This window comes from Excalfactoria chinensis, chromosome 20 (assembly GCF_039878825.1).
Source record: "Excalfactoria chinensis isolate bCotChi1 chromosome 20, bCotChi1.hap2, whole genome shotgun sequence".
In the NCBI taxonomy this organism is placed as follows: Eukaryota; Metazoa; Chordata; class Aves; order Galliformes; family Phasianidae; genus Excalfactoria; species Excalfactoria chinensis.
This window is the reverse complement of record NC_092844.1, coordinates 1-68,830: the sequence shown is the minus strand read 5'-3', so window position 1 is coordinate 68,830 and position 68,830 is coordinate 1. Positions and strand designations below refer to the sequence as shown.

General features: G+C 49.5%; 4 protein-coding genes and 1 long non-coding RNA gene across 16 annotated transcripts in view; all 5 read right to left on the bottom strand.

Annotated features, from left to right (window-relative positions):
- Nucleotides 1-650, bottom strand: part of LOC140261177 (uncharacterized) — a 7,016-nt gene extending 6,366 nt beyond the window's left edge. Inside the window, exon 1 of the long non-coding RNA XR_011905674.1 lies at nt 488-650. This is a non-coding gene — a long non-coding RNA (uncharacterized lncRNA). The remainder of the gene's footprint in view (nt 1-487) is intronic.
- Nucleotides 651-16,985: 16,335 nt separating this feature from the next.
- On the bottom strand, nt 16,986-29,798 carry LOC140261233 (uncharacterized). 3 transcript variants are annotated; one of them, XM_072354442.1, is made up of 10 exons: nt 29,605-29,798; nt 27,232-28,067; nt 21,346-21,477; nt 18,555-21,266; nt 18,384-18,440; nt 17,962-18,213; nt 17,820-17,884; nt 17,515-17,590; nt 17,306-17,352; nt 16,986-17,214 (listed from the first exon to the last, which is right to left on the bottom strand). In XM_072354442.1, exons 4-10 carry the CDS (start codon nt 18,873-18,875, stop codon nt 17,013-17,015), a joined length of 1,020 nt encoding a protein of 339 aa, XP_072210543.1. In that variant the 5' UTR covers nt 18,876-21,266; nt 21,346-21,477; nt 27,232-28,067; nt 29,605-29,798; the 3' UTR covers nt 16,986-17,012. The 3 variants fall into 3 exon arrangements, with proteins under 3 accessions (XP_072210543.1, XP_072210542.1, XP_072210545.1); XM_072354441.1 differs by having other exon boundaries at nt 18,555-21,240; XM_072354444.1 differs by having other exon boundaries at nt 17,962-18,021; nt 18,157-18,213; nt 18,555-21,477; nt 29,605-29,781.
- Nucleotides 29,799-32,633: 2,835 nt separating this feature from the next.
- LOC140261294 (uncharacterized) lies at nt 32,634-36,654 on the bottom strand. Its single transcript, XM_072354586.1, has 9 exons — nt 36,511-36,654; nt 36,292-36,353; nt 35,836-35,989; nt 35,386-35,642; nt 35,100-35,185; nt 34,487-34,611; nt 33,912-34,023; nt 33,249-33,612; nt 32,634-32,798 (listed from the first exon to the last, which is right to left on the bottom strand). The coding sequence occupies exons 1-9, from the start codon at nt 36,611-36,613 to the stop codon at nt 32,634-32,636; spliced, it is 1,428 nt and encodes a 475-aa protein (XP_072210687.1). The 5' UTR covers nt 36,614-36,654.
- Nucleotides 36,655-37,466: 812 nt separating this feature from the next.
- On the bottom strand, nt 37,467-46,817 carry LOC140261278 (E3 ubiquitin-protein ligase Itchy-like). Of its 8 annotated transcripts, XR_011905689.1 has the most exons (11): nt 46,393-46,817; nt 45,846-45,894; nt 44,548-44,646; nt 44,139-44,266; nt 43,590-43,720; nt 43,450-43,480; nt 42,776-42,882; nt 42,493-42,589; nt 41,900-41,971; nt 41,010-41,221; nt 37,469-40,355 (listed from the first exon to the last, which is right to left on the bottom strand). XR_011905689.1 is itself a non-coding variant. In XM_072354535.1 (8 exons), exons 5-8 carry the CDS (start codon nt 42,863-42,865, stop codon nt 41,181-41,183), a joined length of 300 nt encoding a protein of 99 aa, XP_072210636.1. In that variant the 5' UTR covers nt 42,866-42,882; nt 43,450-43,720; nt 44,548-44,646; nt 45,846-45,894; nt 46,393-46,817; the 3' UTR covers nt 40,362-41,180. The 8 variants fall into 8 exon arrangements, 1 of the variants encoding a protein (XP_072210636.1); XR_011905692.1 differs by lacking the exon at nt 44,139-44,266 and having other exon boundaries at nt 37,527-39,269; nt 39,677-40,355; nt 43,450-43,720; XR_011905691.1 differs by lacking the exon at nt 44,139-44,266 and having other exon boundaries at nt 37,527-39,588; nt 39,725-40,355; nt 43,450-43,720.
- Nucleotides 46,818-47,587: 770 nt separating this feature from the next.
- Nucleotides 47,588-50,985, bottom strand: LOC140261170 (protein MANBAL-like). Of its 3 annotated transcripts, none has more exons than XM_072354337.1 (5): nt 50,935-50,985; nt 49,117-49,206; nt 48,961-49,042; nt 48,387-48,581; nt 47,588-47,948 (listed from the first exon to the last, which is right to left on the bottom strand). In XM_072354337.1, exons 4-5 carry the CDS (start codon nt 48,534-48,536, stop codon nt 47,841-47,843), a joined length of 258 nt encoding a protein of 85 aa, XP_072210438.1. In that variant the 5' UTR covers nt 48,537-48,581; nt 48,961-49,042; nt 49,117-49,206; nt 50,935-50,985; the 3' UTR covers nt 47,588-47,840. The 3 variants fall into 3 exon arrangements, with proteins under 3 accessions (XP_072210438.1, XP_072210437.1, XP_072210439.1); XM_072354336.1 differs by having other exon boundaries at nt 50,798-50,953; XM_072354338.1 differs by having other exon boundaries at nt 48,387-48,578; nt 50,798-50,953.
- Nucleotides 50,986-68,830: the final 17,845 nt, after the last annotated feature.

The following is a 68,830-nucleotide window of genomic DNA, read 5'->3' as shown; positions in this document are numbered from 1 at the left end:
CTGTAAGAGCAGAAATACTGGCACAATGGGAAAGGAAAAGAATGGCTCACCCACCTCTGAGGACGGAATCGCACAGAACAAACTCCACAGAGGAGAAATCATCAGAAAAAAATCCCACCCAGGGGCAGTCAGCCCTCAAACATGAGCTGTAGGAGAGGTGCAGCCAGGCTGCAGCCCTGCCAGTCACTCAGCTGCACTCAGCAGTGCTTAGCAGAAGGACTCGGGGAAGGATGGGTAGGAACTGTCAGGAGGACAGCTGGCATTGCGTGGCCACAAACAGGCTGTTGGAGCAAGGAATGTTCCTAGGAAATTAAAGCAGAGTAAAGCAGCCGTATCTGCTCCTGCCTTTCACTGCAGTTACCGTTTGAGGTTCTGGTTCAAGGCTGAACTTTGCAGTCTGAGTGCTGCCACAAGGCCCTGGCTGTGCCGGGCCCCCTTCCGGCCCGGGCCCCAAAGCAGCCCCGACTGTGCCGGGTTCCCCTCTCACCTGGGCCCTGCAGTGGCCTCAGCTGTGCCGGGTCCCTCTCCGGTCTGGGCCCTGAGGTGACCCCAGCCGTGCCTGGTCCTCCTCCATGCTGGGCCCCAAGGCCCTGCCTCTGCCTGCTCCCCCTCTGCTCTGGGCCCTGAGCTGGCTCTAACTGTGCAGGACCCCTCTGGCACAGGCCCTGCCTCAAGCCCCGCCCCCTGTGGACAGCAGTGCTATTGCCTGTTGTTTTTTCTCTCTTCCCTCTGCTTTCCCTCTTCACAAATGCATTCGGATCCCCCAGGATGAAGTGCGCTGGTACTGCTGCATTCTTCCTGAGCAAACTGTCTGGACAGCTCAGCTTTTTCTGCAGAGCAGCGTGCCTTTGGAAGTGCTTGGAGGATGGAAACTAACAGCAGGAGAACACTGAGCTCTTCTGGGTCTTTCTGGGAATGGCCAAGAGACGAGAGTGTGCTCAGCCTTGTCTGGTTGCTTGTATGCAGAAATCCCATAATGCCACAGTCAGAGAGGCGAGCACCAGCCTTGGGGCATACAGATGTGCATTCCTATTCATTCCTACTAGCTTCCCTTGGACTCCATTGACCACTATGAGGCCACATTGATCTTGACTGGTTTTTAATGGGCTGCACAAGAGTCACCTTCACTTCCCTGCTGTTTGACTTCAGATCACCCCATGGGGTGACCCTGGCGTTGGTTTCCTACAATTTGGATCTAGGAGGCGTCCATTCCCTTCCCTTATGATGAAAGCGCAGAAGCCATGCGAGCACTTGCTGAGGTCACAGTGGTTGCCATGGTGGGAGCATCTGTCCCACAGCTGGTGAGCAGAGCTGGTGCTCACGCGGAGACTGAGCTCTGTGCCTTCCTTGGAACAGATCACCCTGGCAGAGCCTGTCAGAAGCACTGCTGTGCTGTGCTGGTGAGCTGGGCGCAGCTTAGGCTGAGCGGGCCCAACAGGTGAGCTGGGTTTGGTGCTGGCTGGCTGCTGGGAGGTGTCCCAACCGAAATGCTGGGCTGGGGAGGAGTTCCCAGCTCCAGCAGTGCCCCTCCGCATGGCTGTTCCCAGGGGAAAGAGGTTCTTGTGGAGATTCCAACCCGTGTTTGGGTGAGGATGATGAAACGCCATTCAAAAGGAAGGAGAGGGCAAACAGAGCTCAACTTGTGCCTCAGTGCCGCACGGATGGCTGGGTGCAGAGCTACTGAGGAGATGGAGAAGAGCACTTGCTGACACGAGCCACGGCAGTCAGACACAAGCTGCAGCTGGCGTTGGGACGTTCTTGCAGCCAGCTGATTCCCAGACCTTTCCCTCCACAGCAGACTCAATTGCATGGCAGAAGAAAGCTGGGAATGTACTTCTCCCTCCTGACTTTTCACTTGTGGATGATTTCTGCAGGGTTCCTGTCCAAAGGGAGATCTGGGGGATCGAGGCAATCTTAGGAAGAGTGAAGCTCTTTCCAAGAGCAGGGAAAGCTCCTGTGGAGAGAGCCCTCAGAACTTGGGCTTCCTCTGAGACTTGGGCGGTCATGTCTCAGCAAGGAGACAAGCACGGATCCAACGCCTGCTCTGTGAGCGGAAAGGTACGGCCGGGTTCCTTTGGCTTGACTTTTCTTCCTTGTTCTCATTTGTAAGGGGAAGGAGTGGAGCAGGGGGAGCCCTGCTGGTCCTTTGTGACCTCAGGAAGCGCTTGGATTCTGCACTCACTGCCAGCAGCCCGGGCTAATGGCACGGGCAAGGCTCGGGCTGTATTTTCCCTTAGTGCTCAATGATGTCTCAGCACTCTGATATCCCATCTCTGGCACCATCTGGAAGCTCTCTGCCAAACTCAGCTGCCCGTTGCCACCAGCGTTTCTTCCTTTCTCTCTTCAGAGGCGGCGCAACACTGCTGTCCGTGTTTGGGAACTGCAGCCAGCAGGCTGCCAGAGATCCAGCTGCGCCTTGCAGCGCACAGAGGGACGCAATGGGGATGGACCGTCCTTACTGCCACGCAAAAGTGAGTTTCCCTTCTGGCCGTAAAACGGGGTCTTTCTTTATTGGGGGCTGGACATGGCTAACAGGACAGTGCTGCTACTGACATCTGTGAAATCAACACACTATCTCTTGTTTTAGGGATGGAGCCTGCGCGTCCATGGAGTGGTGCTGGGCAAGGGGGAAAACAGAAAGCCCGTGCAGGTAAGAAGCTCTTGTGAGCTGTGGTGTGGGTACCTGCCTCTAAATAGGGCTGCATGAAGGGGTGCGTGTGTGATGGAAGAGTGAAGAAAGTCCACTGCAGATCTGTGCTGCCTGCAGAAATGGCACCATGCTGTAGCAGCAGAAAGGCAAATGGTAGGAACTACACTTGGAGAGTAGAAGTCTGTGGCTGGCTGTGCTCAGATCTTCCTCCCAAGAGATGCTCTTCAACTATTTCTTGTTCCTTCCTGCCAGAAGCTGACACAAGCGGCCTTCCAGCAAAGCGCAGCCTTGCGGAAGGCCTGGGGAGGACTGCAGCCTGTGCCGTGGCACCCAAGAGAGGTACAGACACACAGCAGGCATCAGGCTTTGATGCACTGTCTTTCTATTAGGCTTTCTGTCTGTTCTTTCCTGGGACTGTTGTTGCTGCATGTTGCTTGAGGTCTTAATCCCTGGGATTTACAATTACCTTTCCTGTCTAGTTTTGAAATGTAAACCCACACTTCACCTGAGATCTGCAGCCATGAACACTGAAGATGTTATTTCCTGGTATTGTGGTTCATTCTGCAGACTGAAAGTAGCCTTGGGCTCTCTTTAAATCTTACTGCTTCCCCTTTCTTATTGTAACAGATGTACGACGTGAGCCAAATGGAAAGATCTATGTGAAAGTGGTGCAGGAGGAGATTTATGAGAGAGGCCGTCTCCAGTCTGGAGGGCTTCCTCCAACAGCAGGTCCCAGCTCAGGGAGAAGACCTTCCCCAGCTGTGTGCCCCCGCTCTGTCTCCAAGACCCTGGCTGGATGTAAACGCAAGGGCTTGGACGAAGAGAAGCAGACGGCAGCGCAGTTGTCTGCTAACAGAAGAGCCAGGGGTCAGAGCACAGACAGTGTGCCGGCCCCAGCAGCGCACCCTGGGCCTGCCCCAGCACGGAGCTCCAAGCAAAGAGGTAAGAAGGTGCTGTGGTACCGTCCTGGTCAAGTGGTGTCCTTATCAAACGCATTGAGTTTGCTTAGGGCTTGCTTTGCTTTTTCCTTCTCTGTAGAGAGGAAAAGAGTTGAAGGCTACAAAGTCCAAAGGCAGCGAGGTGCCAGAATAACTAACAGCATCTCTTTTCATTAACCCCACGATGCTCTTCTGTAGGTCCCCCTGGAAATGTCATTCACTGAGAGGCTTCCTAGTCCCATTTCCTTTGTCTTTGGACTGCCATTTGTTTTCACGGCACCCATGTTTCTGCAGTTTTGCTGTTGAGAAAATGAATTCATTGGTATTCTTGCTTTCTAGCGAGAAGACAACGACAAAGAGAAAGGAGAAGGGAATTGAAAAAGGCTTCTCTGAGAGCTGCGCGTGCAGAGGTGAGTCCTTGGTGAACACAGACAGGCATTCTCTTGTTGGTCTCAGTGCCTCCATCTGTCAGACATGGAAGAGCTGGTAAAATGCTGAGGGAAGCGATGGGATAGCAAAACAGCCAGCTGTGTGTTTGAGGAAATGACACTGTCAGTGAGAGCCGCCATGGGGAGCTTGGACGCCTTCCTCTGGCTTGGGAAGGATGTGGTTGGTAACAGCCAAAGGGTCTGGCTGTGATAAGGAAGCTTGCCATGTCAGGCACTGCAGCCTTTGAAACTGCCTTCCCACGACAGAGCATGAATCTTACCATAGGCAGCGTGTCATGGGAAGTAGTGTCAGTGACCTGCATGAAAGGAACGTGCTGTTCCGCATGGGGCCATTCTGGAAGTTTACTGGTCAGACTTTCTTCATGAGATCTCCCTAGATTATTTCTGTCCTACGCTTGCTTTGTCTCTTTCCAGTTCTCCGCAGTGATGAACAGCCTTGTGGAGATGATGCAGAAGCTGCAGCTGAAGGACTGAGAGGAGGAGCGACAGAAGGCAGCGGCTGCAGTGCGCAGCGTTTCAGTTGCTGCCCAACTCAGCACTCCAAGTTTGATTGCAGTCAATCAATAAACCATCACAATTACAGATTCACAAAGAGCGCACGGCCCGGTTTGTCCAGTGGCATTCCATGAGCTGCTGCACCACTTTGGGTCGAGCAGCATCTACGCATCTTCGGCCCAGCACAGCCCATCCCAGCACTGTTCTCCCAGGCCGTGCTCCAAGTGCTCCTGCTGTTGCCAGCACCCATAGAGGTTTCCCATGGAGCTCCATGGCACACAGGACCTGACCCCGCACACAGCTGTACAACCCCACACCTTTGCACAGCCCTGCACACAAACACGGGCAGCTCCATCCTTGCACACAGCCACATGCCTGCACATACTTGTATGACCCCATCCATTTGCTTAACACTGTGAACACACACTTGTGTGCAACCCTGTCCTTCTGTCTATCCATGTGCGTGGGCATCTATGTGTGCCACCATGCCTCCTTTGCACACCCATGTGCCCACACAACCTTGCATGCCCTTATTTGCATTTACCGATGTCTGCAACCCCATCCATTTGCAAACCACTGTGCACACAAACATGTGCATCACCTTCCTTGCACTCCCAACATGCATGCAGACACCTGTACCACCCTATCCTTGCACAAACACTGACACGCACACAGACGTGCAACCCCACCTGTTTGGTCACCCCTGCACACACACACGTGTGCAGCTCCATCGTTGCACTCCCCAAGTGCACGCGAACCCGTGCCATCACATCCTTCTGCCCAGCCATGTGCACACACACCCATGTGCACACACACCCATGTGCACACACACCCACGTGCACCACCCTGCCCCCTTTGAACATTCTCCTCCCCACCTTCCCCCATTCGCATGCATGTGCCCCCCCACCCCTCTTTACCCACACCCTCTGTCTCTCACACCCCCACTCCTTTCTTTCTCCTTGCATACATGTGTGCATCCCACCCCCCCTTGCCATGCAAATGCACCATCCCCTCCTGCACCCTTTGGCCACACCGCCTTCCTCCTCCTCCTTCTCCCCCCGTTCCCTTTCCTGTCCCCCTGCATACCCCTCCACTCCTCCACTCCTCTTTGCTGCTGCAGCCCCAAATGCACCTTCCCCCACGCCGCCCTCCTCGCAGTCCTCAGGTCTGCACGAGGCTTTGCCATCGCTTCCTTTGTGCACAGCCCTTCACTGCAGATCTCCTTATTGTACCCCGCTTCTGCAGCACCATTTAGCAATCCCCCCTACTAAAGTACAGGTAGCTCAGAAATCCAGGTTGTCTCTAATTGTTTTTAATTAAAACAAGCACGAACGATCCATACTGCACAATGTGATGATGTGGAATATTGACAGCAGCACCACTAAACGATGACATTCCACCCCTTGCTCTTTCCAGAGGCTGGAAGGACCCAAACAGCTTTTCCCAACATGTTCTTTACACGCACAACAGGGACTTTATCTCCTGTGTAGGGGCTGGATTGGCTGGGACCATCACGACTGACAGATCCTCTAGTACTGACCAACCAAGTGGCTTCTGCCAGATGCTTCTCCCAGCGCTTCCACGTTCCACCACCCATTGCTTTCAACATCGTTTTCAAGAGCTGTTTTGTTGTTCTTCAGGTCCATGAAGGGCAGCTCCTGTTGGACCAACCCGATCTCCTTTACCGGCAGCCGCCCCCCCCCAACAGGCCCCGGGCCGCCCCCAGCCCGGCCTGAGCCACGTGACAGGAAGTGCTCGGCGGCGGCGGCGAGCACTTCCGGGGCGATGCAACATGGCGGCCCGGCGGGGCCGGGAGGAGCGGGCTGTGCGCTGCGGACGGGGTCGGGCCTCGGTGCGGGGGCACGGAGGGGCTGCCGGGGGAGGAGCTCGCGGCGCTGCCGGCACCCAGAGGCGGCTCCCGGGCGGCTCCACGGTCTCGCTGCGGAGTCAGCCGGCCGGCCCCAAAAGCCTGGAGGCAGAGCCTGAGCCGGCCCGGATCGTGCGGTGCGGCTCCGGCCGTGCTGGGCCGCGCGGCAGGAAGACGTCCGTTTGTTTGCCGGTCGCTCGCTGGCTGTAAGATCCGGGTGGCGCCGGGTGCCGAGCCGCGACTGCCCGGCGTGCTTCGGTCCGCTTTGTGCTGACTTGCGGGATCAAACTCTATAATCCAGAGAGCGGTTATAAAGCAGGTATGTTTATTCCAGCTTCCTTTACTTATTTCTATAAACTACCTTTAACTATCCCCCTTTTAGCCTCCCTTTGTTCCAAATTCCTGCTTCACTCTTCATTCCCCCCTTTTCTTTAATCTAGCAGGATTTCTCTCCTGCTCCATCATTCCTTTCCCGTGTGTGGCATCGCGATTCCCTTATCATTTCTATGTTCTTGTTGATTGTCACCCACCAAAACAGTGACTCAAATCCTGCAGCATTTTGATTTCTTGCCTTAAATTTATCAGGGACACCTCTAGGTACCTGACTGAATCTATATACATTTCTTTTTTAAAAGCCAGGGTGAATGGTAGAACTCATTGAACAAGTGCACAGGTGCCTCCCCAGTGAGATGGTTAAGTTGGACCATAAAATCTGTCCCCCACGGTACCACCAGAGATCTGCCCTGGAGATTCCCAATCTTGTCTAATTTCCTGCTGAGTCCTCCATAACATTCAAGACCTCATTGCATAAGGAAAAGTTTCTCATAGGCCTGGTAGCCTTCACACCCTGCCGTGAGAGGCAAGCTGTGTGGTTACCTACTGCTGTAGAGATTGCAGGAGGGATCTTGACATCTGTATCAGGCATTGGAGGAACAAGAGAGAGAGATCTGCAGTCTCTGTTTCCCAGGCAGTTTTCTCTTGGTACAGAGCAATCATGCATCACATTCCCTTGGGGTCCTTGGTCCACCCCAGCAGAAAGGGCACCACCTGAGCTGTGGGCCGTTCTGATGCACAAGCATAGCAATTGCTATAGTTGAGACTCTGGACAGTACACTTAATCCATTCTACCCAGGCATTAATGTCCCCATATCTTGTTTCGATTTCCAGTGTTTGCCTAAGATCTTTTATCTCCTGAACTGTCCTAACTGCAGGGTTTTTAGGGAGATTTTCCACCCCTTTTTAAGCTCTTCCCTATCCTGGACGTTCTGGGTATTTTCAAGGAGTGTATGTGTCCAGCCTCAATAGGCAGTTGTCCTCCATACATCATTCCATACACTACAAGAGTCCCTTATTCACATCAAAACTATCAGTTGGTCCCTCCCCTGCATTACTGTCAAATTTTACATTTTCCAGATAATTATCAGGATAACGGATGGGTACAGCAGTAAAACTCCTTGTTACAACATGGAAAACTTTTTGTGAGCATTAGCTCTATATAGGTTATAATACTCTCCCACTGACATATACAATTTATTCACCTATTTGAGGAGAAGATAAAGGTTAGTTAAAATGATAATTTATATATATATATATATATATGCATATAGAAAAACTTTTCATTATTTCCTTCTAATTCTTCTCTTTTAAAGGTTTTTCTGTGGCAGCAGTTCCCACGCCTCAGGGCTAGTGGATGCCTTTACCAGTGTGTAGTGAGTCCATTCTTTCTCAGCTGTCCTCGCAGCTGTTTCAGTCATTAGAAGTACTTGGAATGGTCCTTCCCAGTCAGGCTGCAGCTTTGTCTCCTTCCCCATCTCCTTGTTTCACAAAACTGCAGCTGTCAGTAAACCAGGAACTTCTGCATCTTCCAGGGGTTTGTCCTTCAGGTCTGACTGACCGTCTGAAATGTGCAGCTTCTGTTGTTTCAAAGCAGTCAGGAGATACTGGTTCTCCAGGTGTTCCGCTAAGGAAAGATACTGGGTTGACAATATTAGTTACAGTTATTTCTACAACATTCTGCTCTATCAGGATGGGCCTGGTATTTCAGGGATCTTTGGGGTGAGAGCCAGTGTCCCCCTTTTGCCTCCAATACAGTAAACACTGGATGAGATATTAAACTTGGGATCTTTTGGCCCAGTGTAGATTTACAGGCTTCTTGAATATTGAGCACCAGTGCAGCCACTGCCCTCAGACACCCCGGCCATCCCTTACTCGCTTCCTTGGCAATTTGTGGCTCAGGGGTTTGGCAGATGGCTTCTTTCCTGGCATTCCTTAAGGTTCAAAGTCCAGCTGTAATCTCCCAAATATGTCACTTGCTGTTGAGTTAGTTGTGCTTTCTGTAAATCAAGAAACTCAGCAGACTCACAGACCATTGCACAGTTCTCTTTTGTTGCTGTGGCATCCACGTGCTGCAGTAAAGTTCCACCCTGGGATGGAGGACCCCAGGTCTCGGTCTCACGAGTTGACCAGTTCTCAAAAATCTTTAAGCTGTTCTCACAGCCCTGGGTAACACTGTGCTGGTTCACTGAGTCTCTTCTCCCCATATTGGCCAAACCAGGCAGAAGAGACATGCTTCAAGTCCAGAAGGTAAACTCCACCTATTCATTCCTTAACTGGGTTAATAAGGTGCATGGATTTGCCACCACTGAGTGTATCCATTCAACAATTCCATTACTTGCCCTCAAGTCTTGTACCAAACTATTGCACTTGCTATTAGAAATTTTTGCAAAATTGGAGTCCAAGCTCCAAAAAGTTATCTGTTATTTCTCCTATCCTTCTACAGTCACATATCCTTATAGGGCACCGCTTTACCCTGACTCTGCAATCTCTGGCTATTAACTTCTATTTAAGGCTTCATGTTTGGCCCTGATGCCCACCCCCCTAAGTGCATCATATTTGAGATTGTTGTGATTCCTGGGGGTACAACATTGTTTTTCCTGTTTGTGTTAGAGCCACATTTACAGTTTTATTCAGTCAATATTGTTGGACCCTTTGCTCCAGTTTTATTAAATTTCTTGCCAGCGTAACCTGGCAGGTACAAGAATTACTGTATTCCTACTTTTATTTAATTAATCCAAAAAACACGAACCTTTTCTTGTTGGGCAGTAGCTTCTACTACTGTTACAAAACCATCTACGTGTAGTAAGAAGCACCCATATCCACCAGAAAATAAACCTCTTTATCCTGCTTCCCTAGATGCAGTTTCCCTTTGCAGTTTGCACACTGCTCTCCTTCCAGGGGCGGAGCCCTCCCTGGGCTCTTCAAGCGCCCACTCCCCCCACCTCTCCCTGAGGGGATCTCTGGGTCCTATGGCCCTATTCTAGCACCACAACAGTAACAGCTGTTCTTATCACCAATTCCCTTACTATCTGTTTGTCAATCAGTTTGTTTTGTTTTGTTTTCATATCGTTTACCTCTCTTCAGCCCCGATATCCCTGTTATACCTTCCCAGTCCTTGCCTTCTTCAGCCTGTGTCTGTCCCAAACTTTCTCACTTTCCAAACTCTCATCGTCACATAAACTACTAACATCCTATTTCAGTTTCATCTCCTTCTCTCCAGAGGTGTCCAGCGCTAACACTGGAATTTCAGGTTTCCCAGACCTCTGCACATGAAGGCTGTTCTCACTTCCAGTGCCCTGTCCCCTTCACCTCCCCCTTTCCACCTCCCCCTTTGTGGATTACAGCAGCAGTCTCTGTCTGGCTCTCTCTCTCCAAGAGTTCTTGCGGGGGGGTGGAACGGTGCAGGGGGTTGCTCTCATACAGGCACAGATAAACTCACTTTAACTCTTTTTCCTGTGCACGCTATTCCACTATTTGTGCCCTCAGTTACATTTCCACATACCCTCAGTTATACTTCTGTATCATTAACAATTACAATTCTTATACCATCAAAGCAGTTTGTTCCATTCCCTTCAGAACCCACAGAACAAACAATACAGTTTTTCAGTTTCCACAAACACCCTTAGTACCATATAACGTTCCTTTAGCAATCCATAGCGTTCAGTTCCTTGGGCTGTTCCACCCTTATTTTTATGGCCTTATTTCATGTTTTTCTTGATTCCCAATTTCATCTTTATCCCCCAGTTTTAATTCAGTATTCTCAAAAATTGGTACTGTCATCCAGGTTCTCTCTACCCCTGTTGTCTTTAAGGCCTCATTTGTTAATTCGAGTCCTGATACCTTATGGGCCAGCAATGAATGAGCTGCCCCATATCAACTAAAACCACAACTTCTTCACCCTCAGGCCCCACTTTTATATTTACATGGGGCTCCTGGTGGGACCAAATTTTGAAAGCCCCAGGAATTATCTCATTGTTCTGCTACTCTTACTTTTATTTAACTCAATTTTATTTATTTTTTTTAATCTCAATTAAAGATTTCATTTCCTTCTTAAAATTTCTAATTTCTCCACTAGTGAGTGGGAGTTTACATAGCATATTTGTTCTTGTCCCAGTGGGACCTCCCATACGGGGTACACTGAGGTGTTGGTACAGCTAGCGTCCCTTTCACATTGTTTTAATTCTCTCCTGAGCCCAGCATGCCCCCCTTGTCTGTGAAATGACCCTATGTGCTTTACCATTGTCTCTTACTGGGGCAGTGCCTGTCTCCCTTTGTGCTACATTGGGGTTACATGGGGGGGAGATTCTCTAGAGGGTCCCATTGATGAGTTTTTTTGTTTGTTTGTTTGTTTTTCCTAATTCCTCTCCCTCCTGGTCCCGGCCTTTTTCTTTTTACTAATTACGGGCTGATTTCTTGTATCCAACAGGCAGCATATTCTGATTCCTCCATTGAAAAGGGGTTTTGTTCTTATATATATATACATATAAATTCAAGATCTGACAAACCCAAACTTCATCAGATCCATATTTTGGCCAAATATTGATTTTCCCTGTAGTGGCTCTCTAGGCCATATCTGTACACAATATTTAAACAACTTATCCCTGTCCTTTTTCCTGATTTTGGGATCATTTTTTCTTAGGTATCTCTTTCCCATGTGTTCCCCCCCATTACTCTGTTTTCTATTGATTCGGAACCGATGGTTCAAAGCAAATCTCGAAAAGCCAACACGTTAAAGCGGAGGTAACACAACCCTATTGGATCTCTAATCTGAACCTTTATCGCCCTTAAACTGCGGTATTCTCTACAACAAAAGCAACAGGGATGCATTTGATCACAGCATTAACATGTTAACATAAAATGAATGTTAAAGAAATTCCCTTCTCTGCCACTGAGTTAGCAAAATTAAAAAGAGATTTGTTATGGGATTTCATTAAGCTTAGGGAAGCTGGCCTCAGCGGAGCTGAGTCAGTTGACACAGGCTGGCCGGGGAGAGAAGTGTTTCGCTGGCTTATCAGCAACTGGATGGGGACTCACAGGGGCAACTGGCAAGAGTGAGGCCTTGGGACAGAAGGTGTTAAATCGAGGATCTTCTCCTTTTGTTGTGAGCTTTCTGATGCCTCCACCCCTCACTGCCATCCCCCCATCTCCTGCTCATTTGGGGGAGGGGGCGAAGGCATCAGTTTTCCTTTTTCTTGCCTCTGATTGTGATTACACAACCAACAACCCAGGCCCTTTACCAAAGGGGAGAGCATGACAGCTCACACCTCCCGCGTAGGACGTCTCCTCACGAATTACGGATTCCCCTGTACCCATTAAACATACCTTATCTGCCGATAGAGGGTCCTTGTCTGCTCCCACAGTGATCGGATGAGGGAAGGGAGTCCTTCCGAGAAATCTCGGGGCGCGCCAAAGGTGTCCCCTCTCTCAGCCAGTCCTGCAGCCGAACAGAGAGGGTTCCATCTGGGTCGCCAAAATGACTTGTGGAATCAAACTCTATAATCCAGAGATCGGTTATAAAGCAGGTATGTTTATTCCAGCGTTGCGCAGCGCCGGGTGCAAGGGGGATAGCTCCTCCAAACTTGCACCCCGACTGGTAAAATCGTGACACAGATATAGGTACATTTAATGCATAGTCAGTGATTTCTTGGACTTCTAATACATAGTCAATAGTTCTCGGAATTCTGATACATATTCAATAGCTCTTTAGCATACAGACCCCCTCTTGTCTTTAGCATGCAGACCCCTCTTGTCTTATCAGGGGGAATGCAACTCCTCTTCTGGTATTTACTCCTCCTTGCCTGATGTTGTCTGTGAGGTCTCACTCCTTATCTGCATCCTCCCTGCTCTCCTAGGCCCCTTGTTTCTTTTACTTGTTACCTTTAAGTTTCCTTTACTTATTTCTATAAACTACGTTTAAGTTTCCTTTACTTATTCCTATAAACTACCTTTAACTATCCCCCTTTTAGCCCCCCTTTATTTGGAATTCTAGCAGAGCATCTGTTTCCTGCTTCACTGTTCAGGATGACACAAAGTACAAATGTCTGAGTTAGAACAGCACACAACACCAACTTGTTGCAGACAGCAGCCCGTGGTTCTGCAGGAGTGCTGACACAAATACTACAGAGCAAATGTAGGGTAAGGAACGATCCAGCGAGAGTTGATTTTACATTCTGTTTTTGGGGTGTCCTTTGCCTTCCATGAATATTTGCTATGGGATTTCATTAAGCTTAGGGAAGCTGGCCTCAGCGGAGCTGAGTCAGTTGACACAGGCTGGCCAGGGAGAGAAGTGTTTCGCTGGCTTATCACTGGATGGGGACTCACAGGGGCAACTGGCAAGAGTGAGGCCTTGGGACAGAAGGTGTTAAATCGAGGATCTTCTCCTTTTGTTGTGAGCTTTCTGATGCCTCCACCCCTCACTGCCATCCCCCCATCTCCTGCTCATCTGGGGGAGGGGGCGAAGGCATCAGTTTTCCTTGAGCTTCCATTAAATCTCATGGAACACCCTTTTGCCAGCCCATTATCCAGAGACAATGACACTTATGATGAATATTTTGCCTACTTGTAGTTACTGGCAATGAGACCCTTCCAGTCCCATTGAGCTTTGGGCTGGGTGGCCCAGGGGCAAGGCTGACTGCTGCAGGCCTCACTCCCCTTGGCTCAGATTTACTGGTGGAAGAAATCACCGGCCCATATTTTCTCCCACAGTTAGTTAACTCTTGGGTAACCTCCCCCCATGTCCATACTTTGTATCCTGACTGCAGATGGTTGGATGTTACAGTTCCTTTTAACACTGCCCGGGTTCTTTCTCCCTGGGGCACAGCCTGTATCTTCCCTTGCAGTTGTACGCCCATGGGTTTCAGTGATTCTGGAAGCACCCTGATTAAAGGAGTCATCCTCTCAGGATCAACAGGCAACAGGTGATTCATGATGTGGCTGCAGCTTTCTGTCCTGCATCATTTGGAGACAGGCAGCCTTTTGAACACTTTCCACTAATTGATCAGCTGTCCCAGTAATGACAAGAGAGTCTCCCCTTTCTAAAGTGTTACGACCACCTGTCCAATAGGCAGCCCTCTGTGTTAAGGACCAAGGAGCATCTTTAACTACTGTTGCCAGTTGTTATAAATACTCCTGGTCCCCAATAACCTTCAGCCTCCTTTTCAGTTAACGCTATTTGGTCTCCACCCGTAAGACTGACCCTCCATACATACTGTGCCTTTGGAGAGAGACCAAAATCTCTTTTTAATTTTGCTAACTCAGTGGCAGAGAAGGGAATTTCTTTAACATTCATTTGATGTTAACATGTTAATGCTGTGATCAAATGCATCTTCAGTTTTTATCTAAGGATGCAATTGGGTTGGCAAGTCCTCTAATTTGTCAAGCCTGGACTTTATTTCTTTCAGTCTTTCTAGAGGATGGATTTTTTCTTGAGGCAAGTTATGAACGACAGCGTTGCTGTTATCCCTACACGTTAACAGCTCCTTAAAAGCCATTTCCAACATATCTGAATTATGTTTTTCTCTTTGTAACTGTTCCCCAATTCACCATTTGAATTGTTCACCATTTGATCCTGCAGAGTTTTTACCAACTCTTGTATTGCTTTTGGAGAAACCTACATACAGATGCCACTTTGACTCTGCCCTGTATTTCCCTGTTTATCCCACAGTTCCCACTGTGTCCAATAGAACCACCTCTGCCCTGTTGTCATGGTGTTGTTATGTTGCTGTCAATATTCCACATCATAACATCATGTGCAGTGTGGATCATTAAAAGGTTCATATTCCAGTTCTGTGGAATAACAACATCCCGAATACTCAGCTCTCGGAGGAGAACTACAAATCCCAGAGGACGTCGTGGCCAGAGAGAAGTCACGGGAGGAGGACATCTATAATGACATCTATAATCTCGCTCCCAGGCTGGAGCTCTCTCTCTCTCTCGGACTCTCGGAGAGTGGGAAGCGTTCCAGCCGTGTTGCCTAGAGTTCACAGTCGGCCTCTCGGTTTTCAGGGACTGTGTCTCTCTGTTTTGTTTGATTTATTGGCCTCAATCATATTGTATTATATTGTGTTATCTTGTATTCCAATATCATATTTAGTAAAATAAGTTTTTCCTCCTTAGATTGCTGCCACTGTTCTCTTTTCCCATTCCCCTTTTTCCCTTCCTTTTCCGGGCTGGGGTCCCTATGGGGCAGCTGCCCTCTGCCACAGGCACAGGTAAATCTAGGTAACCGTGACACAGCATCACCCCAGTGTCACCACAACACAGCCCCGATGTCACCCCAGCATCACCCCCATGTCACCCTAACACAGACCCAATGTCACCCCAGCATCACCCCAACACAGCCCCAATATCACCGCAGTGTCACCACAATACCACCCCAATGTCACCCCAACGTCATCCAACGTCATCCCAATGTCACCCCAAAAGCATCACCCCAGTGTCACCCCAATGTCCTCCCAATGTCACCCCAGCATCACCCCAACACAGCCCCAATATCACCCCTGTGTTACCACAATACCACCCCAATGTCACACCAATGTCACCCCAGCATCACCCCAATGTCATTCCAACACAGCCCCAATGTCACCCAAACGTCACTCCCTTCAGTCACCTCCCAGTGAGCAGCACCCCAGCCTTAGACCAACAATGTCAGTAATCAGCACTGGGGGGCCCCAGGGGGAAGTGGGGGCTCTGAGGGATGCAGGGGGGCTTTGGTAGCACTGGGAGGTTCTGAGTGCTCTGAGGGGCACTGGGGGCAATGGAGGGCATTGAGGGGCACTGGGGGGCAGTGTAGGGCATAGGGAGGCTCTGAGAGACAATTGGGGGCAGTGGACTTCATTGTGGGCCTCTGAGGGGCACTGGGGGTCAGTGGAGGGAATTGGGGGGCTCTGAGGGGCACTGGGGGGAAGTGGAGGATATTGGAGGGCTCTGAGGAACACTGGGGACAGTGGAGGACACGGGGGGCTCTGAGGGGCACTGAGAAGCTCTGAGGGGCACTGGGGGGCAGTGGAGGGCATTGGGAAGCTATGAGGGGCATTGGGGGGCAGTGGAGAATATTGGGGGAGCTCTGAGGGGCACTGGGGGCAATGGAGGGCATTGGGGTCTCTGAGGAGCACTGGGGTGCAGTGGAGGGCATTGAGGGGCTCTCAATATCTTATCATAGGATCATAGGATGGCCTGCATTGAGGAGCACTGTAATGATCATCTCGTTTCAGCTGGTGCAGCTGGAGGCCATTCCTTCTCGTCCTATCACTGTTATGCAAGAGAAGAGACTGACCCCCAGCTCACCACGGCCTCCCTTTGGAAGTTATAGGGAGCAATAAGGTCTCCCCTGAGCCTTTTTTGTAGTGAGGGGCCCAACAATGAACACAGCACTGGAGCTGCAGCTCTGGATCTCATTTGGCACTGGGGTGCACCCTTTTGCTAAAGGGGTTCAATCTTTGGCCCTTTTGAAAGGGCTTCACCCTTTTATTTCTTGGGGTTCTGCAGTTTGCTGTAGGGCTGACCCATTTGGCCTCGGGGTTCTGCTTTTAGTTTCCATTTCTCCCCATTTTCCATCTCTATCCCCCTCCAGGGCTCCATAGCAGAGACACTTTATCTTTGCTGCAGCCTTCATGGATAAACTGCAGTGGGCAGAAGAGATGCATGCAGACAAAGCAGCAGGCATCTGAGTGCAGAGGGATGCTGCCCATCCCATTTCTCTTCCTATCTACGTCTGCTCTCACTCTGTGCTTTTCAAGGGGTGGATTTTTCCCATCTCCTGAGCCTCCCCTGCTCAGCAAAGAGACACAACCACCAAACTGAGGGGAATAATAGGTATGTATTTATTGAGGGCTTTCTTAACAACCAATTGGAGGTAACATTGGGTAATGGGCTAATTACAATGAGAGGCCGTTAGGATAGGCCACAGCTGCTTTGATGAGTCAAAGAATGAAAGAAGACCAAGAGAAAAGACAGAAAACAGGGAAGAAAACGAGACAGAGAGGCAGCAAAGCGAGGCGGTTCAGTGCTCGTAGATCCAGCCACATCCTGCTGTCAGGTGCGGATCTTCTGTCTGATGGGCCGTCGGAGGTTTGTTGTTCAGCTGACAGCGGCTCCCGATGACAGTCCAGACTGATTTCCAACAAGTCCAACGTGGTGGCACTCAGCCGCCTGCCAGCACTCCCCCACTGCTGTGCCTGGGGGCAGGAGCACAGGACAGGCCCCTTCCATGTGGACAGAGCCCTGTCCCCTGCCCCAGCATGCAGCCCCGAGCTGGGAGGGGTTATTGAGCTGGGCGGTCAGATGGGCAGCAGCCCATCACAGACCACACGCAGGGTCCTGCTTGCAAAGTACGCCACGGGAGCGTACATTGGCTGGGGCAGCACCCGCAGCAGGAGCCGATAGAGCAGCTCCTGGTCATAGTGCTGGGCGTAAAATAGGGCAGAGCCCAGCACAGCAATGAGCAGCAGCTGGAGGCAGACCAAGATGAGGCAGATGGTCCTGTGGGGCAAAAGAGGGGTCCTGGCCATCAGCCCACTGATGGGAGCCTGGCTGCTGCTGGCTCAGCACAGGGCAAGGAGGGGAGACTCACTGCATCCAGAAGGAGAGCCCACGTCTCCTGGCCCGCTCCTTCTTCTCCTGTAGGTGAAGATGGGGCAGGGATGGTGGTCAGGGCCCGCTGCGCAGCAGGGCTTCGTGCAGGACTCGGGAGCCCAGCAGCACAACGGTGCTGCAGGGAGCCCTGTCCCCAGGGAGACCACTGTTGGATGGGGTGAGGGTGCTGTGTGTTCTGCCCCTTACCAGCTGTGCCTCCACCAGCTCCGGCAGCACAGCCCCAGGCACGCGCTCTACCTCCAGCTCCATCTGATGCTGCCGCCTGTGGGCAACAAGGCTTGGTTGGAGGCTGCCGGCCTCTGTCACCGCGGGGGCTCCCCAGCAGCGTGTGCCCACCCCAGGGCTGGGACGGGGCCGCTCTGCCACACCATGCAGGAAGCAGAGCCCCATCCCCAGCAGCGCTGCAGTCCCATTGCTGCCCCAGGTGTGTCAGAGACCCCCGTGTGCAGGCGTGGGGTGCAGGGTCCCATGGGTGGCTCCCATGCACTCACCAGGCACCCTCCAGCTCCAGCTCCTCCCGCTCCTCTCGCAGGCGCTGTTTCTCCCGGCGCAGCACCTGGCAGACAAAAGGCTGAGCTCCATGTCCACAAGACGGGGGTGGGCAGCCCCGCTCCCCTCGCCCCTCCACACTACCTCCATCTCCTCGCTCCCAGCCTTCAGCTGCTCCTCCAGCTGGGCAATGAGCTGCTTCTCCTGCAAGACAACAGCTGTAATGAGGGGTGGCTGCGTTGGGACCCATGGACCCGAGGGATTGGGACCGAGGTCCTCCTGCACAGCCAGAGGCGTGAGGATGCCGAGCTGTGAGGACGAGCCCTCACTGCCCCCTACCTGCTCCAGCTCCTCCTTACGGGCAGCCGTTCTTTCAGCCCGTATTTGCTGGGCGTCCTGTGCGAAAGAGAAGAGCAGCGGCCGTCAGGGCACCGGCGCTCCCACGGGGCTCCGTCCCCTCCTGCCTCCTCCATCGGGGCAAGCAGGGCCTGCAGGACTGGAGCTGCAGACCCACACGAGGGCACTTCTCCCACCCCACCGCACCCCACACAGCAGCATCTGCTCACCTTCAGCAAAGACGCCCTGGCCGCGGCCGTGCGCTTCTCCATCATCCGCTCATAAGCCTGTGGGAGGGGAAAGGAGCGGCGTTGGCACCCGGCTCTCTGCTGCCATGCCGTGGGCAGGGTGCCCTCCAGCCGGCAGCTCGGCCCTTCTGTGCCCGTCCACCCAGAGCTCACCTGCTCCAGCTGCTGCAGCAGCTCCACGCGCTGCAGAGCTGTTAATGTTCCGCTGGCAAACTGGGCCCGCATTGCTGCACCACTGGCACAGCTGCTCGCAGGACCTGCACCGCCTGCAGAATGGGGCCGGCAGGTTCGGCGCTGACCCACTGCCCCTGCCCCACCCCGGGGGGGCTCTGTGAGGTCAGCGCGACATTGTGACGTCACCAGCACAGGAGGGTCCTGGGAGGTCACAGGGACAGAACGTGGTTTGTGCTGGAAGAGTCCTTGAAGGTCATTAAGAACCAGAGAATGCCCTCTCTTTGGGTTCCCATATCCCATCCTTATGGAACCAACAGATCTCCTTTCTTTAGCAGCCCTATTCTCATCTCTTTTGGTCCCCAACCCCCGTTCTTCTCCCTTTCAGCTCCCCCTTCCTCTCTATTTGGCACCCCCAAGTCTCTAGGCACCTTTATTTCCCTCCCCTTAGTCTCCCTGCCTCTCTGCCCTGCCCCTATTTCCAACCCCAACCGTCCAGGTGAGCGGCACGGGGACACTACAGCCCCACAGGGCACTTGGGGACCCTGGGTGTCTCCGCAGCCCTGAGGACCGGGCATCAGGGGCTGGGAATTAATTGATGGCATGGAGGGGACTGTCCGTGGCCTGTTCCAGGGGGACCTGGGCACTGTCACCTCCAGCCCTTCCTTTGCGCTCTATGGGGCTGTGCAGAGGAACGGATCTGGAGGGGGCAGGCTCAGGGTGCCCTATGGATGGCCAGAGTCACCATGCAGGTGGGACAGGGGCTGTGGCTTCCATCCCCAGTGGACCCACGTCCTGCCCCGGGTCTCTTGGCTGCTGCCAGTCCTTCTCCTGCCCCAAGTCCTTGGGGACAAACCTTGCAGGGACAAGGCTCCTCATTGCCTGTGCTGCCCTCTGGTGCCCAGTGAGGACCCCGATGATCAGTGACACCCTCTGATGATCAATAAATCCCTCAGCAAACCTACACTCTTTGTGTCCGTGTCGTTGTTCTCGTGCTCAGCAGGGACTGCTGGGATCTGTCCCTGCCTGGCAGTGCTCACCTCACAGTTCTGGGAGGCCTCCCCAGCTCCATGCCATGCACACCATGTCCTGCACCCCTGTGGGCTTCCCCTCCCTCACTCATCATCTGCTCCAAAGTCCTAAAGGATGGAGCTCCTCATGCTGCCATCAACCCCAGTACCCTCCCTCTGCTCTCTCTCAGTTCCTCCATACAATTCCTCCCAAAGCCTTCACCCTTTGATCCGCCTCTGCATGGACACAGTGTGACCACAACACCCTACTTTTAGCCCCTCTCTTATTGCAGCCACTTGTCACTCCTTTGGGTCTGCTTTAGGCCGCGTGCCTCAGTGCCCCAACCCCCTACCCATCACCCAGAACAAGGGCTGCATATCCCCTCCCATGGACACCTCCAATCCCTTCTGTCTCTCCCCTTTCTTCCCTCACATTTCCTCATTCCCTTTCCCATAGCACACAAGCCCTCCAAGGCCAAAATCCAGCTGGCCAGGTGCCCTGCCAGGCCAAAAGGGCCAATCCACGGGCTTGGAAAGGCAGTACAAGGGTTAGGGCTAGTGTCGTGTTTGGGGGGGATGTTTAATGTGTACCACAAGGGAATTTGACGCTAGGGCAGTGCAGTCGGTAACTCTGCGTATATATATGTATACAGATCCATGTGCATATTGTGTTTTGATATTGTTTATTTGTAGGTAGATGTTTATATTAAATATGATGTTGTGATGTAGAATAGCAAGAGGAAATATTACTAAGCCGTGACAGTCTTTATCTCTTGCCTCAAACATTTCCAGCTCCTAAACAGGCAAGGGGTCTGGGAAGAGTCCTCACTCTCTCTCCTTGTTCCTTTGCTTTTCTTCAAGGAAGTGGCGTGCAGGAATGACACAAATGGGTCTCAATGACCCAAATGGGACTCAGCAGCTGTTTTGCAGCCGCCGGTGGAGCTCTGTCTGTCCTGGGAAGCTGTCGTGGTTTTGTGATGTTGCTGTCAATATTAAAAGGTTCATACTCCAGAAAAATACATATCCCTGGTGGCCTAGTGGTTAGGATTCGGCGCTCTCACTGCCGCAGCCCGGGTTCGATTCCCCGTCAGGGAACCATCCTCTGCTGCCAACCCCTGGGATATGTAGCTGGAATGACACAAATGGGTCTCAATAACCCAAAAGGGACACAGCAGATGCTTTGCAGCCGCCAGTGCAGCTCTGACTGTCCTGGGCACCCCATGCCCAGATCTGATGGTGGGGGACTCCATGGGTGGGCTGGACTCAGCACGAGATGCTGCTGCCACCATCTCTTCGGTGGGAGATCCTGTTCCACCCTTTAAGGGCAGCAGCAACCCAGATGGGACAACAGGGGGCTCCTCGGGCAGGCTGGTCTCACCAGGAGATGTTTCTGCTGCCATTTCCTTGGCTTGTTCCCACGCTTCCCTGATCTTCTTAACCCTCTTCCTGAGAAGCTGCACCAAGTCGCAGGCCAGAAGCGGCAGCCTGGATGGTCTGCGTCGGGTCTCCTTGGGTGCAGCCCTTGAGGAAGATGGTGGCTCTTCACTGCAAGCTCCACCCTCACGCTGGGCTTCCTCTGCTCTTCCTTCTTCACCGAGGAAGCTGACACATCCTGTTCAGCCCAGCTCTTCTTGGTTATCCGTTCCCTTCCTGCCCTGCTGCTCAGATAGAAGCACAAGTGCTGCTGGAGAAGCAGCGCAAAGCACAGCCTGAATCACTGCTACCTTGCACTGAGGAAAGGCTGAGATGCACCACGGCCTCACCTGCTGCCTACTTGGAAGGGGAGGTTCAGCTCCACATGTCAGCAAGTACTCAAGAACCCTCCTTCTTTCTTCCTGAGCAGGAAACTGGATGCTGAAACCTTCTCCAACGTCATTATTAAACAGTACCTGGACCTGAAGCCCCAGGAGAAAACACAGTTCAGATCCAAGACCACAAAACAGTCATATTCCAGTCCAACACAATTCCAATTCTGATTCGAATTTCAGGACTAGCATTTCACCCACCCTGCTATGGAAGGGGGAAAGGGAGGGGGAAATACAAGGGGAAAGCTAGGGAGGGCCTTCTAACCCCACATGCCCCTAAAACCCACTCTATAGCCCCATATATCCCCTATAACCCTGTATCCCACTAGAATCCTCCTACTGCCCACCCACAGCCTCCTAGAGACACATACCCCCATAACCCTCCTAAAGCCCACCCAGAGCACCCTACAGGCCCCACTTAGAACCTCCACCACAGCCTTATATAACACCCCAGTCCCCAAGCTCCCTATAGCCCCATGATCCCCTGTAGCCCCCCACAGCCCAGCATCACCCCTCTATCCCCTCCACAGTCTCCTATATCCTCCCCAGAGCTCCCGCTGTCCCATATCCTCCTATACCACTTCAATAGTTCCACACAACTTTCTAGAACCCCATAACCCTCCTATGGCCACTGTGAAGCTCCCTATAGCCCCATATACTCCTACATCTATACCCGCAGTCCTCCTAGCACCCTACAGCCCCATATCCTCCTATAAGCCCCGCACAGCCCTATATCCCTCTACAGCCCCGACCGGTGCTCCCTATTGTTGTATTAGGCGAAATACGGGGATATCGGGCTGTCACGCAACAGGCCCTCCCTAATTTCTGGAAGGATCGATGACGTGTACAAGAGAGGCGTACACGAAGGGCGTAGGTTATATAAGCGTGTGTTTGCTTTAAGAAATCGCCATTTTACTGCTCACCCTCTTGGTGTTATTTCGGTAATTGGCCCAGCTGCGGACTTCTAGGGTCTTAAAGTCTTCAAATGGTGACCCGCCGACGTGATAAGCTGCGATTTACAACAGTGCAGACTGATAAGGAGACTTAGAAGACCTAGAAGAGACGGGGGCAGCTGTTAGCATAACGGCAAGGATCCTACCACGGGTGGCGCTTCATTTCCCTTTGCCGTGGGTGGTAGAAGCCCGGGACGGAGAGATCGTGGCCAAGATTCTTCGTCGGGGGAGAGACAGAGAGCGCTCAGAATCCCCAGGACCTGTCTGGGAAGCGCCCGGGGGCGGCCGGAGACGTGGGCCGGGGCGACATGGAAGCCGTTATCAAGGTAATTCTTCATGCCTGTAAACTTCACTGTGGAAAACAAACTCCTTCTAAGAAGGAGGTTACAGCAGTCCTCTTGCTGCTGGAGAAAGAAGGACTATTAGTATCCCCCTCTGATTTATACAATCCTGACAACTGGGATAGAATTACGACCGCGTTATCTCAGCGAACGCTAGCCATCCATAGGGTGTCGGAATTCAAGGTCTGGGGATTTATCTTAGAGGCGTTGAAAGCGGCTCGGGAGGAGAAACTCGCAATCCAGCGCGCTAGGGAGCTATTGGGGTTGGAGGCGGGGGGGAATCTTGTCTCTTCTGCAGGTTCGGAAGGGGCCAAGATGGCGCCGGCCTCCTCGTCTCCACCCAATGCTTCACCTTCGAGAACAATCCAGAAGGAAGTTGCGCAAGACCGCTCTGACCAGGACGACACCCAGCCCCCACCTCCTTATCCTGCTCGGAACCTATATCCTTCCTTGAAACCTTTTAGGGACGAAGGGGGAGGGCGGCCCCCTGAGGAATGTGGTCATGTCAGTAACGGAGCTGATAACAGCATGCGGGGGGTGGGCGGTACCTCCCCACCGTCAGGTTCTGCCTGCCAAAGTGTTCCCTCCCAAAAGGGGGCGGATCACTCCGCCCCACAAGATAGTGAGCGTGGCTGTGGGTGTGGTGATCTGAAGCGGGTAGCCCAAGAGCCCGCCCAGGGGGGATGTGGCCCCACAGCACCCCCCCTCGTGAGCCCGCCCACACTCACTGATTGGGCTCGGGCGACAGAAGATCTCCAGGCAGCCGACCCGGCAACAACAACGTTTGCCCTTCCGATAGTTGTAAAGCAGGAGGGTTCAGCGTGGACCCCTCTGGATACCAAGGCGATTACTCGCCTTGCTGAATTAGTTAAGAACAAGGGTCTGCGTTCTCCAGTGACTATGTCGGCTGCTGAGGCTCTTATGGCCTCAAGTCTTTTACCGTATGATGTGACCAACCTGATGCGGGTCATTCTTGAACCCGTGCAGTATACTCTGTGGTATGATGAATGGAATAGATTGCTTCAGGTTGTGGTGGCAGAGGCGAATCGCAATGCTGACCACCCAGCCAATGAACGTGAAGGTGAGGGCCGAGGGGCTAGAGTCACCCGGACCACTCTCCCTCGCCTTCTGGGTTTAGCAGATGGTATGGTGGGATCTCCTGATGGCCAGGCAAGGACGCTTAGAGCGGGAGAGCTGGCTGCGCTTACAACTGCAGCCCTCACAGCCCTGTGGATAGTGGCTAAGGTCGCAGAGCCTGTGCTCCCATGGACTGACATCAAACAGGAGCCCTCTGAGTCATTCTCTGATTTTGCAAATCGTTTGCTTCGTGCTGTTGAGGGGTCTGACCTGCCCGAGGATGTTCAGTCCTTGGTCGTGATAGATTGCCTCAAGCAGAGATCGCTTCCAGAGATTCAACAGATAATTAGAGCGGCGCCTGGGACTTTGACCACCCCAGGGCAAATTATTAAGTATGTGTTAGACCATCAGAAAAGCACCCCACTGACTAGTGAGAGTTTTACGACCGCATCCCCTCTCGACCCCTCACCTTTGTCATTGGGGGGCGGGGAGTGCGGGCGCGCGGTTAATTCAAGTGGTTGGAGAAGTAGGCGTGTTCCAGACCCGGGGGGAGCGCAAACGTGGTGCTATCCCAGGGGGGGGAGTAGCCAGGTCCAAAGGGGACCGGCAGGGCCCGCAGCTGCAAGTTGTTCGCTCGCTGTGGCTCCTGCTGCCTGCCTGACATGCAGGGGACTGGGGCTCGATTCGCCGGCGCGGAGCCGCTCCGCCTTCCGGCATCGGGCTGCTGGCTGCTGCAGAGAGTTTTGTTTGCCTCTAGCTTTAAACACAGCGGAAACTTTGACGGTGCATGGCCCTGTGCTCCCTCATGACACTGAAAGCCTCGCATACGTGATTCTCAAGTGGGTGCAATACACACTCTGGAAAGAAGGGTGGATGACAGAGCTTGGGAGAGTGTTGGCAGATGAGCAGGATGATTCCTTTCACCCTGTGCATGGTATAGGCATGCAGGGGAGGATTAAAGCAGAGTGCTTGGGATATAAGTTTAGTCCTGAGATGATGCAGCTGGTGGGTCTTGATATTCAACCACATGTAAAGACACTATGGGATGTGCAGAATATGGTAGGAACCCTCCAGTGGGTTCGGAGTGCTTTGGGAATGCCTTCAGGATTGAGGAAGCCCTTGTATGGTCAGCTAAAGGGATCCGATGCAGAAGAACTCAAAAATCGGTCTAACGAAAGGCCTGCAGTTTGGCAAAAGATCGTACAGAGCTGCATGGAAGGATCGCTTGTGCAGCATGAGACTCTTAGTCTCAGGGCGAAGGTTTGGCAGGATTCCAACAGTAGTTGGCAGGCTGCTGTCTTCACAAACAGAAAGGTCAGCGTGCAGATGCTTGAGGTGATGGCTGTAATGGCTGCAGTGCACCTCTGGCGAATGATACCCTCTAACATTGTTGCAGATTCCATCTTTGCAGTCAAGCAGTTGGCCCGGATGGGCCAGGAAGGTCTCTCAAGTACAGAGGCTGCTGGAACTCTGGAAGAGGCCTTGGTCGTCCGCACAGCTCCTGTTGCACCCTTATATGTGTGTGATCACTCTGGGGTGCCAAGCCTTTTTGCCACAGGTAATGCAACAGCAGATAAAGTTACCAGCACACTTGTCATTGGCCTGGGATCGCTGCAGATCTGGCAAATGGATGTCACCTGGGAGCCTTGCTTGTCTCCCTGCCAATGGTGGGTTATTGCTGTGAGTACCTCCTCTATTGTCATTATGGCCACTCAGCATGTCAGGTCTGGCTCGACTGCAGTCCGATACCATTGGACAATCGCTGTTGCTGTGGTTGGTTTGCCCAGTTACGTTAGGACTCACAATGGGTCCTGCTTCATTTCTCACTTTACTGACTATGGGAAGTGGGATAAGAGTTCCTTCTTTACAGGAGCAGTCAATGGGGAATCTGGTACCTGAGGTTGTTCTGCTCCTGTTGGTCTCAGTGATAAGCATCGCTCGAACAATAAGTGCAGGGACCTTTGGGATTCAGTCAGGAATTGTTGGGTCTCAGCCAACTTAATCTGTGGTTGCAACTTCACTTATCTCTTAAGGTGTGATCTTCTTATCCTATAGGTTGAGATTCTAGTTACCTAGTCACTACATATCGAGTACACGTTAATGCAATGATGGTGCATGTTGCCGTGTGCTGATGAGCTGATGGACGCTATTGAGGATATGGACAGAAAGACTTTGACGGATGTTCACCATACAGAGAAGATACATCAGGCGTAAGAAGAATGAAGAGGGATGGAAAACATCGCAGACGAGAATTGCTTCTCGAAAGGTTCCTGACAACAAGAGGAATATTCAATCACTCGCTCCACACAGTTGTGGTGGTGTTTTCATAACATGGTTGTGCCTTATGCTACTAATTATATTATAGAGAGTTTGTTAAGGTTTAGTTAAGGGTTTGTTAGGAATCTGTAGTGTTGCGTATTGTAACGGGTTAAGTTCTCTTAGCATGGGGAGGGGGAGATGTTGTATTAGGCGAAATACAGGGATATCGGGCTGTCACGCGACAGGCCCTCCCTAATTTCTGGAAGGATCGATGACGCGTACAAGAGAGGCGTACACGAAGGGCGTAGGTTATATAAGCGTTTGCTTTAAGAAATCGCCATTTTACCGCTCACCCTCTTGGTGTTATTTCGGTAATTGGCCCAGCTGCGGACTTCTAGGGTCTTAAAGTCTACACCCTATAGCCCCAGATCTCTCCCAATAGCCCCCTCACGCATTTCTATATTCCCCCTTCAGCTACTGATATCCCCATATTCCCCTCACAGCCACCCATTTCCTCACATCCCTTGGTATCCCCACACAGCCCACTACAACCCCATATCCCCCAGTCTGAATACTCTACCTATACACCTATACTATACACTATACCCATCCCACAGCACCCGACAGCCCCATATTACCCTATATCCACCCCCCACATAAGCCCATATTACCCAGTACCTCCCCACAGCCTCATATTACTCTATGTCCTCTCTTGCATAGCCCCACATTACTCTATACCCCCATGTTACCCTACAGTCCCCACACAGCCCCCTCAACTCCCCTATATCCCTCTACAGCCCCCCAGTGATCCATACAGCCCCAGATCACTCCCGATAACCCCTCCACACTTCCATATCTCTACATTCTCACAACAGCTACCTAACTCCCCACATTCCCCCACAGCCACCCATTTCCTCACATCCCTTGGTATCCCCACACAGCCCACTACAACCCCACTATATCCCCCACGATTCACCCCTATATCCATCCCACTGCCACCCACAGCCCCGTATTACCCTATACCCCCCTGGCATAGCCCCATATTACTCTATACCCTCATGTTACCCTACAGTCCCCCCACACCCCCCTCACCTCCCCTCCATCCCCAGCCCCACACGTAGACAGCCCCAAGGTGGTCCCCGTGCCGGGCCTCTCCTGCTGAGCACCAAGATGGGCTGCAGCACCGCTCCTGTGCTGGCTGTGGACCCGCGTACCTTTGGTGTCCATAAGGCTGGAGGCGCACCCCGCTGCAGGGCCATCCTTGCTCACTGTGTTCCGCCTCGTGCCGACGGGTTGCTCCTTGTTGGCGCCGGCCATGCCGGAGCCCACCAATCAAATGCATCTGCTCTGTGCCAGATGCTCCTTCAGGATGCAGGACCCACTGCTGTGCTCCGCCTTCACCCCCTCCAGGGGGGCCGTGTATCAGACGTCGCCACGGCAACGCGGTGACAATGTGGCCTGTGCTGGCAGCTGCCCATTGTTACACTGGCACAGCAGCATGCTACCTGCCATGACATGGGAGGAGCCCAGTTCTGCCCCTTGGTGGCACCGCCCAGTCCCGGACCCCTTGTGTGCCAGCAGCACCACACCAGAGGTGGTGGCGGTGGAGCAGCGACACAGTGTTCTGGATACAAGCCTGCGCTCTCTGCCAGCTCACAGAAGCAGCTGCGGCCACCTGGCTGCACTTCAGGGCCTCCACCTTCCTGTGGGCTGAAAAAATACCAGGGACGGGGTTGATGACACAGTTGCTGTTTCACAGCTGCTTCCCTAGAACTGCTTCTAAGGGACATCATCCAGATTGGCCCCGCGTTTGGACGGGCTCCTCTGAGGGGGAGGTCTGCATCTGAGAAGGAAGGCGGTGGCCAAGTTTGCCCGGTCTATGAAGCCAGCAGAGCTTTTAATCCCCCATCATACCTGGCAGGGTCTCCCTGCAGGACATGATGTTGAGAGTCAGGTCAAACACAGGCCAGCACAGAGTCACGGTCCTGTCCTCAGTCCTGATCTCCTTGGAGATGGTGTCAAAGGAGCCGAAGGTGGGAATCCAGACCCCCTGCGAGTGGAAGAGAAAGAAAGGGCAGAAACATTACGTGCTGGAATGAAGGCTCGTCATCTTCCACGCTGTAAATGTTCAACCCTGCGAAAGGGGCACCCCTGAAACTGGTTCCAGCTGCCCTGTGGACATCTTATCACCCCACTGTTTTCGGACTGTTTCACCCTTATATTTATGGCCCTCATACCCCTTGTTTTCCCACAAAAACAGTCATATAGTCCAATACAATTCCAATTCTGATTTGAATTTCAGGACTAGCATTTCACCCACCCTGCTATGGAAGGGGGAAAGGGAGGGGGAAATAGGAGGGGAAAGCTAGGGAGAGCCTTCTAACCCCACATGCCCCTAAAACCCACTCTATAGCCCCATATATCCCCTATAACCCTGTATCCCACTAAAATCCTCCTATAGCCTCCTAGAGACACATACCCCCATAACCCTCCTAAAGCCCACCCAGAGCACCCTACAGGCCCCACTTAGAACCTCCACCACAGCCTTATATAACACCCCAGTCCCCAAGCTCCCTATAGCCCCATGATCCCCTGTAGCCCCCCACAGCCCAGCATCACCCCTCTATCCCCTCCACAGTCCCCTATATCCTCCCCAGAGCTCCCGCTGTCCCATATCCTCCTATACCACTTCAATAGTTCCACACAACTTTCTAGAACCCCATAACCCTCCTATGGCCACTGTGAAGCTCCCTATAGCCCCATATACTCCTACATCTACACCCGCAGTCCCCCTAGTCCCCTATCCTCCTATAAGCCCCGCACAGCCCTATATCCCTCTACAGCCCCGACCGGTGCTCCCTATAGCCCCAGATCTCTCCCAATAGCCCCCTCATGCATTTCTATATTCCCCCTTCATCTACCGATATCCCCATATTCCCCTCACAGCCACCCATTTCCTCACATCCCTTGGTATCCCCACACAGCCCACTACAACCCCATATCCCCCAGTCTGAATACTCTACCTATACACCTATACTATACACTATACCCATCCCACAGCACCCGACAGCCCCATATTACCCTATATCCACCCCCCACATAAGCCCATATTACCCAGTACCTCCCCACAGCCTCATATTACTCTATGTCCTCTCTTGCATAGCCCCACATTACTCTATACCCCCATGTTACCCTACAGTCCCCACACAGCCCCCTCAACTCCCCTATATCCCTCTACAGCCCCCCAGTGATCCATACAGCCCCAGATCACTCCCGATAACCCCTCCACACTTCCATATCTCTACATTCTCACAACAGCTACCTAACTCCCCACATTCCCCCACAGCCACCCATTTCCTCACATCCCTTGGTATCCCCACACAGCCCACTACAACCCCACTATATCCCCCACGATTCACCCCTATATCCATCCCACTGCCACCCACAGCCCCGTATTACCCTATACCCCCCTGGCATAGCCCCATATTACTCTATACCCCCATGTTACCCTACAGTCCCCCCACACCCCCCTCACCTTTCCCTTCCCCCCCACTCCTCCCCCGCTGCCCCCTACACCCACATCCCACCTCAGCCCCGCCGGGCACCGCTTCCTCTCCCCGGCCCGGAGCCGTTCTCCCGCACAGCTCCGGCGCCGCCATCCTCAGCACCGCTCCCGTCGCGCCGCGGTTCCGTCTCGGTGCTGCCCGCACAGCTCTGGCAAGCAGCGGCTGCAGCCGAACGAGGGGAGAGCCGGGCGGCCCCGAGCCGCAAGATGGCGGCCGCTCCCGCCTCAGAATGGAGCCTAAGCCAATCAGAGCCGTTGGCGCTGTCGCCGACCAATGAGACGGTGACACGCGTCGGCAATGCCGCTAACCAATGAGAACCCGGGGGAGGTCCGCATGAGCCTCTGACCAATGAGAGGCCGGCGCGGGCCGGATGAGCAGCTGATTAATGAGAGATGGGGGGCAGGCCTGAGCTGCCGCTGACCAATGAGAGGCAAGGGGCGGGCTGGAGCTGCCGATGGCCAATTAGCAGCAGGCTAATGAGAGGACGGGGTTGGGCTGGAGCTGCCGCTGACCAATGAGAGGCCGGAGGCGGGCCGGAACTGCTGCCGCCGCCATCTCCTCAGTGGGAGCCCCCGTTTCTTTCCTTGTGGGTGGCAGCAATCCGGGTCTGTTGTCGGAGGACTCCCCGGGCAGGCCGCTCTGGGGCTGCAGGCACTGCCCGGATGGGTGGCAGAACACTGAAAGGACAGAGCGGGAGGGGTCCGCCTGAGTGGCTGATGGCTTTGGGGCCGCATCCCTCAAGGCTGAGCCAGGAGCCTGGGCTGTAATGCAGCCTTCCCCACAGACAGCTGACCGGCTGCCCCGGGGCTCTCTGCTGATGTGGAGAGGGGCCAGCCCTGTGAGCTGGGGGGCCCAGGGGAACCCTGCCAGGCCAAAAGCTGAACAGGAACCGGGGTGCCCTGCCACACAGAAGCCAAGCAGCCGGCACAGAGGGCCCTGCCAGACAAAAACCCGGCGGACCCAGGGAAGCCCTGCCAGGCCCCAAACCTGCCAGGCCAAAAGGCGGCAGGCTGGCTGGGCGGGCCCTTCTGGGCCTGATCTTCTGTGCCCTTTGTCCGAGAAGTTGGAGTGAGCCCCAGGCCAGAAGTGGCTGCCTGCATGCTGTGTCTTGGGGCTCTGGAGACAGGCTGGGCTCAGCCCTTGAGAAAGATCTCGAATCTCTGATGAAAGCTGGCCGTCCAGACAGGGAAGCCCTGCATGGCCAAAACCCAGCTGGCAGACCCAGGAGTCCCTGCCGGGATAGAACCAGCTGGCTGGCCTGTGGGGTCCCTGCTAGGCCAAAACCCAGCTGTCCCAAGGCGCCATACCAGGTCAAATGCCAGCCGGGTGGCTTGAGTGGGCCCTGCCAGGCCAATAGCCGGCCTGCTGGCACATGGGGTCCCAGCCAGGCCAAAAGCCAGCTGGCAAGGAAGGCCCTCGGGTGAAAGCCATCTGGTCAGATAGTTGCAGGGCACCTGCCAGGCCAAAGGCCGACTAGGGAAGCCCTGCCAGGCCAAGAGCCTGCCGCCGGCCAGCAAACACTGGAAGGCCAAAAGCTGGCTGGCCGGCTTGGGGATTCCTACCAGGCCAGCATCCAGCCTGCCTGGGGCTCACTGCCTGGCAACAAAATGGCTGACTGACCCGCTGGGCCTGTGAGGCCAAAAGCCAGCCACAAAGTTGGGGGCTACCTTGTCAGGCCTGAAGCTGGTAACCCGGTTAGGGGGGCCCTGCCAGGCTAAAAGCCAGCTGTCTGGTCTGGGGGGCACTGCCAGGTCAAAGGCCTGCAGGCCGGGGAAGCCCTTCCAGGCCAAAAGCCTGCAGGCCGAGGTCCCTGCCAGGCCAAAACCCATCCTGTCCGAGGCTCCCTGCCCGGCTAGAAGCCGGCTGTCCGGCCTGTGGGGCCTGGGTTACCTTGCATTCCCTGATCATAGTTAGTGAAAGAAGTTTTCTTCCTTAGATTGTTGCTGCTGCTCTCTTTGTTTCCTTGTGCCCAGCTTCCATCTCCCTACCCCTTTCCCTATTCCCTTCCCATTTGTCGGGGGCCCCACAGCCCTACTGCCCCTCTTCCCCCACCCTGTCACGGGCAGATTGATCCAGATAACACCATGACAGAGATGTGTGTGTTTCTGGGATCTCCGTTCCACGTGGTTGCCATGCGACAGATGGCAGCAGAGACACCAAATTGGGTCTTGAGAAACAAGTCCTGTGGCGACATGGCACCCCAGAAAGAACTGAGTCTGATAATGGGACTCCTTGCAAACATTCCCTTATAAATACTTGGGCCAAAGATCATGGCACTGAGTGGGTTTATCATATCCTCTACCATGCACCAGCTCTGGTAAGACTGAAAGATACAATGGGTTGTTGAAAGCTATGCTGAAAGCAATGGGTGGTGGAACATTCAAGCACTTGGAGAAGAATTGGGAAGAAGCCACTTGGTTGGTCAGTACTAGAGGATCTGTCAGTCGTGATGGTCCTAGCCAATCCCTGCACACTGTAGAGGGAGATGAGGTCCCTGCAGTGCATGTAAAGAGCGTGTTGGGAAAAGCAGTTTGGGTCCTTCCAGCCTCTGGAAAGGGCAAACCTCTCCCTGGAACTGCTTTTGCCCAGGGAGCTGGGTGCACTCGGTGGGTGCTGCAGAATGATGGGGATGCTCAGTGTGTACCACAAGGGAATTTGATGCTGGGGGAGAGCAGTCGGTAACTCTGTCTATATATATGCATACAGACCCAAGTTCGTAAGGTGTTTTGATGATGGTTTATTGGTGTGTAGATTTGTATATTAAGTAAGATGTTGTGATGTAAAAGAGCAATAGCAAAAATTAGCAAGCCATGACAGTCTTTATCCCCTGCCTTGAAAACACTTCCAGCTGTAGGGTTTTGTTCCTAAGCATCTCCCAGAGGCAAGGGGTCTGGCAAGAGTCCTCAGTCGCTCTCCTTGTTCCTTTGCTTTTCTTCAAGGAGATGGCATACAGGAACGACACAGATGGGTCTCAATGGCACTAATGGACTCAGCAGCTGTTTTGCAGCCTCCGGTGGAGCTCTGTCTGTCCTGGGCACCCCATGCCCGCATCAGAATGGGTAAGGTGTGTCCTTCCTGCGGGGTGGGGCTTCGGGCTTTGGAGACTGACGTCTGGGAGACCCCGTTTCTTTCCTTATGGGAGGCAGAAATCCAGATCTGATGGTTGAGGACTCCTTGGGTAGGCTGGACTCAGCACGAGATGCTGCTGCTGCCATCTCTTGCGTGGGAAACCCCCTTTCTTCCTTGATGGGTGGCAGCAACCCAGATGGGACAGCAGAGGGCTCCTTGGGCAAGCTGGGCTCACGGTGAGATGTTGCTGCTGCCATCTTTTCAGTAGGAGACTCCCTTTTTTCCCTTATGGGAGGCAGCAATACAGATCTGATGGTTGGGGACTCCTTGTGTAGGCTGGACTCAGCACGAGATGCTGCTGCCGCCATCTCTCGTGTCGAAGACCTCGTTTCTTCCTTGATGGGTGGCAGCAACCCAGATGGGACAACAGGGGGCTCCTTGGGCAAGCTGGGCTCACCATGAGATGTTGCTGCTGCCATCTTTTCAGTAGGAGACTCCCTTTTTTCCCTTATGGGAGGCAGCAATACAGATCTGTTGGAGGACTCCTCGGGCAGGCTGGTCTCACCACGAGATGTTGGTGCTGCCATTTCCTTGGCTCGTTCCCGCTCTTCCCTGTTCTTCTGAATCCTCTTCCTCAGAAGTATCACAGAGTCGCATGCCCGAAGCCTCAGCCTGGGTGGTGTGCCTGGGGTCTCCATGGACAGGCTGGATGCAGCCCTTGAGCAAGATAGTGGCTCTTGGCTGCAAACTGTTGTCTGGTGGTGTGAGGCCTCAGCTTCCTGCAGCTTGGGCAGTGCAACCTCACGCTCGGCTTCCCCTGCTCCTCCTCCTTCATCGAGGAACTTGACCCGTCTTGTTCGGCCCAGCCCTTCTTGGTTATCCGTTCCCTCCTGGCCCTGCAGCTGGCAGCTCATCGGCTGCTCTGGGGCTTCAGGCACTGCCCGGATGGGTGGCAGAACACTGAAAGGACAGAGCGGGAGGGGTCCACCTGAGTGGCTGATGGCTTTGGGGCCGCATCCCTCAAGGCTGAGCCAGGATCCTGGGCTGTAATGCAGCCTTCCCCACAGACAGCTGACCGGCTGCCCCGGGGCTCTCTGCTGATGTGGAGAGGGGCCAGCCCTGTGAGCTGGGGGGATCCTGGCGTCCCCATCCCAGCACTCTTGGGTGGCCACAAACAAGCAGCGACCCTTTGGTGTTAGGGAATGGGCTCTCGTTGTGTCACCTCCATGCACAACCCAGCCCACAGCCGCCAGCCTCACCTGCAGGCAATGCTCTCCCTTCGCAGTCTGTTCTTAATCTTTCGCAACTGCCCTCCATCAACACTTGCAGTGCTCAGGCGTCTGATGAAGGTTGGAGTCTTGTCAAATCTTACTGCAGTTGGGAAGGAAGAGGAGATTCGCTGTCAGGCCTTTGGCTCGCTCAGAAGCAGCACTCAGGCCTGTTCCCAGAACCCGCCCTGAAACCATCTCTGTCCCCACTCCTCCTCTCTGCAGTTCAGCTCTGCTTTGGGGCTGCAGGAGGGACGCTGGCTTTGGGAAAGAGGAGCTGTCTGGTGACAATAAGGCGGCAGGGTGACATTTGAGGTCCCTGCCCTCCCAGTGGGGGAGGGCAGGGCCTGAGATCCCCACATCCTCCTGCCATAGCCAGGTATGGGGATACGTCACATCCTGCACCTTCCTTTTGGACTGGCCAACCATAACCTAAGGGGAAGAGGCCGTGCTGAGCCGGCACAAAGGTTTGATGCACATCAGAGCCCTGGGCTGATGGTCAGCAAGGGACTGCCCACCTCCAGTTGGTTGCCCATGCCGTGGAAAGGAGCTGGAAGCCACTTTACCTTTCTTGCCCCCAGTAAGAGGTGGCAAAGTCTCTTCTTTGGTTGCTTTCCCTGACCCAGAGAAGCTCCCGGAGGACTGTCGGCGTATCAGGGGTGGCAGTTTGGGGACCAACTCCATTTGAAACCTGGAAGTGAGGAAAAGGCAGTGAGCGGTGTGACAGTGCAACAGCAATCCTTGCCGCTCGCTCTGCTTGTCTGCTCACAGGCACGTTTTCATGCTGCATGAAGGCTTTCTAAAGCCGATAGCAGGGTCACTTGGGATAGGAGGAGGGGAAACAGTTTCAAGCGGAAAGAGGGAAGACTGGCTTTGGATGGGAGGAAGGTTTTGGCTGGAGGGTGGTGAGGCACTGGGATGTCTTGCCCAGAGAGATGCTGGGTGCCTGGACAGGCATTCAAGGCCTGGCTGGACCAGGCTCAGAGCAACCTCATTTGGAGGTAGGTGTCCCTGTTCCCCGCAGGGCAGTGGGACCAGGTGCTCTTTTTTTCCCTTCCTGCTCCAATCGTTCTGTGATTCTTTGGCACATCCTCCTGGGCAGGACACTGACGGACACGAGGCACAAGCGCAACAGAATGAGAGCTGAGCAGCTGCATCAAGCAGCAGAAAAATACTCACTTGGGTAATACGACAAGGCAGCCAGAGAACACCAGAGAAGCCACCGGTGTCACACGGGACACCCCCATGTCCAGCAGCGAGGGGGCCTGCAGGGGAGGAACAGGGAGGTTGTGAGATGTCCTGGTCATGGCTGAGGTACAGGGGACACGAGGAGCCCGAGGCAGGGAGAGCTGACAGCACCGCAGCACCTGCACGGCTCGAGCAGCTGCCCAGGTCCTGGTGGGCTGTGTGCGGGCTGAGTGAGGCTCACGGCACTGCCCGGGCTATGGAGAAACCTACGGCTCACCTTGCGGACGGCTCTCCTGAAGTTCTCTTTCCCCGACAGCTTCTCGAGGAAGTCGTAATAGAACTTCATTTGGAAGGTCAGCCCGTCAATGAGCAGCACTCCAACATCCTTCAGAACCACAGCCACGTTCTCCCCATTCTGCAGGCAGCTGGAGAGCAGCGACACGGTGCTTTGGATGCACTTCTGTGCTGTCTTCCAGCTCACAGAGGCGGCTGCGGCCACCTGGCTGCTCTTCAGGGCCTCCACCTTCCTGTCAACTGAGAAAATACCAGGAATGGGGTTGATGATAAGGTTGCTCTTCCACCTAGAACTGCTTCTAAGGGACATCATCCAGAACGGCCCCGCGTTTGGACGGGCTCCTCAGAGGGGGAGGTCTGCTACTGAGAAGGGAGGCGGTGGCCCTGTTTGCCCCATCCATGAAGCCAGAAAGGGTTTAATCCCCCCTCCTACCTGGCAGGGACCCCCTGCGGGACTTGAGGTGGTGCATAGCAATGAGGTTGCTGGCCAGCTGAAACACAGGCCAGCACAGGGTCACGGTCCTGTCCTCCGTCCTGATCTCCTTGGAGATGATGTCAAAGGAGCCGAAGGTGGGAATCCAGACCCCCTGCGAGTGGAGGAGAAAGAAAGGGCAGAAGAGTTAAGGGCTGGCTGGAGGAAGAGCTGGAGGTGGTCCTGTGCGAGGACAGTGCTCAGGAGCCCCCTCCTGCTGTTCAGAGGCACAAGCCAGGGCAGCGGGGACGGCTTTGGGGCTGCACAGTCCACTCCTTCCCCTCTCCCTTCCTCCCAAATGCAGCTCAGCAGGGAAACACGGGGTGAGTTTCCTGCTGTGTGTGCAGGGGAAGGCTCAGAGGAAGTCCAGGCTGAGCCAGACAGGGCGAGGAGGAACCCGACAGCCAACAAACACACCTTGTGCACCAGGAGCTGCTCTCGGATGAAGGCGGCCACCGCATCCCAGACGGCAACTCGCTCTGGAGGGCAAAGGAAAAGCAGGTCACACTCTGCATCTGCCTCTTCCCGGCACCCCTCCCACTGCTGGGCAGGATGGAGGTGGCAGATGGAAAAGTGTCATCTCCATCCCAAAACTGGCTGCAGCACTGCTCCCATGGTGGCTGTGGGCCCGTGTACCTTCAGTTTCACTGCGTGTTTGTCCAGAGGCATGGCCCACCATGGGGCCGTCCTCGCTCATCCCAGGTTGCTCCTCGTTGGCGTCAGCCATGCTGGAGCTCATCCTTCAGATGCGTCTGCTCTGTACCAGATGCTCCTTCAGGATGCAGGACCCACCTCTGTGCTCTGCCTTTACCCCCCTCCCGGGTGGCCGTGTCACAAACGCCACCACGGCAACGCGGTGACATCATGGCCAGCTGCCCATTATGATGCTGGCACTGCTGACCCATCTCTGCTTTCTCCCTCTCCTGGCCCTGTGAGTTGAGGGGTGACCTTGGGTCGAGGATGGGGCTGGGATGTGTTGCTGTTCTCTCAGTTCCCCTGGGCCTTGGGGACACCCCTGGTGTTCCAAAGCCTCTGTTGGGCTCCCTCTTGCCATGGGTGGGCAACGGGAAGGGGAAGGAGGCAATGGGGGGCAGTTGGGGCTGAGCAGGCTACATGACCGTGACTTGGCCACGTAGTTCTAGTGCTCACAATGGGTCCCTGCACCACAGGGCACTTGGGGGACCCTGGGTGTCTCCGCAGCCCTGAGGACCGGGTATCAGGGGCTGGGAATTAATTGATGGCATGGAGGGGACTGTCCGTGGCCTGTTCCAGCAGGACCTTGGCACTGTCACCTCCAGCCCTTCCCTTGAGCTCTATGGGGTTGTGAAGAGGAATGGGTCTGGAGGGGGCAGGCTCAGGGTGCCCTACTGGGGGCTTCTGTCCCCAGTGGACCCACGTCCTGCCCCGGGTTTCTTGGCTGCTGCCAGTCCTTCTCCTGCCCTGGATCCCTGGGCACAAACCCTGCAGGGACAAGGCTCCTCCTTGCCAGTGCAGCACTCTGACATCCTCTGATGACCAGTGCTGCCCTCTGGTGAGCAGTGAAGACCCCGATGATCAGCGACACCCTCTGATGATCAATAAATCCCTCAGCAAACCTACACTCTCTGTGTCCGTGTCCTTGTTCTCATGCTCAGCAGGGACCGGCCACCTCACAGTTCTGGGAGGCCTCCCCAGCTCCATGCCATGCACACCATGTCCTGCACCCCTGTGGGCTTCCCCTCCCTCACTCATCATCTGCTCCAAAGTCCTAAAGGATGGAGCTCCTCATGCTGCCATCAACCCCAGTACCCTCCCTCTGCTCTCTCAGTTCCTCCGTACATTTCCTCCCAAAGCCTTCACCCTTTGATCCACCTCTGCATGGACACAGTGTGACCACAACACCCTACTTTTAGCCCCTCTCTTATTGCAGCCACTTGTCACTCCTTTGGGTCTGCTTTAGGCCGCGTGCCTCAGTGCCCCAACCCCCTACCCATCACCCAGAACAAGGGCTGCATATCCCCTCCCATGGACACCTCCAATCCCTTCTGTCTCTCCCCTTTCTTCCCTCACATTTCCTCCTTCCCTTTCCCATAGCACACAAGCCCTCCAAGGCCAAAATCCAGCTGGCCAGGTGCCCTGCCAGGCCAAAAGGGCCAATCCACGGGCTTGGAAAGGCAGTACAAGGGTTAGGGCTAGTGTCGTGTTTGGGGGGGATGTTCAATGTGTACCGCAAGGGAATTTGACGGTAGGGCAGTGCAGTCGGTAACTCAGTGTATCTATATGTATACAGATCCATGTGCATATTGTGTTTTGATATTGTTTATTTGTAGGTAGATGTTTATATTAAGTATGATGTTGTGATGTAGAATAGCAAGAGGAAATATTACTAAGCCGTGACAGTCTTTATCTCTTGCCTCAAACATTTCCAGCTCCTAAACAGGCAAGGGGTCTGGGAAGAGTCCTCACTCTCTCTCCTTGTTCCTTTGCTTTTCTTCAAGGAAGTGGCGTGCAGGAATGACACAAATGGGTCTCAATGACCCAAATGGGACTCAGCAGCTGTTTTGCAGCCGCCGGTGGAGCTCTGTCTGTCCTGGGAAGCTGTCGTGGTTTTGTGATGTTGCTGTCAATATTAAAAGGTTCATACTCCAGAAAAATACATATCCCTGGTGGCCTAGTGGTTAGGATTCGGCGCTCTCACTGCCGCAGCCCGGGTTCGATTCCCCGTCAGGGAACCATCCTCTGCTGCCAACCCCTGGGATATGTAGCTGGAATGACACAAATGGGTCTCAATAACCCAAAAGGGACACAGCAGATGCTTTGCAGCCGCCAGTGCAGCTCTGACTGTCCTGGGCACCCCATGCCCAGATCTGATGGTGGGGGACTCCATGGGTGGGCTGGACTCAGCACAAGATGCTGCTGCCACCATCTCTTCGGTGGGAGATCCTGTTCCACCCTTTAAGGGCAGCAGCAACCCAGATGGGACAACAGGGGGCTCCTCGGGCAGGCTGGTCTCACCAGGAGATGTTTCTGCTGCCATTTCCTTGGCTTGTTCCCACGCTTCCCTGATCTTCTTAACCCTCTTCCTGAGAAGCTGCACCAAGTCGCAGGCCAGAAGCGGCAGCCTGGATGGTCTGCGTCGGGTCTTCTTGGGTGCAGCCCTTGAGGAAGATGGTGGCTCTTCACTGCAAGCTCCACCCTCACGCCCCAAAACTCCTTTGGAGCAATTGTGTCCCACTGAAGTCCCTCTTCCCACGCCAAGCGGGAATGAGATGCACAATCAGCCAGGGTTGGCCTTGCCGTGTCTGCACCCCATCATGTGGGTACCTGCAGTGCCCAGGCCAGATGATGTGCCCGGCAGTGCAAAGCCGGCCCACGTGTGTGCAGATGGCAAGGAGCGTGCCTGCAGCATCGTGCACCTGAGAGTAGGAATCAGGTAAACAGGGGCCTTTCATGAAGATACAGTATCCTCGGCTTTGGGGAATGTCAGCAGAAAAGGACCAGTGGGACATGTCGACTTTGCTGCAGTTACAGTCCAGCTGGGTGTGTATTTCAGACAATACAGCTGGGTATACATAAGGGAAAGGTAGACAAAGAAACTGGTTTTGACCGAGTGAGTGGAGGAGCTGGTCAGAGCAACCTGAGGAACTTCTGACTTCATCCCAATGACCACCGGAGCGAGACCCCCACTACGGACTGCACAGGTGTCAGTAGGAGGGACAGCATGTAAATGAGTTCCTGGAAAAACAATGAATATGTTAATGATTTCTTGGAGATCTGATGAATATGTGCAGATGGCAAGGAGCGTGCCTGCAGCATCGTGCACCGACAGGGCCGTGTGTGGAGGGCATTCCCCATTGCAGCTCCATGCTACCTGTTGTGGTTTGGGGATGTTTTGTAGATATCCCACATCAGAACATCATGCAGAGCGGTGGCAGTTCCAGAGTTCACCTTCTGGTCCTGTGGCCTGCCTTCTTTGGGCACTGTGGCTCTCAGAAGGGAGGGGAGGAGTGGCATTTCCCCAGAGGACTTTGAGCCCAGAGGAAGAAAGATGGAGCTCCCGGAAGGATGCCAGTATTTGACTTACGGAGATATTGTTACAGTTACCTGAGTCTTGGAAATTACAATACAAGGACATTTCGACAATGAATTTCAGTACAGTATTTTACCATCCAGTGCTGCTTATCCAAGCTCATGGCCTTGTTCAATAGAGCATATAAACACAAACAGTCTGGAATCCTTGTACAAACGTTCAAGTCCTCCGAGAACTGATAATGCTAATACTGCATCATTAGTTCATCACCAAAAATGATAAGTACCATCATTTTCAAAACCCAGTTATTTTGTACCTCTTCCTGAGACACCAAAGAAGTCTTCAGAGAAAACTGACAGCATCGTGGAAGAATAACACTGAGTATAACGTCCATTAACACTCCCGACAGGAAACATCAGTCTGCAAACGGGAATCTAAGTTGAATCAGTGCAATCCCAGGTGGTCTTGTCTTCTGCAAAACAAGTGAAGAACCACAGTGTGAACATAGTTTGAAAAGTTAAATGTGTTACACAGAAGAAGATCAGAACTCCTCAGAGGACAAAAGCAAATCTCCAGCAACTTTGGGCAGACGGTTCTTTTGCTGAAATTAGCAAGACTGTGAGGAAAACAAAGCAAAGCTACGCCCTGGATTGGTGCCACAGTTTGACATCCCCTGAACAGCAGTCTGAGTCCCACTGGCACGTGAGCAGACTCCAGGCAAGGAAAAACAGTCCAGCCACACCTGAGTTAGAAGAATAGCTTAAGTGATGGATTTGCTCACAGTAGGCAGAGGACGGTTACAAGCTGGCTCTAATAACGCTGCTGTCAAGAGGTGATGATGTTGCTGCAGCACTGCAGCTACTACTGAACTTCCCAGTACATCAGTAGCCAAATATGCTACTGAATAGGAAAGACAAAACTATTTTAAAAAAATCTCTCAGTCCTTAAGGACGCATTCTAAGTGACGAAAGGTAAAACAAAGCAGAGCCCAGAGCTGTATTAAATCTCTACTCGGGTCACAATTCCTTTGTCGCCATATCTGATTGCTCTTTTGGTTTCTGAAAGTGCTCGGTAGAAATCCAGAGTTTACGTGGATAAAACCTCAGGATAACATCCATTTACTTACACGCTACTATTGTCAAATAATCCAAGTCAAGTCTACTTTACAAGGAAGTGTGCAACAAGCAGAAGAAGCGAAGAAGAACGTCACATTGAGTTCACATTCTTCAAGGTGCAAATCGCAGCTATTCCTGCCCAAAACGTTCTGTTTCTTCAATTGCAAATAACAGCTTTTCCTTCAGCTGCTCCTAATTCTTCTAGGGTGGAAGGTGCAAGCGACTGAAAATGAAAAGAAAGAGAAACCTTAAGTATTGAAGAACAGCTTAGACCACCAAAAAAAGCCACTAGGAACACAGGCATGTGAACTGTCCTGTTCAGAGGGATAACTGCATTTGTACCCTCCAAAACAGCTGTATCTTGACGTGCGTTTGTCTGTGAGAGTTAAAGCACAACAAGCACTTGAGCAGCGATAACTTTCCAGAACTGGCAACGTGTTTAGTAACAACTCTCACCTTATCTCTCTTCTGTATCTGAAAGTTAAAATCTGAGCATCTTCACAAAGCACCAGCAGAACTGAGAAACTGAGCAGAAGCTACATTTCCTCCAGCCAACAGGGAGCACGAATGCGGCTATTTGTTTTCATTGCCAAGATCAGGTCTGGTGATAATGAAAGATCGATCCCAGACTCTTTAGAAGAAAGTACTACCTTCAGTACTAAAAGTAACTTGATGTTTTTAGTGGTGTGCAAATCCACGGCATTTACAATGGAATCAGCTCCACAACAAAACTGCTCTTCAGAAGTTCAGCTATTACTCAGCAGAGCTTACTGCCATCACCCAGTGTTTTGCTTTCACACAATCTCAGCCACTTCCATATCACACCCACTTCCTACAATGTGAAAGGAGATTGTCATTCGTAAGAACAGAACCACGGCAGAGTTTGACCCTTCGTACTTACCAGGAGTGACTTCTAGGAACCAGTTTTCCTTCCCAACTTTCTCAACGCAAAATTTTTGGGGTCCGTTGCTCCCTGTACAAAAATCAAGCAATGAATTCTTAGGTCTAACTGCCTGTGTCTACCAGTAGTTAATACATGACAACAGCGCGAGAAAGGCTCAAAAACAAGATTAGAACTACTTGCAGAGCACAAAGACATCTGTCTCTCACTACATCCCTCTGAAGAAATCCACGTAGTGAAATGCAAAACTATCAAGCGGTTTTCAAAGAAACTCAACCACTGCATCCCATCGTTGGTTTGGTACTGGAAGGAATCCCTGGAGTTTACCTAGTCCTTCTACTCTGAGCAAGCAGGGATACCCAGAGCAGGCTGCCCTGCCAGGACCACGTCCAAACCATCTACCAAGTCACTGATGCAAGGCATGTTCACATTCCCTCCGTCCCTTTTTCTGTCACAGCTCTACCCACGTGCAAGACTCAGAAAAAAGATTCCAAATAAACTCATTAGAAAATACCCTTAAACACACAGCTTGGTCCTTATTAGGAAAAAAGGAATTAACACAAGCATAAAATGCATTAAAGAGGGCTCGTTACCTGTGAGGTCAGCAAATCCTCCCACTGGTAATCCACACGTTCCAGTAACAAACGGTAGAAGTCTCATTCTCTTCTCGTTATCTATTTCTTTCACAAACTGAAAAATAACAATTAACACTGATGTTAAGTTTAATATTGAGACGTTCACTTCCCCATCACCCCTCGGACAGCTGGATCAGCAGTTATCATTTATATTTACACGCTATGTATCTGTTGAGTAATTCTGACTGCTGCTCACTAAGCTGTTGCTGTGTTCTTATGAGGAAAAAAAATGTCTACAAACCTGACAGAACCACAGCATCTGTCTGCTGGTTCTGGTATAACGCCGGTAGATGGTATGCCTCTGCCAGTCATTCGGATCCATTTCTTGCATTCCACACAGGAGCACCTCTAGGGGAGAAAAAGGATCAGAAACATGGAAACTACAAGCTAGTTGCTTCTACAGCAAGACTATTGTACTTAAGTACTACTGTATCATGAAGTACATACTACTGTACTTCAAAGCACCTGCTCGTTTTTAATATTAAACTCTCAGACTTCCACAGCAAATAACAACATCCGCTCACAAAGAAAATGTGGAGAGGCCACAAAAGAGAAAACCCAGTCACGAAAATGTTTGTATTTAGACATTCAAACTAGGAACGTATACTTTGCCATTGCCTAACCGTACCATTCTGTGCTAGAAATACGATGTTCTGCTGCAGAGTATAATTTGGAGAGAACAAAAGCAGCTAAAACCTGGTCCACTCAGTAATTTAACCATCCACTGATATCTGGTTCTTATCTCCCTTGCTTTCCAATTGCTCACTCTATAAACACACGCAAATCACATTGTCAAGGATGACAAAAACACCATTAGCCAAAAAAAATTATGCTGGCAGAATCTTAACATTAGAAATGTGTCTAAGTTGGTTGCAAAGAAGAAAGCGAAGAACAACACACTAACCAAATACTCACTGATACAGAAGGCTTCTCTCACGTGAGCATCCTGGAAACAGAACCACCAGCCTTAATGAACTCTGCTCTTCAGACACTGACTGAAATTGAAGGATTACGTGGAGCAGCCTGGATCTGGCAATAGTCAAAGAATCCTTTACCTCCAGCTCCTTAGCATCAAAGTACCGCAGACACTGCTGTGGCAGAATTGCGTTGAAGCCTTCAAAAAAAGCTTGTGTCTGTTCCTCAGCGCTTCGGGAAAGTCTCCATTCTGCTACCTGCTACATTCAGCCTGGAAAAGACACAGAAGGATCATTTAAAATGGGCTACGCCAACCCAAGTTCATCTTTGTTAGTTTCTTTTATAATGAACCGTAAGCTGTGTTAAGAAAAATGATGGGGATAGAGCACTGTATAACTGTATTCTAACTGTATTCGCAACCTTCACTCTGCGCAAACAATTTTAAGTTTCCAATGTTTCCAACCACTCAACTATGGAAAGCAGTTTAGGCTCAAACAGGAGGCACCATCTACTCACTGATGATATTAATGAGAGCACAGCAGTCCCTTGCTATTCGGAGGAAGAAAAAAATGCAAAGCTGAAATCATCTGATATCTAATATCCTCCCCAGAAAGCTCAGTCATTATCCACGACAAGGTAAAATGGAGGTCAAGTGGTACTGGTAAGGATAAGGAGGACTGCTAGCTTACCAAGAAACAACTACGTCCATTTGGAAAGCTCCATATTTGTTTCTGTTAATCATGAAACTTTGCTCTGAGGTAGAAACTCCACTCTCCATTCATAAAAGGGTGAAAAGCAGGCAGGAGACCTGAAGAACCTGAACCCAGGGAGAAGCAGATATGATGCTGAATTCAAGCCTATGCAAATGTCACCATTTGTGTGAAACCTTTCCAGATGACTCGTGACAAAAGCAATTTCTACTCCCTCATCCCTCAAAACCTTCCCACAAAAAGCCTTCGCAGATCTGATGGTAAGAAAGAGGGAAATTCTACGGCCACAGAAATAAAGCGCGCAGAAAGCCCATCTGCTGAAGACAGAGGAGTGAGCCGTGCTCAACCAACACTGCTTCAGCGCACGCTTACAGTAAGGCACACCTACCTTGTGCTGGCCACGCAGGAAGCTCGTGACGCAGCTCCAGACTGCTCTCCTGAGGCCCAGCTTCATTTCACGGCCACTCACGCTCTGCTGCTGGACATTCTGCAACGGAAAAGCCACCGGATGCAAATCCCATCTCTCACAGATGGCATCAGACCTCCGCTCTCACGGCAGTCGCACTCACGGCTCCGCGGGAGAAAGCAGACGTGTGCTTACCGAGCGAGCGCTGTTTGCTGCCAGCTGCTGGTAGGAACCCAATCCTAACTCGACAGTACCAACTATGCCTAACTCTGCAATGGGAACAACCAACTACTCCTAACACTACAGCATGAAGAGGAACAAACTCCTAACAAGAAAACACCAACTCCTAACACTAAACCTACTCCTAAACCTACTGCTAACACTAAAACATGAACAATAACCTATGCCTAACTCGAAAACACCAACAATAACCTACGCCTAACTCTAAAAATAAACTTAACCCAAAAACCAACAAGAGAAACAGGGACTGGGACATACAGCGTAAAGATGGGACTGGGGGCCCACAGAACTTGGCTGCAGAAGAGGCCCGAAGGAGGAGCAGATGTTACAAAAATACCACCCAGCTAATGCCGGGGGCAGGGGCTGTGCAGCAGGTAAGGAGCTCAGCTCCTGGACCAGCAACGGTGGAGCTGCGATGGTGCCAATGCGGGGCCTGGCACGGTGGTGTGGTGCCAGGCCAGCTGAGCCGCGGGTGGATCCACCTCCATGGGCTCCGCATGGTTGCTGGTCATCAGGCTGGTGCAGGCGCGATGGAAATGGGCTCTCTTAACCCTCCTCTGCCTGATGGTCATGGCGGGCCCCCTCCTCATTTTCGCTTCCAGGACCCCCAGCTCCATCCTCCCTCCTGAAACTGGGCAAACTTCAACCCTCGCCCTCTTCGCTGCTGACATGGCTCTTATCTGCCACAGCTCTCAGATGCGAGTGTGTTGCGCGCGGCAGCGGTGACCAAGGTGACGAGGGTTCTAAACTGGCAGCCGCACTGATGGTGCTGGCATTCCACATAGGATGAGGAGGGGGCTGGAGGCGCCAACACAGCAGCAGAAACGCGACGTGCTCCCGACTGCTCGCACTGTTCAAAGCTCCCTCTCCCTCCCTCCGGCCTATGAAGGCGGCCCTTCAAAGCAACAAACACCTCCACGCCAAACCGCAGCCCGGACTCGTCCCGCTCCCTGCAATCCAGACCAAGTCCATCCGTACCGACCTTCATCCACGCCCACCACCCCAGCCAAATACGGCACCGAGGCGGATCCATTCCTCACCCGCGCTTTGCTCGGCACCAATTCCGGCGGGGAGTCCTCATTCGGACACCTGAAACAACAAGGCACACTGAAAGTAAGAATTAGGTAAATAGGGGCCTTTCATGAAGATTAAGCATCGTAGGCTTTGGGGAATGTTAGAAGAAAAGGACTAGTGGGACATGTCGACACTGCTATAGTTATAATACAGTTGGGATAACACAGCTGGGATAATACAGCTGGGTCTATAGTTAAGACAATACCGTTGGGGGTATGCATAAGGGAAAGGTAACCAAAGAAATTGGCTTTGACTGATTGAGTAGAGGAACTGGGTCAAAGGAACCTGAGGAAGACTACTGACTTCATCCCAACGACCACCGGAGCGAGACCCCCACTACGGACTGCGCACGCGTCAGTAGGAGGGACAGCATGTGCATGAGTTCCCGGAAAAACAATGGATATGTGATGAATATGTATATGCTTGCTCTATAACTTGCTAACGCTTCTGTCCATCAGTGCACATGCTAGGAGGTGCCATCCCCCATGTGCCCAGCGCTGAATAAACACGTACCTGCTTTAGAACCTGATCCTGGTTATAGAGTCTGATTCCGCACGTCAATACCGACACGTCGCACAACAGCGGACCGAAGCACGCCGGGGAGTCGCGGCTCGGCACCCGGCGCCACCCGGATCTTACAGCCAGCGAGCGACCGGCAAACAAACGGACGTCTTCCTGCCGCGCGGCCCAGCACGGCCGGAGCCGCACCGCACGATCCGGACCGGCTCAGGCTCTGCCTCCAGGCTTTTGGGGCCGGCCGGCTGACTCCGCAGCGAGACCGTGGAGCCGCCCGGGAGCCGCCTCTGGGTGCCGGCAGCGCCGCGAGCTCCTCCCCCGGCAGCCCCTCCGTGCCCCCGCACCGAGGCCCGACCCCGTCCGCAGCGCACAGCCCGCTCCTCCCGGCCCCGCCGGGCCGCCATGTTGCATCGCCCCGGAAGTGCTCTCCGCCGCCGCCAAGCACTTCCTGTCACGTGGCTCAGGCCGGGCTGGGGGCGGCCCGGGGCCTGTTGGGGGGGGGGCGGCTGCCGGGAAAGGACCCGATCATGAACGGCTCATGTCGTGTCTTTCCTCTCGCTTTCTTTCCTTTCCCTCCCCCTTTCCTTCCTCTCCTCACACGGTCTGTGCTCCAGACCCCTCACCAGCTTCATAACCCTCCTCTGAACACGTTCCAGGGCCTCAATGTCGCTCTTGCAGTGAGGGGCCCAAAACTGAACACAGTACTCGAGGTGCGGCCTCACCAGTGCCGAGTGCAGGGGGACAACCACCTCCCTGTTCCTGCTGGTAACACTGTTTCTGATGCAAGCCAGGATGCCGTTGGCCTTCTTGGCCACCCGGGCACACTGTGGGCTCACGTTCAGCCGAGCATCAATCAGTTCCCCCAGGTCCGTTTCCTCCACACAGTCCTCCAGCCACTCCAACCCAAGCCTATAGAGCTGCCTGGGGCTGTTGTGGCCAAAGTGCAGGACCCGGCATTTGGTCTTGTTGAACCTCATCCCATTGCCTTCAGCCCGGCTCTCCAGCCTGTCCAGATCCCTCTGTAGGGCCTCGCTACCCCCAGGCAGATCCACACTCCCAGCCAATTGAAACGTGGGACAAGCAGCTCCATTTCCAGGGAGGGACGTGAAGCCGACCGCTTCGTGGCCCTGCGACTGCCAGCCCGAGCCAGGCACCTTTTGAGCAGCTACTGAAAGAGGCAGCACCACTATTCAAATGTTTGTTTGGCTTTTATTTGCAAGAAAGAGATGCTAAATGCAACCAAAATGCATTTCAATGGGAAATCAAATAGGCGGGATACTGGTAATGACTAAAGACACAGCTTCCTTAGTTCCTCTCCGCAGTCCACAAAAGGGAAAGCACGGCCATGCCTGAAAACAGGACCACGCAGTCTGTGTCCTTTGGTGCACCTCTGAGGAAGCATTCCAAGCGATTCTGCTGTCCTTTGCGCCTCACTGCTCAAGCCCTTATCGTTTCTTTTTGCTTTCCTTCTTGGCTTTCTTGCTCAGCTGTGCAGCACTCGCCTTGGGTTTCTTCACCGTCTCCCAAGTCTTAGACTCAAAACCCTCCGAGTCCTACAAGAAGCAATTGGGACACAGTCAGGGAGCTCCCTAACAACTGGCTGACAGCTGGCTTTGGGAGCTCAAGTCACCTGACCGAGCAGCTTTGGGGACCAGCACTGGAAATCGCCTTCCTGACCTCAGGGCACATTATAAACTCCCCCTCTGTCTAGTTCCCAAAAATCCCATGAAAACAGAGCCTGAAGTCCTCTATAGCAAGGCTGTCCGAGCTAATCGGGTGGACCCCCTGCCTGGCAGCTCATAGGGCGCAGCAGCAGCTGCAGGATAGGACAAGCTGGCACCTCAAGGCTGCTGGAGTGCGGAAGGAAGGACAGAACCAAGTGCGGCACTCTCAGCAGTGCCGGGGCACTCTGCCGTAGGCAACAGCTACAGACGGCTCCCTCCCAGCCCACTGCCTGAGCATTGCTATCAGTCTCACACAGCGCTACTTACTGCCTTTGGGGACTTGGAAACTGGCAGGATGATGGCCAGAACACACAGGAGCTGGAAAAGGGCTCCAAACAAGAGTCCGTAGCGCAGCACGTTCTCCATTAGTGTGGGCTCAGGGATCTCAGGTGGCGAGAAATGCAGTTCAGCAGCCATAGTGCAGACAGCCTGCTGCTCCACTGCTCTCACGGAGGCTGCCTGCTGAGAGGGGGAAAAAGGCACCGTTAGTCTCAGGCACTGCGACGGGGTCACTTCCTGCTAGCAAACATTTCCAGGCTAACTTAGAGAGCTGCTCGGAAGAGATCCAGGGCCTACTGACCCGAGAACAAAGAGGGACATCAAACTTGCATTCCAGTTGCCTTTTCCCGCCTGCCTAGGAAAAGAGCCCTCAGCCTTCGGTACTGCTGCACTTGCAGGTGGGGGAAGAGAAGCAGAGAGGACGGGTGGACGTCAAATAAGGGAAGAGCTTACCAGGCAGGATTAAACCTATCCCTGAGCTCCATCACACACACGTAACCACTGCCCTATTACTATCACAGCAATGTTATTCTTACCATTAAAGTTACCCATGTTCACGTACCTGGTTGTGGATGTGTTCGCGGCCTTGCTGCTGCTGTGCTCTACAACGCCAGCCACGGAAATAAAGCGAGCAGAAAGCTGATCTGTTGAAGACAGAGGAGTGAGCCGTGCTTAACCAGCACTGCTTCAGAGCACGCTTACAGTAAGGCACACCTACCTTAAAACGGCAGCTCCAGACGCAGCTCCAGACTGCTCTCCTGAAGCCCAATTGCATTTCACAGCCACTCACGCGCTGCCCCTCGACAACCTGCAACACAAGAGTCACAAGCTGCAAATCCCATCCCTGGGAGATGTCAGCACATCTCCGCACTCGTGGAGCAGCGCTCACGTCTTCGGGTGAGAAAGCAGGCGTGTGCTTACCGAGTGAGCGCTGTTTGCTGCCAGCTGCTGGTAGGAACCCACCCAACTCTAAGTACGAACAGTAACCTAAGCCTAACTCTAAAACAGGAACAAAAACCTACACCTAACAATAAAACACCAACAGTAACCTAAGCCTAACTCTAAAACAGGAACAATCGTCTACTCCTAACACTAAAACATGAACAGTAACACTTACTCCTAATCAAAAACACGAACAATAACCTACTCCTAACTCAAAAACACAAACAATAACCTACTCCTAACACTACAACTAAACTTAACGTGAAAACCAACAATAGAAACAGGGCTAAGATGGGACACAGGAGGGTTAAGATGGGACCGGGGACCCGCAGAGGAGGAGCAGATGTTAAATGAAGCCTCCCGGCTAATGCCGGGGGCGGGGGCCGCGCAGATGGGAAGGAGCCCTGCGCCTGGACCAGCGATGCTGCAGCCCTGGTGGTACTGATGCGGGGCCTGGCACGGTGGTGTGGTGCCAGGCCAGCTGTGCCGCGGGCGGACCCACCTCCATGGGCTCGTCCAGAGGTGGATCCACCTCCATGGGCTCGTCCACAGGTGGATCCACCTCCATGGGCTCCACGGAGGTGGTCACGGGGCTGGTCCAGGCGCGATGGGAACGGGCTCTCTTGCCTGTCTGCTGCCCGATGGTCATGGCGGGCCCCCTCTTCCTCTTGGATCCTGCGGTCCCCGGCTCCATCTTCCCACCTCCATCCTGCCCATCGTCCAGCCTCGCTCTCTTGGCTGCCCACATGGCTGTTGACGGCCAGAGCTCGGAGAGGCGAGTGCGTTGCGTGGGGCAGCGGTAACCAAGGCGACGGCTGTGACATGGCCAGGGTTCTAAAATGGCGGCCGCGCTGCTGGCACTGGCGTTCCACATGGCATGAGGAGGGGGCTGGAGGGCAGGGCACGGCACGGCAGCCAGAAGGCACTCGCTGTGCCCAGCGGGCAGCCCTGCTCTCCGGCCAGCAAGAGGGCACAGAGGAGCCGGCCCTGAGCAAAGGGCCCTCGGCCTCCTTCGGCCTCCTTCGGCCTCCCCTTTCCACCACAAGGGAATCTCTTCGGGCTGCCATACGCAGCACGCAGCACCACACTGATGGGGCTCCTGAGCTCAGCGCCAACAACAGCAGGCTCCAAAGCGGACCTGACTACGCCTGCCTCCTGGGACACACAAGCTCTGCTCTCCATGTTGGCATCCAGCGCCTCTCCTTGGGCGGCCTCTTGGGGGATTCAACCACGACCCACCATTAATACCTCCAGCTTCCACATCCAACAGACTCACAACAGCAGCAACAAGGCGGGCAGGAACGGGCCGTGCTGCTGACTGCGGGCGCTTGTCAAGCCTCCCTCTCGCTGCCCCCATTCTGCTCGGGCAGCCGGTCCCAGCAACAAACACCATCACACACAACTGCAGCCCTGACTCGTCCCGCTCGCCGACAGCCAGAGGAAGGACATGGATTCACCTTCCTTCAGCTCCGCACTCGCTGGCACCGCACGCATCGCCTCTGCGTGCCGCCAGCACCGCGAGCTGCTCCGCCGACATCCCTCCGTGCCCCGCACCGCGGCCCGGCCCCGCTGGCAGCACACAGCCCGCTCCTACCGGCCCCATTCAAACTTCCGCGCCGCCACGCCGCGCTGCCCCGGAAGCGCTCTCGGCCGGCAGGAAGCACTTCCTGCCCCGGCCCTAGCAACCGCCTGCGCCGTCCCGTTGCTAAGGGCGGCCTGGGGCCGGCCCGGGCCTGTGGGGGGGTTCGCTCCCGGATTCCTGGCGGGTGGCGCCGGCGGCACGGAGCTTTCCTTCTCCTTTCCTGCTCTGGCCTTTTGGACTCCTCTTTTCCTTTCCTTTCTTTGCCTTCCTTCCCCTCCTCTCCTCCTTTCCCTTCACGTTCCGCCCACACTCAGTACGCAGATCTCCAACGGAGGTGCCTGCAGAAGCTCATCTGTGCAGGCAGTCAATGGCTCGTGCTGTGCTTCGCTGCTTTGTGCTCTTCAATGACTGCTCAGTTGTGCCCTTTCCTAACCCCTTGTGCACTATCAGGATGGCCCGGCTGGCTTTGCTGCAGAGCCTCATCGGAGAGTCTGCAGACGTGGGGGAAAAGCTCAGCAGCTCAGCAGCTGCCGAGGGAAGGTTTCATGCCCTGGCCTGCACACAGCCCGGCCCTCCCTGCTCTGCGCTCCTGGCGTCCCCTGCGGCCCCTGTGCTGTGACCAACACGAGCGGGGCTCAGGCCCAACGCCCTCCCTGCTGCCGGCCCTCCCCCATGCCCATGTGCTGCACCCACACCGGCTGCCCCAGCCCCGCAGCCCTCCTGCAGGCAGCACAGCCCCAGGCACCGGGCTCGGCCCCAGCCCCGAGGTGCTGCTGCACGGGCTGAGCCCAGACCTAAGATGCAATGACCACTCCGAAGTATTGGGTTTCCCTCCTTCACACAATCACAGAATTATCAAGGTTGGAAAAGACCTAAAAGATCATCCAGTCCAACCATCACCAGTACTTCCCAGCTAAATCATATCCCTCAACGCAACGTCCAAACGTTTCCTGAACACCCCCATGGTCGGTGACTCCACCACCTCCCCGGGCAGTGCATTCCAGTGCCTGACTACCCTTGCCGAGAAGTAATACTTCCGAATGTCCAGCCTGAACCTCCCCTGGCGCAGCTTGAAGCCATTCCCTCTAGTTCTATCAGTGATTACACGAGAGAAGAGGCCGACCCCAAGCTCACTACAACCTGCCTTCAGGAAGTTATAGAGAGCTATAAGCTCTCCCCTGAGCCTCCACTTCTCCAGGCTGAACAATCCCAGTTCCCTCAGCCGCTCCTCATAAGGAGCAGCCTGTGCTCCAGACCCCTCACCAGCTTCGTAGCCCTCCTCTGAACACGTTCCAGGGCCTCAATGTCTCTCTTGCAGTGAGGGGCCCAAAACTGAACACAGCCCTCGGAGGTGCGGCCTCACCAGTGCCGAGTACAGGGGGACAACCACCTCCCTGTTCCTGCTGGTAACACTGTTTCTGATGCAAGCCAGGATGCCGTTGGCCTTCTTGGCCACCCGGGCACACTGTGGGCTCACGTTTAGCCGAGCATCAATCAGTTCCCCCAGGTCCGTTTCCTCCACACAGTCCTCCAGCCACTCCAACCCAAGCCTATAGAGCTGCCTGGGGCTGTTGTGGCCAAAGTGCAGGACCCGGCATTTGGTCTTGTTGAACCTCATCCCATTGCCTTCAGCCCGGCTCTCCAGCCTGTCCAGATCCCTCTGTAGGGCCTCGCTACCCCCAGGCAGATCCACACTCCCAGCCAATTGAAACGTGGGACAAGCAGCTCCATTTCCAGGGAGGGACGTGAAGCCGACCGCTTCGTGGCCCTGCGACTGCCAGCCCGAGCCAGGCACCTTTTGAGCAGCTACTGAAAGAGGCAGCACCACTATTCAAATGTTTGTTTGGCTTTTATTTGCAAGAAAGAGATGCTAAATGCAACCAAAATGCATTTCAATGGGAAATCAAATAGGCGGGATACTGGTAATGACTAAAGACACAGCTTCCTTAGTTCCTCTCCGCAGTCCACAAAAGGGAAAGCACGGCCATGCCTGAAAACAGGACCACGCAGTCTGTGTCCTTTGGTGCACCTCTGAGGAAGCATTCCAAGCGATTCTGCTGTCCTTTGCGCCTCACTGCTCAAGCCCTTATCGTTTCTTTTTGCTTTCCTTCTTGGCTTTCTTGCTCAGCTGTGCAGCACTCGCCTTGGGTTTCTTCACCGTCTCCCAAGTCTTAGACTCAAAACCCTCCGAGTCCTACAAGAAGCAATTGGGACACAGTCAGGGAGCTCCCTAACAACTGGCTGACAGCTGGCTTTGGGAGCTCAAGTCACCTGACCGAGCAGCTTTGGGGACCAGCACTGGAAATCGCCTTCCTGACCTCAGGGCACATTATAAACTCCCCCTCTGTCTAGTTCCCAAAAATCCCATGAAAACAGAGCCTGAAGTCCTCTATAGCAAGGCTGTCCGAGCTAATCGGGTGGACCCCCTGCCTGGCAGCTCATAGGGCGCAGCAGCAGCTGCAGGATAGGACAAGCTGGCACCTCAAGGCTGCTGGAGTGCGGAAGGAAGGACAGAACCAAGTGCGGCACTCTCAGCAGTGCCGGGGCACTCTGCCGTAGGCAACAGCTACAGACGGCTCCCTCCCAGCCCACTGCCTGAGCATTGCTATCAGTCTCACACAGCGCTACTTACTGCCTTTGGGGACTTGGAAACTGGCAGGATGATGGCCAGAACACACAGGAGCTGGAAAAGGGCTCCAAACAAGAGTCCGTAGCGCAGCACGTTCTCCATTAGTGTGGGCTCAGGGATCTCAGGTGGCGAGAAATGCAGTTCAGCAGCCATAGTGCAGACAGCCTGCTGCTCCACTGCTCTCACGGAGGCTGCCTGCTGAGAGGGGGAAAAAGGCACCGTTAGTCTCAGGCACTGCGACGGGGTCACTTCCTGCTAGCAAACATTTCCAGGCTAACTTAGAGAGCTGCTCGGAAGAGATCCAGGGCCTACTGACCCGAGAACAAAGAGGGACATCAAACTTGCATTCCAGTTGCCTTTTCCCGCCTGCCTAGGAAAAGAGCCCTCAGCCTTCGGTACTGCTGCACTTGCAGGTGGGGGAAGAGAAGCAGAGAGGACGGGTGGACGTCAAATAAGGGAAGAGCTTACCAGGCAGGATTAAACCTATCCCTGAGCTCCATCACACACACGTAACCACTGCCCTATTACTATCACAGCAATGTTATTCTTACCATTAAAGTTACCCATGTTCACGTACCTGGTTGTGGATGTGTTCGCGGCCTTGCTGCTGCTGTGCTCTACAACGCCAGCCACGGAAATAAAGCGAGCAGAAAGCTGATCTGTTGAAGACAGAGGAGTGAGCCGTGCTTAACCAGCACTGCTTCAGAGCACGCTTACAGTAAGGCTAATTCGCCTATTGTTTCATCCCTATAAGAGGTCATTCTATCTACAGAATGCTGCTTTTTAGTATGATATGACACACTGTTGCCAGAATACTTCTTTTCCTTTACAAATTAAGGACATTTCCACCCTAAGTATCAGTCTCTGTCAAAATTTGGAAAATTTTCACAAGACTATCAATAGTGACCCCAGAGATCAGAAGTTCTTTCTTAAGTATCACTCTTTATCTTCGCAAAAGTAGGATTTTCTTTCCAAAATAATGCTTCTCAACCTTAAAAACATCATTTCCTCCCCAAAGTGCTGGTTTTTATCCCCAAAAGATGACATTTTCTCTACAAAATAAAGCTTTTTAGCTCAGTTATCAAGCATTGCTTCCAGAATACCTGCTTTCCTCTACAAAACAAGGAGATTTCCACCCGAAATATCAATTTCTGACAACATTTAGGCAATTTTTCACCAGAATAACAATACTTATCCCAGAAATAAGAAGTTCTCTCCTAAGTATCACTCCTTATCCTTGCAATAAAAGGAATTTTCTTTCCAAAATAATGCTTTTCATCCCTAAAAATAGCATTTTCTCCCCAAAATTCTGGTTTTTAACCACAATAGAAGATAACTTTCTCTACAAAACGATGCTTTCTGGGAGAATATGACGCATTAATTCCAGCATGCCTGTTTGCCTGTACAGAAGTAGGGCATTTCCACCCGAAATATCAATTTCTGTCTACATTTAGACCATTTTTCACCAGAATAACAATACTTATCCCAGAAATAAGAAGGTTATCACTCCTTATCCTTGCAATAAATGGAATTTTCTTTCCAAAATAATGCTTTTCATCCCACAAATCAGCATTTTATTCCCCAAAATGCTGGTCTTCATCCCTGAAAGAAGACGTTTTCTCTACAAAATGATGCTTTCTAGCAGAATATGGCACTTTGTATCCAGAATACCTGTTTTCCTCTACAGAATAGAGACATCTCCACCCGAAATATCAATTTCCGTCAAAAGTTTGAAAATTTTCACACGAATATGGATACTTATCCCAGAAATCAGAAGTTCTCTCTTAAGTATCATTCTTTATCTTGGCAAAAATATTATCTTTCCAAAATAATGCTTTTTAATGCCTGCATATAGCTTTTTCTCCCCAAAATTCTGGCTTTCATCTCCAAAGGAAGACATTTTCTCTACAAAATGATGCTTTCTAGCATCATATGACCCATTGTTTTCAGAATTCCTGTTTTCCTCTACAAAACCAGGACATTCCCACCCGAAATTTCCATTTCTGTCAACATTTAGAATTGATTCACAGAAATATCAAAACCTCCCCACAAATTACAAGGTCTGTCTTAAGTGTCACTCTTTATCTTGGCAAAAGTATGATTTTCTTTCCAAAATAATGCTTTTCACCCTAACAATAGCATTTTATTCCCAAAAATGCTGGTTTTCATCCCCAAAAGAAGACATTTTCTCTAGAAAATGATGCTTTCCATCGGAGTAGGCCACATTGTTTCCAGAATTCCTGCTTTCCTCTACAAAATAAAGACATTTCCACCCAAAATATCCATTTCTGTCAACATTTAGAAAATTTTCACACTACTATCGATACCTATGCCAGAAATAAGAAGTTCTCTCTGAAGTATCACTCCTTATCCTTGCAATCAATATAGCTTTCTTTCCAAAATGATGCCATTCCTCCCTAAATATAGCATTTTTTCTCCAAATACTGATTTTCATCCCTATAAGAGGTCATTCTATCTACAGAATGCTGCTTTTTAGTATGATATGACACACTGTTGCCAGAATACTTCTTTTCCTTTACAAATTAAGGACATTTCCACCCTAAATATCAGTCTCTGTCAAAATTTGGAAAATTTTCACAAGACTATCAATAGTGACCCCAGAAATCAGAAGTTCTTTCTTAAGTATCACTCTTTATCTTCGCAAAAGTAGGATTTTCTTTCCAAAATAATGCTTCTCAACCTTAAAAACATCATTTCCTCCCCAAAGTGCTGGTTTTTATCCCCAAAAGATGACATTTTCTCTACAAAAATGAAGCTTTCTAGCTCAGTTATCAAGCATTGCTTCCAGAATACCTGCTTTCCTCTACAAAACAAGGAGATTTCCACCCGAAATATCAATTTCTGACAATATTTAGGCAATTTTTCACCAGAATAACAATACTTATCCCAGAAATAAGAAGTTCTCTCCTAAGTATCACTCCTTATCCTTGCAATAAATGGAATTTTCTTTCCAAAATAATGCTTTTCATCCCTAAAAATAGCATTTTCTCCCCAAAATTCTGGTTTTTAACCACAATAGAAGATAACTTTCTCTACAAAACGATGCTTTCTGGGAGAATATGACGCATTAATTCCAGCATGCCTGTTTGCCTGTACAAAAGTAGGGCATTTCCACCCGAAATATCAATTTCTGTCAACATTTAGACCATTTTTCACCAGAATAACAATACTTATCCCAGAAATAAGAAGGTTATCACTCCTTATCCTTGCAATAAATGGAATTTTCTTTCCAAAATAATGCTTTTCATCCCACAAATCAGCATTTTATTCCCCAAAATGCTGGTCTTCATCCCTGAAAGAAGACGTTTTCTCTACAAAATGATGCTTTCTAGCGGAATATGGCACTTTGTATCCAGAATACCTGTTTTCCTCTACAGAATAGAGACATCTCCACCCGAAATATCAATTTCCGTCAAAAGTTTGAAAATTTTCACACGAATATGGATACTTATCCCAGAAATCAGAAGTTCTCTCTTAAGTATCATTCTTTATCTTGGCAAAAATATTATCTTTCCAAAATAATGCTTTTTAATGCCTGCATATAGCTTTTTCTCCCCAAAATTCTGGCTTTCATCTCCAAAGGAAGACATTTTCTCTACAAAATGATGCTTTCTAGCATCATATGACCCATTGTTTTCAGAATTCCTGTTTTCCTCTACAAAACCAGGACATTCCCACCCGAAATTTCCATTTCTGTCAACATTTAGAATTGATTCACAGAAATATCAAAACCTCCCCACAAATTACAAGGTCTGTCTTAAGTGTCACTCTTTATCTTGGCAAAAGTATGATTTTCTTTCCAACATAATGCTTTTCACCCTAACAATAGCATTTTATTCCCAAAAATGCTGGTTTTCATCCCCAAAAGAAGACATTTTCTCTAGAAAATGATGCTTTCCATCGGAGTAGGCCACATTGTTTCCAGAATTCCTGCTTTCCTCTACAAAATAAAGACATTTCCACCCAAAATATCCATTTCTGTCAACATTTAGAAAATTTTCACACTACTATCGATACCTATGCCAGAAATAAGAAGTTCTCTCTGAAGTATCACTCCTTATCCTTGCAATCAATATAGCTTTCTTTCCAAAATGATGCCATTCCTCCCTAAATATAGCATTTTTTCTCCAAATACTGACTTTCATCCCTATAAAGAGTCATTCTATCTACAGAATGCTGCTTTTTAGTATGATATGACACACTGTTGCCAGAATACTTCTTTTCCTTTACAAATTAAGGACATTTCCACCCTAAATATCAGTCTCTGTCAAAATTTGGAAAATTTTCACAAGACTATCAATAGTGACCCCAGAGATCAGAAGTTCTTTCTTAAGTATCACTCTTTATCTTCGCAAAAGTAGGATTTTCTTTCCAAAATAATGCTTCTCAACCTTAAAAACATCATTTCCTCCCCAAAGTGCTGGTTTTTATCCCCAAAAGATGACATTTTCTCTACAAAATGAAGCTTTCTAGCTCAGTTATCAAGCATTGCTTCCAGAATACCTGCTTTCCTCTACAAAACAAGGAGATTTCCACCCGAAATATCAATTACTGACAACATTTAGGCAATATTTCACCAGAATAACAAAACTTATCCCAGAAATAAGAACTTCTCTCCTAAGTATCACTCCTTATCCTTGCAATAAAAGGAATTTTCTTTCCAAAATAATGCTTTTCATCCCTAAAAATAGCATTTTCTCCCCAAAATTCTGGTTTTTAACCACAATAGAAGATAACTTTCTCTACAAAACGATGCTTTCTGGGAGAATATGACGCATTAATTCCAGCATGCCTGTTTGCCTGTACAGAAGTAGGGCATTTCCACCCGAAATATCAATTTCTGTCTACATTTAGACCATTTTTTCACCAGAATAACAATACTTATCCCAGAAATAAGAAGGTTATCACTCCTTATCCTTGCAATAAATGGAATTTTCTTTCCAAAATAATGCTTTTCATCCCACAAATCAGCATTTTATTCCCCAAAATGCTGGTCTTCATCCCTGAAAGAAGACGTTTTCTCTACAAAATGATGCTTTCTAGCAGAATATGGCACTTTGTATCCAGAATACCTGTTTTCCTCTACAGAATAGAGACATCTCCACCCGAAATATCAATTTCCGTCAAAAGTTTGAAAATTTTCACACGAATATGGATACTTATCCCAGAAATCAGAAGTTCTCTCTTAAGTATCATTCTTTATCTTGGCAAAAATATTATCTTTCCAAAATAATGCTTTTTAATGCCTGCATATAGCTTTTTCTCCCCAAAATTCTGGCTTTCATCTCCAAAGGAAGACATTTTCTCTACAAAATGATGCTTTCTAGCATCATATGACCCACTGTTTCAGAATTCCTGTTTTCCTCTACAAAACCAGGACATTCCCACCCGAAATTTCCATTTCTGTCAACATTTAGAATTGATTCACAGAAATATCAAAACCTCCCCACAAATTACAAGGTCTGTCTTAAGTGTCACTCTTTATCTTGGCAAAAGTATGATTTTCTTTCCAACATAATGCTTTTCACCCTAACAATAGCATTTTATTCCCAAAAATGCTGGTTTTCATCCCAAAAGAAGACATTTTCTCTAGAAAATGATGCTTTCCATCGGAGTAGGCCACATTGTTTCCAGAATTCTGCTTTCCTCTACAAAATAAAGACATTTCCACCCAAAATATCCATTTCTGTCAACATTTAGAAAATTTTCACACTACTATCGATACCTATGCCAGAAATAAGAAGTTCTCTCTGAAGTATCACTCCTTATCCTTGCAATCAATATAGCTTTCTTTCCAAAATGATGCCATTCCTCCCTAAATATAGCATTTTTTCTCCAAATACTGATTTTCATCCCTATAAGAGGTCATTCTATCTACAGAATGCTGCTTTTTAGTATGATATGACACACTGTTGCCAGAATACTTCTTTTCCTTTACAAATTAAGGACATTTCCACCCTAAATATCAGTCTCTGTCAAAATTTGGAAAATTTTCACAAGACTATCAATAGTGACCCCAGAGATCAGAAGTTCTTTCTTAAGTATCACTCTTTATCTTCGCAAAAGTAGGATTTTCTTTCCAAAATAATGCTTCTCAACCTTAAAAACATCATTTCCTCCCCAAAGTGCTGGTTTTTATCCCCAAAGATGACATTTTCTCTACAAAATGAAGCTTTCTAGCTCAGTTATCAAGCATTGCTTCCAGAATACCTGCTTTCCTCTACAAACAAGGAGATTTCCACCCGAAATATCAATTACTGACAACATTTAGGCAATATTTCACCAGAATAACAAAACTTATCCCAGAAATAAGAACTTCTCTCCTAAGTATCACTCCTTATCCTTGCAATAAAAGGAATTTTCTTTCCAAAATAATGCTTTTCATCCCTAAAAATAGCATTTTCTCCCCAAAATTCTGGTTTTAAACCACAATAGAAGATAACTTTCTCTACAAAACGATGCTTTCTGGGAGAATATGACGCATTAATTCCAGCATGCCTGTTTGCCTGTACAGAAGTAGGGCATTTCCACCCGAAATATCAATTTCTGTCTACATTAGACCATTTTTCACCAGAATAACAATACTTATCCCAGAAATAAGAAGGTTATCACTCCTTATCCTTGCAATAAATGGAATTTTCTTTCCAAAATAATGCTTTTCATCCCACAAATCAGCATTTTATTCCCCAAAATGCTGGTCTTCATCCCTGAAAGAAGACGTTTTCTCTACAAAATGATGCTTTCTAGCAGAATATGGCACTTTGTATCCAGAATACCTGTTTTCCTCTACAGAATAGAGACATCTCCACCCGAAATATCAATTTCCGTCAAAAGTTTGAAAATTTTCACACGAATATGGATACTTATCCCAGAAATCAGAAGTTCTCTCTTAAGTATCATTCTTTATCTTGGCAAAAATATTATCTTTCCAAAATAATGCTTTTTAATGCCTGCATATAGCTTTTTCTCCCCAAAATTCTGGCTTTCATCTCCAAAGGAAGACATTTTCTCTACAAAATGATGCTTTCTAGCATCATATGACCCATTGTTTTCAGAATTCCTGTTTTCCTCTACAAAACCAGGACATTCCCACCCGAAATTTCCATTTCTGTCAACATTTAGAATTGATTCACAGAAATATCAAAACCTCCCCACAAATTACAAGGTCTGTCTTAAGTGTCACTCTTTATCTTGGCAAAAGTATGATTTTCTTCCAAAATAATGCTTTTCACCCTAACAATAGCATTTTATTCCAAAAATGCTGGTTTTCATCCCCAAAAGAAGACATTTTCTCTAGAAAATGATGCTTTCCATCGGAGTAGGCCACATTGTTTCCAGAATTCCTGCTTTCCTCTACAAAATAAAGACATTTCCACCCAAAATATCCATTTCTGTCAACATTTCGAGAATTTTCACACTACTATCGATACCTATGCCAGAAATTAAGAAGTTCTCTCTGAAGTATCACTCCTTATCCTTGCAATCAATATAGCTTTCTTCCAAATGATGCCATTCCTCCCTAAATATAGCATTTTTTCTCCAAATACTGATTTTCATCCCTATAAGAGGTCATTCTATCTACAGAATGCTGCTTTTTAGTATGATATGACACACTGTTGCCAGAATACTTCTTTTCCTTTACAAATTAAGGACATTTCCACCCTAAATATCAGTCTCTGTCAAAATTTGGAAAATTTTCACAAGACTATCAATAGTGACCCCAGAAATCAGAAGTTCTTTCTTAAGTATCACTCTTTATCTTCGCAAAAGTAGGATTTTCTTTCCAAAATAATGCTTCTCAACCTTAAAAACATCATTTCCTCCCCAAAGTGCTGGTTTTTTATCCCAAAAGATGACATTTTCTCTACAAAATGAAGCTTTCTAGCTCAGTTATCAAGCATTGCTTCCAGAATACCTGCTTTCCTCTACAAAACAAGGAGATTTCCACCCGAAATATCAATTTCTGACAACATTTAGGCAATTTTTCACCAGAATAACAATACTTATCCCAGAAATAAGAAGTTCTCTCCTAAGTATCACTCCTTATCCTTGCAATAAATGGAATTTTCTTTCCAAAATAATGCTTTTCATCCCTAAAAATAGCATTTTCTCCCAAAATTCTGGTTTTTAACCACAATAGAAGATAACTTTCTCTACAAAACGATGCTTTCTGGGAGAATATGACGCATTAATTCCACCATGCCTGTTTGCCTGTACAAAAGTAGGGCATTTCCACCCGAAATATCAATTTCTGTCTACATTTAGACCATTTTTCACCAGAATAACAATACTTATCCCAGAAATAAGAAGGTTATCACTCCTTATCCTTGCAATAAATGGAATTTTCTTTCCAAAATAATGCTTTCATCCCACAAATCAGCATTTTATTCCCCAAAATGCTGGTCTTCATCCCTGAAAGAAGACGTTTTCTCTACAAAATGATGCTTTCTAGCAGAATATGGCACTTTGTATCCAGAATACCTGTTTTCCTCTACAGAATAGAGACATCTCCAACCCGAAATATCAATTTCCGTCAAAAGTTTGAAAATTTTCACACGAATATGGATACTTATCCCAGAAATCAGAAGTTCTCTCTTAAGTATCATTCTTTATCTTGGCAAAAATATTATCTTTCCAAAATAATGCTTTTTAATGCCTGCATATAGCTTTTTCTCCCCAAAATTCTGGCTTTCATCTCCAAAGGAAGACATTTTCTCTACAAAATGATGCTTTCTAGCATCATATGACCCATTGTTTTCAGAATTCCTGTTTTCCTCTACAAAACCAGGACATTCCCACCCGAAATTTCCATTTCTGTCAACATTTAGAATTGATTCACAGAAATATCAAAACCTCCCCACAAATTACAAGGTCTGTCTTAAGTGTCACTCTTTATCTTGGCAAAAGTATGATTTTCTTTCCAAAATAATGCTTTTCACCCTAACAATAGCATTTTATTCCCAAAAATGCTGGTTTTCATCCCCAAAAGAAGACATTTTCTCTAGAAAATGATGCTTTCCATCGGAGTAGGCCACATTGTTTCCAGAATTCCTGCTTTCCTCTACAAAATAAGGACATTTCCACCCGAAATATCCATTTCTGTCAACATTTAGAAAATTTTCACGCGAATATGGATACTTACCCCAGAAATAAGAAGTTCTCTCATAAGTATCGATCTTTCTCTTTGCAAAAATATTATTATTTTTACAAAAGAATTATTTTTAATACTTGGATATAGCATGTCATCCAAAAATACTGGATTTCATCCCCTCATGAAGACACTTTCCCTATAAAATCTTGTTTTCTATCAGAATATGTCATACTGTTTCCGGAATACCTGTTTTACTCTAGAAATTAAGGACATTTCTAAACTAATTGGCAGTTTCTGTTAAAATTAAAACATTTTCACATTAATACCAATACTTATCGCGGAGATTAGAAGTTCTCTCTTAAGAATCATTCTTTATCTTTTCAAGAATACTATTCTCTTTCCAAAATAATGCTTTTCATCACTCAAGACAGCATTTTCACCCCCAAAATTCTGGATTTCATCCCCAAAAGAAGACATTTTCTCTAGAAAATGATGCTTTCCATCGGAATAGGCCACATTGTTTCCAGAATTCCTGCTTTCCTCTACAGAATAAGGACATTTCCACCCGAAATTTCCATTTCTGTCAACATTTCGAGAATATTCACACTACTATCGATACCTATGCCAGAAATAAGAAGTTCTCTCTGAAGTATCATTCCTTATCCTTGCAATCAATATAGCTTTCTTTCCAAAATGATGCCATTCCTCCCTAAATATAGCATTTTTTCTCCAAATACTGATTTTCATCCCTATAAGAGGTCATTCTATCTACAGAATGCTGCTTTTTAGTATGATATGACACACTGTTGCCAGAATACTTCTTTTCCTTTACAAATTAAGGACATTTCCACCCTAAATATCAGTCTCTGTCAAAATTTGGAAAATTTTCACAAGACTATCAATAGTGACCCCAGAGATCAGAAGTTCTTTCTTAAGTATCACTCTTTATCTTCGCAAAAGTAGGATTTTCTTTCCAAAATAATGCTTCTCAACCTTAAAAACATCATTTCCTCCCCAAAGTGCTGGTTTTTATCCCCAAAAGATGACATTTTCTCTACAAAATGAAGCTTTCTAGCTCAGTTATCAAGCATTGCTTCCAGAATACCTGCTTTCCTCTACAAAACAAGGAGATTTCCACCCGAAATATCAATTTCTGACAACATTTAGGCAATTTTTCACCAGAATAACAAAACTTATCCCAGAAATAAGAAGTTCTCTCCTAAGTATCACTCCTTATCCTTGCAATAAAAGGAATTTTCTTCCCAAAATAATGCTTTTCATCCCTAAAAATAGCATTTTCTCCCCAAAATTCTGGTTTTTAACCACAATAGAAGATAACTTTCTCTACAAAACGATGCTTTCTGGGAAAGAAAGAATATGACGCATTAATTCCACCATGCCTGTTTGCCTGTACAGAAGTAGGGCATTTCCACCCGAAATATCAATTTCTGTCAACATTTAGACCATTTTTCACCAGAATAACAATACTTATCCCAGAAATAAGAAGGTTATCACTCCTTATCCTTGCAATAAATGGAATTTTCTTTCCAAAATAATGCTTTTCATCCCACAAATCAGCATTTTATTCCCCAAAATGCTGGTCTTCATCCCTGAAAGAAGACGTTTTCTCTACAAAATGATGCTTTCTAGCGGAATATGGCACTTTGTATCCAGAATACCTGTTTTCCTCTACAGAATAGAGACATCTCCACCCGAAATATCAATTTCCGTCAAAAGTTTGAAAATTTTCACACGAATATGGATACTTATCCCAGAAATCAGAAGTTCTCTCTTAAGTATCATTCTTTATCTTGGCAAAAATATTATCTTTCCAAAATAATGCTTTTTAATGCCTGCATATAGCGTTTTCTCCCCAAAATTCTGGCTTTCATCTCCAAAGGAAGACATTTTCTCTACAAAATGATGCTTTCTAGCATCATATGACCCATTGTTTTCAGAATTCCTGTTTTCCTCTACAAAACCAGGACATTCCCACCCGAAATTTCCATTTCTGTCAACATTTAGAATTGATTCACAGAAATATCAAAACCTCCCCACAAATTACAAGGTCTGTCTTAAGTGTCACTCTTTATCTTGGCAAAAGTATGATTTTCTTTCCAAAATAATGCTTTTCACCCTAACAATAGCATTTTATTCCCAAAAATGCTGGTTTTCATCCCCAAAAGAAGACATTTTCTCTAGAAAATGATGCTTTCCATCGGAGTAGGCCACATTGTTTCCAGAATTCCTGCTTTCCTCTACAAAATAAGGACATTTCCACCCGAAATATCCATTTCTGTCAACATTTAGAAAATTTTCACGCGAATATGGATACTTACCCCAGAAATAAGAAGTTCTCTCATAAGTATCGATCTTTCTCTTTGCAAAAATATTATTATTTTTACAAAAGAATTATTTTTAATACTTGGATATAGCATGTCATCCCAAAATACTGGATTTCATCCCCTCATGAAGACACTTTCCCTATAAAATCTTGTTTTCTATCAGAATATGTCATACTGTTTCCGGAATACCTGTTTTACTCTAGAAATTAAGGACATTTCTAAACTAATTGGCAGTTTCTGTTAAAATTAAAACATTTTCACATTAATACCAATACTTATCGCGGAGGATTAGAAGTTCTCTCTTAAGAATCATTCTTTATCTTTTCAAGAATACTATTCTCTTTCCAAAATAATGCTTTTCATCACTCAAGACAGCATTTTCACCCCAAAATTCTGGATTTCATCCCAAAAGAAGACATTTTCTCTAGAAAATGATGCTTTCCATCGGAATAGGCCACATTGTTTCCAGAATTCCTGGCTTTCCTCTACAGAATAAGGACATTTCCACCCGAAATTTCCATTTCTGTCAACATTTCGAGAATATTCACACTACTATCGATACCTATGCCAGAAATAAGAAGTTCTCTCTGAAGTATCATTCCTTATCCTTGCAATCAATATAGCTTTCTTTCCAAATGATGCCATTCCTCCCTAAATATAGCATTTTTTCTCCAAATACTGATTTTCATCCCTATAAGAGGTCATTCTATCTACAGAATGCTGCTTTTTAGTATGATATGACACACTGTTGCCAGAATACTTCTTTTCCTTTACAAATTAAGGACATTTCCACCCTAAATATCAGTCTCTGTCAAAATTTGGAAAATTTTCACAAGACTATCAATAGTGACCCCAGAGATCAGAAGTTCTTTCTTAAGTATCACTCTTTATCTTCGCAAAAGTAGGATTTTCTTTCCAAAATAATGCTTCTCAACCTTAAAAACATCATTTCCTCCCAAAGTGCTGGTTTTTATCCCCAAAAGATGACATTTTCTCTACAAAATGAAGCTTTCTAGCTCAGTTATCAAGCATTGCTTCCAGAATACCTGCTTTCCTCTACAAAACAAGGAGATTTCCACCCGAAATATCAATTTCTGACAACATTTAGGCAATTTTTCACCAGAATAACAAAACTTATCCCAGAAATAAGAAGTTCTCTCCTAAGTATCACTCCTTATCCTTGCAATAAAAGGAATTTTCTTCCCAAAATAATGCTTTTCATCCCTAAAAATAGCATTTTCTCCCCAAAATTCTGGTTTTAACCACAATAGAAGATAACTTTCTCTACAAAACGATGCTTTCTGGAGAATATGACGCATTAATTCCACCATGCCTGTTTGCCTGTACAGAAGTAGGGCATTTCCACCCGAAATATCAATTTCTGTCAACATTTAGACCATTTTCACCAGAATAACAATACTTATCCCAGAAATAAGAAGGTTATCACTCCTTATCCTTGCAATAAATGGAATTTTCTTTCCAAAATAATGCTTTTCATCCCACAAATCAGCATTTTATTCCCCAAAATGCTGGTCTTCATCCCTGAAAGAAGACGTTTTCTCTACAAAATGATGCTTTCTAGCGGAATATGGCACTTTGTATCCAGAATACCTGTTTTCCTCTACAGAATAGAGACATCTCCACCCGAAATATCAATTTCCGTCAAAAGTTTGAAAATTTTCACACGAATATGGATACTTATCCCAGAAATCAGAAGTTCTCTCTTAAGTATCATTCTTTATCTTGGCAAAAATATTATCTTTCCAAATAATGCTTTTTAATTGCCTGCATATAGCGTTTTCTCCCCAAAATTCTGGCTTTCATCTCCAAAGGGAAGACATTTTCTCTACAAAATGATGCTTTCTAGCATCATATGACCCATTGTTTTCAGAATTCCTGTTTTCCTCTACAAAACCAGGACATTCCCACCCGAAATTTCCATTTCTGTCAACATTTAGAATTGATTCACAGAAATATCAAAACCTCCCCACAAATTACAGGTCTGTCTTAAGTGTCACTCTTTATCTTGGCAAAAGTATGATTTTCTTTCCAAAATAATGCTTTTCACCCTAACAATAGCATTTTATTCCCAAAAATGCTGGTTTTCATCCCCAAAAGAAGACATTTTCTCTAGAAAATGATGCTTTCCATCGGAGTAGGCCACATTGTTTCCAGAATTCCTGCTTTCCTCTACAAAATAAGGACATTTCCACCGAAATATCCATTTCTGTCAACATTTAGAAAATTTTCACACTACTATCGATACCTATGCCAGAAATAAGAAGTTCTCTCTGAAGTATCACTCCTTATCCTTGCAATCAATATAGCTTTCTTTCCAAAATGATGCCATTCCTCCCTAAATATAGCATTTTTTCTCCAAATACTGATTTTCATCCCTATAAGAGGTCATTCTATCTACAGAATGCTGCTTTTTAGTATGATATGACACACTGTTGCCAGAATACTTCTTTTCCTTTACAAATTAAGGACATTTCCACCCTAAATATCAGTCTCTGTCAAAATTTGGAAAATTTTCACAAGACTATCAATAGTGACCCCAGAGATCAGAAGTTCTTTCTTAAGTATCACTCTTTATCTTCCCAAAAGTAGGATTTTCTTTCCAAAATAATGCTTCTCAACCTTAAAAACATCATTTCCTCCACAAAGTGCTGGTTTTTATCCCCAAAAGATGACATTTTCTCTACAAAATGAAGCTTTCTAGCTCAGTTATCAAGCATTGCTTCCAGAATACCTGCTTTCCTCTACAAAACAAGGAGATTTCCACCCGAAATATCAATTACTGACAACATTTAGGCAATATTTCACCAGAATAACAAAACTTATCCCAGAAATAAGAACTTCTCTCCTAAGTATCACTCCTTATCCTTGCAATAAAAGGAATTTTCTTTCCAAAATAATGCTTTTCATCCCTAAAAATAGCATTTTCTCCCCAAAATTCTGGTTTTTAACCACAATAGAAGATAACTTCCTCTACAAAACGATGCTTTCTGGGAGAATATGACGCATTAATTCCAGCATGCCTGTTTGCCTGTACAAAAGTAGGGCATTTCCACCCGAAATATCAATTTCTGTCTACATTTAGACCATTTTTCACCAGAATAACAATACTTATCCCAGAAATAAGAAGGTTATCACTCCTTATCCTTGCAATAAATGGAATTTTCTTTCCAAATAATGCTTTTCATCCCACAAATCAGCATTTTATTCCCCAAAATGCTGGTCTTCATCCCTGAAAGAAGACGTTTTCTCTACAAAATGATGCTTTCTAGCAGAATATGGCACTTTGTATCCAGAATACCTGTTTTCCTCTACAGAATAGAGACATCTCCACCCGAAATATCAATTTCCGTCAAAAGTTTGAAAATTTTCACACGAATATGGATACTTATCCCAGAAATCAGAAGTTCTCTCTTAAGTATCATTCTTTATCTTGGCAAAAATATTATCTTTCCAAAATAATGCTTTTTAATGCCTGCATATAGCGTTTTCTCCCCAAAATTCTGGCTTTCATCTCCAAAGGAAGACATTTTCTCTACAAAATGATGCTTTCTAGCATCATATGACCCATTGTTTTCAGAATATTCTGAACTGTTTTCCTCTACAAAACCAGGACATTCCCACCCGAATTTCCATTTCTGTCAACATTTAGAATTGATTCACAGAAATATCAAAACCTCCCACAAATTACAAGGTCTGTCTTAAGTGTCACTCTTTATCTTGCAAAAGTATGATTTTCTTTCCAAAATAATGCTTTTCACCCTAACAATAGCATTTTATTCCCAAAAATGCTGGTTTTCATCA

What these genes read in the sequence shown, in the direction of transcription:
- LOC140261233 (XM_072354442.1), bottom strand. Translation starts at nt 18,875, where the DNA reads ATGGGATATGGGAACCCAAAGAGAGGGCATTCTCTGGTTCTTAATGAC. An exon ending in TGCTGCAGCAGCTGGAGCAG is followed by an intron (nt 18,441 to 18,554) that starts GTGAGCTCTGGG and finishes CCCCTCCCACAG; the next exon opens with GCTTATGAGCGGATGATGGA. An exon ending in CTGGAGCTGGAGGGTGCCTG is followed by an intron (nt 17,591 to 17,819) that starts GTGAGTGCATGG and finishes TGTTGCCCACAG; the next exon opens with GCGGCAGCATCAGATGGAGC.
- LOC140261294 (XM_072354586.1), bottom strand. Translation starts at nt 36,613, where the DNA reads ATGAGCTCCAGCATGGCTGACGCCAACGAGGAGCAACCTGGGATGAGC. An exon ending in AACACGCAGTGAAACTGAAG is followed by an intron (nt 36,354 to 36,510) that starts GTACACGGGCCC and finishes TTTGCCCTCCAG; the next exon opens with AGCGAGTTGCCGTCTGGGAT. An exon ending in CCGCAGGGGGTCCCTGCCAG is followed by an intron (nt 35,643 to 35,835) that starts GTAGGAGGGGGG and finishes GTATTTTCTCAG; the next exon opens with TTGACAGGAAGGTGGAGGCC.
- LOC140261278 (XM_072354535.1), bottom strand. Translation starts at nt 42,865, where the DNA reads ATGCAAGAAATGGATCCGAATGACTGGCAGAGGCATACCATCTACCGG. An exon ending in AGATGCTGTGGTTCTGTCAG is followed by an intron (nt 42,590 to 42,775) that starts GTTTGTAGACAT and finishes GTTATTTTTCAG; the next exon opens with TTTGTGAAAGAAATAGATAA. An exon ending in AGGATTTGCTGACCTCACAG is followed by an intron (nt 41,972 to 42,492) that starts GTAACGAGCCCT and finishes ATTTTTGTACAG; the next exon opens with GGAGCAACGGACCCCAAAAA.
- LOC140261170 (XM_072354337.1), bottom strand. Translation starts at nt 48,536, where the DNA reads ATGGCTGCTGAACTGCATTTCTCGCCACCTGAGATCCCTGAGCCCACA. An exon ending in TTTCCAAGTCCCCAAAGGCA is followed by an intron (nt 47,949 to 48,386) that starts GTAAGTAGCGCT and finishes TGCTTCTTGTAG; the next exon opens with GACTCGGAGGGTTTTGAGTC.